Consider the following 70,010-nt stretch of genomic DNA (forward strand, 5'->3'; position numbering starts at 1 on the left):
TTATGAAAACATGGAGTGCTATAAATTGTAAAATTAGGAGTTTAATGATTTAAGTTGCTAGGAGTTCAACGATTTTAAAATTTATGGAGTTCAATAATTGTAAATGTGTGAGGTAAAATGATTTTAAAATTTGAAGTTCAACGACTTGCTTGATTTGGAGTTCAATGAAAATGTGTTTGAGGAGTTCAATGATTTGTAAAATGGTGAAATTTAATGAAATTAGTTATGTGGAGTTCTATGAATTATGTTAAATGTGAATTATTGCATGAATATACATTGCATGACCATGAGAGGCGAGAGTTCGCTTAGGAAGAGAAGCAGAGAATTAAATTCATGTGGTAGGGCTCCCATCCAAGTGATGGCTTTCCTCAATTAATTATATTCATATTGTCTCACTTGTTCAATGAGAGACTCAAACCTAGCTAGCTATTTACTGATTCAATGAGGAAGCTAGTTTAAGAAAATATGACAACCTATAGTGTGAGAAAAGAGGAAAATCATGTTCTATAAGTGAGTTAGGTGTGCCTTGGCTGGGTAATCCCCTCACAAGTGTTTAGGCTAGAGAAGTTATGGATTATAGACTATCGCATTGTATTATAGCCCATGATTTCATGTTAGAAAAATAAGGAAAATATAAAGGAGGTGTAATCATACATATAATAAGTAAAGGCACATGGTTGTTTATATTGTAACCCTAATGAGAATACTCATGAATTGAGTCTTAATCATTTTTGAGTATATGTCATTGAATCGTGTGACAAACTTTCTTTAATATGAAAAATTGCTAAAAAGTATTATTTTCCAAATATGTGCTATTATGCTTGAAAATGTGAATTTATACCCTTAAATGTTTTATATAGGTTAGAGAATTGACATCATTTTCCACTTGCATTTAAATTAATTAATATGCATTAGTGTAAGTAAGTCGGACCTTGGTTACTGAGTAGTTGTACTCACTTTATTATTTTCAATATTATAGGAAATAACTCAAGAGGACTGGATAGAGAAAGACACCCAGAGGCTTGGGACTGCAATCCTATTTAGTATACCTCTTTATTTTTGAGCATTTATGTGTATTTGAAAATTTAAATTGTCAACTAGGATTAGTCCATTTCTTTTGTTCTTACTTGCATTATGCGTTTACAAATTGTGAGTATATTTTGGGCCTTAGGGAGTGAGTTTGTAAAGTATGATATATATGATAGGACTAAAATACTAATGCAAGTGAGAGTTTGGCATAATATATGTTGATTATAAAATATTTGGTGAAAAATGATTTGAACTCCCCCTTGTATGTTTTTAAGATTAAGGGGTTGAGTAGTAAAAATGTGATCTATAAATGTCTAAAGTGATATGGTGCATTACACAAATTAGTTTTCACATTTTGCATGTGGTCAAATTGGTGATAATGGCTATTGGCTTTTGATAAATGAATTAGACACTTAGTTTTGTAAAAGTTATTGAAAAGGTGCAAGTTTTGAAAAGAGTATTTAAATTTTCATTGAGTAATAATTTCATTATGAAACTAAAGCCATTAGTTAGATCTCGAAAAGAGCTTTCCATAGACACCTAATTCGTGTCAATTAGACGTCAGACAGAGGATTGGGGTGCGTCGAAAGTTGCCCTAAAAGCTGTCAAATTGACAACAGAATTTACTGTCAAAATTTGTGCAAATGCGTTATGGAGCATAGTGCCACAAGCTGTAATGTATGGCACAAAGGTGAACACGTCACGACGCATGTTCAATGAGCCACGGCGCACGTCCCAAAACCTTACAGAATTATTTTGTTTCAAATGTTCTTGCAAATGCATTCATGTTTAAAATGATCCCATACTTCTGCATATTTGTGAACTCTGATTTGTGTATTTTGAAAACTTTAAAAAAGGTTTTAGTTTTGAACACTTAAGATCCCAACTATTCCACCCATTTGTAGCTTAGTATTTTGTTAATTATCTTAATCTAATCTCTTTAATGATTGGGATTTTGAGTTAATCATGTTTTTAGAAGGAGGATATTACATAGGTTGCTTAAAGTAGGCTCCATGTTTGGTGGATAAAGTTGCCTAATTCCATGCTCAGGAATTCCCACACCATTCTTATCTTCTTTTTCATGCATCTTCAGTCCCTTAGCACATTTGATTTCCTTTTAATTAAACTTTGGTAAAGGAGGGAGCAAAGTGTCACTTAGGTAGCTGGGACGAACCTTCTTTTCTAAGCACACTTGAATAATCAAGTATGGGAAACCCAATAATTGCTTGCAACATTTGCTACTAGGCAATTTTTACAAATACTCAAACATAATATTTTCAAAGTCTATAGGTTGTCTCATCATTAAAGCATACAAGAGGGAGGCTTGATCAATATTCACATCACTCATATGGATCATAATGGTCACATTAGAAGTTAAGAAATGCTATCATATACAAGCAGTCCTATTTAGATTAGAGTGTAAGATGCTCTTTGGATTAACTTGTGTGTTAAATTGTCAAAGATTTTTATTAGGAAGGCATAACACTTGAACGTCTCCATCAAACGGCATTTGATCACAATTACCTTTGTAAAAGGCATACTTGCAATTATTTGATAGGAAGATCATATGTCTTTCGAAGTGTATCCACAGTGATTTCCACCCATTTGCATCCCAAAGTGTTTTTGCAAGAGACATAGGCATAATAAACTTTATATAAAGTTAGATTACTAAAATTATACTTTAACTTTTGTGTTTTTACAGAAGAAAAACACAGTATTTTATTAACTGTCTTTTAAATAGAGACTCTAAAGTCCTTATTTTAAATTGAAGTTGTGACTTTCACCTTCTTAAGTTTTGCTGAAGTTATAAGTGAAAATTATAACATTAATCAAAACTTTTGACAGCAATTTTTTTTTTGAAAAAAAGTAATATGCACACCTCTTGAGACTTTTCCACAGCACTATAATCACTTTAAAGTTAATTTTTAACAATCACTTGTCAACAAAAATCATGGTTTTAAATGAAAATGCCATCAATCCTAAAAATCAAATCATTTTCTATGAGAATTAAGTTATAAAAATTTGCATTCATTTCGTAAAACTCAAAAGAACTTTCAATACTAGTCTAAATTCATAAAAGAAATTTAAATGGTTTTCTTTCCCTAAAAGCTTGGAATTCTTTAATCTTTCACCACTTACAACACTATTAGAAAGGCTTATACTCTCTTATATCTTCGTCCAAACTTATAAAATTAAGAAAATCTTACGTAATTTTACCAAAACTATAAAGGATTTATAAATAGCTTGGATTTACAGCTTGGATTCCTTCCAAGTAGTGCTTGTTTCATTGTTCTTGATTTTAATAAAATTGTTAGAAATGATTTATAAATAAGGTTCATAACACTTGTTTATTGAAGAAATACTTGTCTAAAAATTTAAAGTTTTTAAATTCATTGTTTGCTTACACAACTTTCTTTATTTTATACTGTACATTTATTTAAGAAAGTATTTTATGCCTCTAATATAATTTTTTTAAAAAAATATGAAAGATATTTATATTAACTATTAAGAGAAAAATGCTCTCATCACCTTTTTATTTTTCCTTAATTACATAGGCCTTCTTTTTATTTTGAAAATATATAATTTAGTCTAATCTGTTAACTCCATTAAAAATATTCTAAAAATTCTAAAAAATTATCTTTAAATTAAAATTTATATTAAAAAATTTATTTACTAATTTAATCCTCACCCAGATAAATCATAAATTATATTATGTTGACAGTTACATAATTTCATTGTAAAAAACATGTTTACAAATTTTAAAATTTAAATTTAAATTATTTATATAATGTCTCATACTTATATCATTTTATGTTATGTGATGAAAAAAATATGTATTTAAAATATGTTTTTAGCAATTTTAAAAAAATAAATAAATAATTTTCAATAAACTTGATAAAAATTTAAATTTTATAACAGATAAAAAATTCAAAATATATTTATTAATTTTTTTAGATGTAAACAAAAAATATTGTTTTGAAAAATTTGTATTTTTGGATAATTCTAAGGTTAAAGAGAGGCATTTTAGTTAAATAAAAAATTGAAAAGTCAAACTTAATAATTAATTAATGGTTGGATAGATGAAAATTGAATCTTAAATATGCAAAGAAAGTTTATGTAACATATATTTTAATTTTAAATGAGGTTTATATGAGTTTTCAAATACATGAAATATTTGTATAACTAAGACATAATAGAAGGGTGGTTAGTTTATTTTACTCAATTATTAATTTATTCAAAATAACTAGATTTCATCCTCATGCAATAAACGAAAAAATTAAGAATTAAGAGGAGTTTATAATTATTAAAATATTAACTTGATAATTTTATAAAAATTAATATTGTTTAAAATGTATAAAATAAAATTTTAAAATAAATGGTTTGTTTTAGAACGCTCATTCCATCCTTAAATAGACTATAAAAACTAATAGATTGATGATTTCATATAAAAGTAATAGTATATAAAATAATATGCGAATTAATTTTTGGGAAAATGATATTTAAGACCGTATCCTCTCCAGGAAATATATTATTTTATATTTGTTACTCCATTGCAAAATAAAAATTTAAACGATATGTATAATTTTTTTTTGAAATTTTTAATTTTGTACTCTTTTGTATATTAAAACTTAAACAGCATAATTTATTGCCCCCTATTGTGTGTGTTTTAAGTTAATTAAAAATTATAAATTAAATTAAAAAATACATAAGTAAAAAAATATTAAAACGATATCATAACATCTACTTAATAATGCTTCCTATCTTATGCTAAATAAAAAAAATCAATCCTTGCTATTTTGTTACTTCATAGTATATTTTATTCAAAAATTGATTACCATGTGTATATTAGTAACATAAAAAAATAACTTGTTTTATTTTATGAACTGTTCATATTAAAATAATGAATAATTTATTTGATTTCGTAATATTTTAACCCTATGCAACTTTAAATTTAATATAGATAATAACCTACATGATTGAAACCCCTTATACATTTAAAAATTTATTTGATACATCTAAATTTAATCTTGATAGTAATTTATTTGATTTCGTAATCTGTTAAACCTATCTAAAAATTTATTACCATACAAATCAAGTGTAATTATACATCATTTAAAAATTAATAACTTATTTTAAAAATCCATAAAGAAAATATCCTATATATGCTAAAAGTATACAAAATAATTTATTTTATTTTAAAATTTTTCGTTAAAATGTAGGTTTGATCTGCTCACTTTACATAAAATTTAAGCTTAGTCCTTTAATTTTATAAAATATATTTTTAATTCTTAAAATATAATATTATTAGTTTTAAATAATTATTTTTTAAGTCAATCATTATTATTTTAAAAAATTATATTTAATACATAAGCATTTAAAAAAGTTTTGTTAATATTTAAAAGTTTAATAAATTTTTTTTAATGAAACTAATAAATTTAGGTTAAAAAAAGAAAAAAAAAACTTTATAAAATCAATGTACTAAAACAAAATATTGTATTAAGTTAAAGGAATGCATGTGCACTTTAGCTAATTTTTTTATTATAATACATATTGAAAATATAAATGGTTTATTTTATTTTGTAAACAAAGGTGTTGGCTAATTTTGTTTCTATTTCTGTTGCTTTTATTTTGTCTGGATCTGTGACTTCTTTTCTTTTTGTTGAATTGGAGGTTACCGTTGTTTTTTTTTTTAGTGTATTACTTTTTATCTCTAGATTTTTTTTAAGCGTTTTGTAGGCTTCAACTATTAGTATGCGTAATTCCCTTTTTTTCTGCGTGATTAACAAAATTGACTCGTTTTCTGACAAATTAAAAAATATCAGAAAGTATTTAAAAATGAAAAAGCTAAATTTGGAAAATTTGAAGCAAACTATTTTTTAATAGAAAACGAGTAATTTGATACATCCCTTGTATTCGGTTAAAAAAAATATATTTGAAGGATTTGACTATGATTTTAAAGTAAATAGGCACAAGGATGATGATTTTAAGCCATTGATTATTTTAATCGGACGGAGAATATGCTTAATCAACAAACACAACTTTAATTACTCACTCCCTCTCTTTCTCTCTCCACGTCTTACGTCACTCTCGTCCTCATCTGTGAATATGTCTTTTAGAAATAAAAATAAAAATAATAAAAATTTTTAAATTATATAAATAATAATTTAATTTTTAAAATATTATAATATCAATAAAGTTTTTCGAAACTTCTTTATTAATAATTTTTTTGAAAAAAATTCATTTTATCTCTATTGAAAATAATAACACCCAATTATAATTTTTATTTTGTAAATTATAACAGTTGAATAAAAAATTATAATTTATCAAGTGTAATTTTTATTATTAAAAAACAAGCTCTAATTATAATTTTTGTTTAAGGAATAACAATTTTTGTTATATAATCATATGAGTTGAATAAAAAATTATAATTTATCAAGTATAATTTATATTATTAAAAAATAAGTTTTTAAAATAACAAATTCTATTCACAATTTTTATTTAAAAAAGAAAAAATTAATCTTTTAATCTCTCAACTTTTAAATCACTTGTAACTCAGTCCTTCAACTATAACTCGCTGTGACTCAGTCTCTCAACTATGACTCGCTGTAACTCAGTCCCTCAACTTTTGATTCACCTATAATTTGATCCTTATTTTTTATTTTTTTTAAAATTTTTTTATCAAATAAGAGGAATAAAAAAATATTCATATATTATTCTAAAATACGCTCCTCTTGCTCATTAATTTGAGATCTAAACTAACATGAAAAAAAATTAACAAAAGTTGAAGGACTAAATTGTAAATGATTCAAAAGTTGAGGGACTGAGTTATAGGTGAGTCATAGTTGAGAGATTGAGTCACAATAAGTTATAGTTGAAGGATTAAACAAGTGAATTAAAAGTTGAAGAATTAAAAGATTAATTTTTCTTTAAAAAATTACAACTTTTTTTAAAAAAATCACAATAATTAAATAAAAAATTATAATTTTTCAATAAAAAAAGTGAGTTTTTCTTAAAAAAATTATTAACAAAAATTTTTCTAAAATTTTTATTAGTATTATAATATTTTAAGAAATTGAATTATATATTTATATAATTTAAAAAAATTTTATTATTATTATTATTTATATACAAATCAGACTGACTATGGCTCTCTTTTTCGATCTCCCTACCCCTCAAGCTCTCTGCCTCACCCTCGTGGCACGATAACACCCGTAGATAAAGCGGACAGCTCAGATCATAGCTCCACAAACCACGTGGGTTCGCCTGAACGCTCCGCCTCTTCTTCACGCCGATTACAAGGAAAACCTCGGCTGTCAAGGTGAAGGGATCTTCTATTCTGTTGTTCGCGCTTCGCACCCAGATTGCTTCCGCTATCTCTCTGCCTCGCTCGTTCAGTCCTCGAGCCGCTGTACACTTCTGGCCGCATTCTCGTATCTCGTCCTGTTCTTCTTCCTCCTTGAGTTCTGGTAAGTAGACACATCTTGGATTTGATTTCAGGATGATGTTCTGTATGTAGCTTCAATTTTTATGGAAAGCAACCGAAAACTATTCTCTTCGCTGCTCATTAACGGTTGTGTGCTTTTTTTTTTTTTATATGTAGGTTTATCTTAATTTGTTGTCTTTTCATACTTTAGCCCTTCAGGTACTTCGATTAAAATATTGGATTTTGAGTGTGTGTATCGGTATATTCAGCTCATAAAGTTTGTCGATCAGTCTTCTTTGTTTATGGTTGGAGCTGGAGTAACAAGTCATTTACACTGGAGCTATCATGTTTGTTAGTTCCATATATGCCACTTCAAGCCAAAACCCGGAGGGGGGTGGGGGAAGAAGTCTTGAACTGTTCGTTTCCATTCAATTTTCTTTTTTGTATTCATAAAGATGCAGGTGCCTTCGGGCTCTATCTTGTAGTTTATCTATTGAGTAAAAATTTTATGGTCTTTATGAACTCCAAAATTATCCTGAATTCTTGATATGTAGTTGACTTTTTGGTGAATAGAGATTGGACAAACAATCGCGATATAATCTAATGTGGACTTGTAGTTTTCCCAATTCGTAGAATTTTCTGCTTTTATGATGGAATTTTACAATTAAAATTTTGTTAAAGATGTTCATTGTACTATTGTCTTTAATCAAATCTGATCATGACGTGAATATCAACCTGGAATTTGTAACTTGAATTGAATTTGTTATGTACTGCCTGAGTGCTGAAACCGTTTTTGGACTGAGCATCATAGTTGATTGATACGACTTATATATGATTTTGTTGTTTCTGAATCATACAGTTTCCTGTGAGAAACATGTGAAATTTATATTTGTATATAAAGAAGAAATCAACTCAGCTTCTTGTATATTGATAAGCAATAAACATTACTGTCTTTTCAAATTTCGGTTGCCAGACATTTCAATTCTTGGCAACTACTGGAATACAACAACAACAAGCCTTTATCCCACTAGGTGGGGTCGGCTATATGGATGGCAACTACTGGAATACAATTCAACCAATTTTTTTTTTTTTTGGTTCTTGTTTCATGTTTATCAGCTAATTTTAAAACCACTGAAAGTTTATTTTTCAAGTCTTGGTAGAAAGTTTTCCAAGTTATATTCTCAAGAGAGAGTATCCTTCTTGGACAGCAATATCTATTTTCTGTATGTGTTCTTGTCTTATTTCTGAATTATGCTTCATGTCTCTATCCGTTTCATTTCCTCCTGATATTATTAGCAATCTGGCCCACTTGTTCTTGTCTTGGATCATTTACAGTTAATATTTTGTGGCTTCTTAGAAAATTATCCATCATCTAATCTTGCAATTTCCTGCACTGGCATCATTGTAAGATTAATAGTGACACTCTTTCAACTTTCTAAATGCAATATTTTCTCTCTCTTGCCCAGATGGCTGGGCTTTCAGGATATAGAGGCCTCACGCCCAAGACAAAGAATCTGGTCGTAGCTGGAGGCTTGACCGCTTTTGTCTTCGGGGTGTACTTCTATACCATGAGAGCTGTTGGAGGTACAGATGAACTACAGGTAGCCATAGATAAGTTTGAACAAGAGAAGAGCCACAGGGAAGCTGAAGCAAACATTCCTTCAAAAACTTGAGCTTTCTTGCTGGTGTAACCAAACTCAATGCACTGTGGCTTGTGTAGCACAGCGAATGCAGCACTTTTGTGGGTATTTTGTGTTAGGATTAGGGCTTTCTTTCTTTCTTTCTTTTTTTAAATAAAGCTATCCAATTGAGTTACATTCGAACATTGTCAAAGCTCAGATGAGGGTAATCCATTCCACTAGGATCAATGCCTGCTGGTAGGATTGAGGCTTTTTTCATCATTTACTTTGTCACATTTCGTTCCAGCATGGGAATATGAAAAGAAATTTAAATAAAGCAGTTAAACAGTATCAAGCAGCACTCTGTACGATTCAATTTTAAGTTACAGTAGAGGACAATATGCTGACAAAAGAATTTGTGATACATGTACACATGAACTTGGAATCATGACTCTAGTAAAGTAATTGTTGTTTGGTCACGGAAGAAATGTCTCTATTTGGATCCAGAGATGCTGCATAGTGGTTAAGCTCCATTCATTGGTCTGCATGATTTTGAATTTTCTTGAGTTTCAATTAGTTAAAGGAGAGATCCAACATTAAATTTTGAGTACTCAATATTGCAAAACTTCATCCTTGAATTGTCATGAAGTTGTAAATGCATTTTCTTGATAGTATGTACTCAAGAGTTTCAGTGAGGAAAAAAATATTTCATCAAGTGAAAGGGAAGAAAGCAGGAGGAGAAAAACTGGGGGGAAAAAAAGGAAAAAAAGGAAAGATAGTTAAAGGAAGAAATAATTTTTTGGCCTATGTATGGTTTCTTTTTTCATATGCAAGAATAAAGTGAAAGAATAAACATTACTATATGTAACATTTCTTAAATATGAGAAGAATAGACAAAACATGGAATTAAAATTTTAAAATGTGTACAATAATGGTTTCGCACACTTGACCGGGGATTCTCACGATCCCAACAACAATCCATGAATGTTTGTATGAGCTTTTTAAAAAAAAAAAAAATATGTAAGTGTTTATTTATTGAAAGTAATCATATTTGATATATGAGCGTGTTCATAAAAACCTTTAATAGATTTAATAAGCTAAAGTAGCAAATAGAAAAGAAAAAATATACTTTTACGTCTTTACTCAAATTTTATTATAAATTCCTATATTTTTGTTGTTGTTGTTCTAGTTCTTTACTTTTTTATATTTTGGTGTTATAAGCCCCTTAATAAATGGTATTATAGAGATTTATAACATTAAAAAATAAAAATGTAGAGATCTAGAATAGCAAAAAAAAGTATAGTAATCTATAATAAAACTCAATTAAAGTGTAAGGATTTAATTATATGTTTTTTCAAATAAAAAAAAAGTATGGGAAGATTTGCCATCTTCTGCTAGGAGGTCCGCATCTAGATCTGTGTGTGTGTGTGTTTTTTTTTTTTAGCCAAAAGTTTTATGTATATTTCAAACTTCTAATACTTTAACAAAAAATATTACACAATGTCTCACCTGAAATTTCTTGGCTTAAGGTAAGCATTAATTATTACAACTAAATTATGAGAGCAGCAAAGGTAAATAATCATCCAATCTAATATGCAGCATCTAATCTAATAACATCTGTGGTGATAGTAACATCTAATCTATCTAATAATTAAAGGTTAAGGGGAAAAAAATAGTCGGGAGTTTTTTGAAAAAAGTACTAGATACTCTTATTGTAATGATTGGAATATCTAAGAATATTAAACTATGCAACAAATTTTGTTTTAGCCTTGAGAAGTTAGTTTAAATTCAAAAAAAAAAGATAAAACAATTAATTTTCCTTTTTGGTATTTTGACTTAAATTGTATAAAAAAAACACGCAGGAATTTCAGTATAATTAAAATTTATGATTAAAAATTTTAAGTGTATTTTATTTAAAAGTTTTGGAGAATAACACGAATTTGTGGCATAGTGAGAATCTCGTGTGCAATCTACTGCAAGGCTTTGGATTCGAATCTTCTTGAAATCAAAGAAATTTTACATTTTGAAGCCATGAAATTACTGAAATGCCATAAGGTATATTACAAAAAAAACAACAAATAAAAATAGCACGACGACACGCGCACATCATATATAAGTTATCTTCCCTATTCCATTTTAGTTTTAGCATATTAATAAATTTCATTAAATATACTTTATAATTTTATTTTTTAAAATAAAAATATAAACTTTTAAAAATACTCTTCATTTAATACTTTATTGCTAAAAGAATAAATAAGAGAGAGAATATATAAGAAGGGTAATATTAAAAAGGTATAATTAATGAAACCTTATTTTTATTAAAGTGTCTTATATTTTAAAACGTTTAATCTCCTATAAAAGTGTTTTATAATTTAGGATGGAGAAAGTATTATTCTTACACTTTTCGATTGTGTCTTGATGAAAGGCTAAACAATAAAGTCTGGTTTTCCCCCTTCTTTTTCAAATCTAAATTCTGGCTATAAATTAGAGGATTTAAGAATTAATAGCCTATGTGAAGATTTGTTGTTTTGCATATGTGGTTTTGAATAGAGGATTGAGAAAGTAAGAAGTTTATTTTATTGCCTTATTTTGTTTGGCATGTAAGGTGATTGTCAAGATGTTTGGGTGAAAATTTTTATTAGAAAGAGCTGTTAAACCTTACTAAATTAAACATAGTTGAGTTTAGTGTTTGAGTCACTTATTTTTATATTATTAGATATAGATAAATAAATGAGCATGTGTTTGTGTGAACATCATGTGACTATTGAAAGAATTTATCTTGAAATTTTGTGAGAGTAATTGTTTATGAATCGAGATGAATAACAGGTGGTAATTTATAAATAGTTTGAATATGATAAAGTTTTAAAGTGTTCTCGAGTAGTTAAATTAATTTTTAAAAAGTCTCATGAAAATGTCAAAATAATTCTTAAATCTCTCAAGCCGTAATTATAAATAGGTTTTGGTGTACATTTATCAAAATATTCTTAACAAATAAAAAAATTCTACCCTCATGGTCATTTTGGTAAGGATGTTTTGATAAATATACTTCAAAATTTATTTATAAGTAAGTCTCATGAGATTCTAAAATTATTTTTGCATTTCATGGAATTTGTTAGAAATCAAATTCCTTTTATGAAACTTCTTAGGTGTGTTTGGTTTGAAGGAAGAGGAGAGGAGGGTTTTTAAGTTATTTTATTTGATTTTATTAAAGGAGAAGGGTTTTTAATGATCTTTTATTTAGTTTAAGAAAAGAGGAAATGGGAGGTAATAATTAAATTACCATTATACCTTTATATAAAAAGATTTTCATTTTTTTAACTTTTTATCATACAAATCAATTTTATATTTAAATTCAAATTGTATAATTTTTTTTTAAAAAAGCACCCTAATTTTATCAATTTTTTTTAACTTCTTTTCCCTATATAGATGACAATTTCATTAATAATTATATAAAACAATTAATGTTTTGGGTAAAATTTTTCATAAGAAATAATTATATATGTTAGTCATTAATAATAAATTCTTTTTTCTCTATCAAAGAATCACACATTAAACATTTAATTCTTTGATCCAAAAAAATCATCCTAATATTCATTAAAAGATATTTCCTACCAAGAAAATTGAAATAACAATATTAATATCAATTTTTTTACATAAATATTAAGATCAATAATTATCATCATTCTATGCTCAAGAGTGTATAACATATTGAACATATAACAAAATATTCAAAAGTAATTAATAATGCTCAAGAACTACATTTTAAACATTTAGGCAACAAAATATAGAAAAGTTATCAATAAAAGTCATTATTTAATTAGAACTATAGAACATCTTCATTATTGCTTCCTTCCGTATTGAAGTTGAACATTGAATTGCTACCTTAAGCCTACCATTATCGGCCAAAAGGAACCAATATATGTAAGGTAATCTTGCAGTATCACACCCACACTTTTCAAGCATTTTTCAAAGTTTCAATGTCAAGCTTCAGTACGAAAGAAAGCGATAATGAGAATGTTCTATAATTTTAATTAGATGATAACTTTTCTATATTTTGTTACTTAGATGCTCAAAATATGATTCTTGAGCATTATTAATGGCTTTTGAATATTTTGTTATATGTTCAATATGTTAAATACTCTTGAGCATAGAATGATGACAACTACTAATCTTAATATTTATGTAAAAAAATTAATGTTAATATTGTTATTTCAATTTCCTTGACAAGCAGCCTCTTTCAATGAATATTCAGATAATTTTTTTGTATCAAAGAATTAAATGTTTAATGTGTGATTCTTTGACAAAGGAAAATGAATTTATTATTAATGATTAACATATATAATTCTTTCTTATGAAAATTTTTACCCAAGACATTAATTGTTTTATATAATTATTAATGAAAGTGTCACTTATTTGGAGAAAAGAAGTTAAAAAAAATTGATAAGATTAAGGTGCATTTTTTTTACAAAAAATTATATGATTTGAATTTAGATGTAAAATTGATTTGCATGATAAAAAGTTAAAAAAATGAAAATATTTTTATATAAAAGTATAATAATAATTTAATTATTACATTCTCTTTTCTTCCCTTTTGAACCAAATAAAAATTTATTAAAAATCCTTTCCTTTTTCTCTGACAAAATTAAATAAAATAATATAAATTTTTTTTTTCTAATCAAACATACCTCTGATGTTTCTATTCACTTATGCATAAAATATTTGGGATTTGAAAGATATTCACACAAATTTTATATGACCTTTAAATGAGTTTACGTTTCTGATTTCCCCCTTAATATATAGGAAGAATTACAATTAAATCGTCATTGTATTTTAATTTAATTGTTAATAAATTTTACAGTGATTCATTTTTTTATGTAACACTTTGATACAATTCTTTCTAATATTTATTTATTTATTTTTTCCGCTCTCTCACTCCTTTCTTGTTTTGTTGCCCTCGTCGGCCTGCGAAGCCGAAACTGTGCCGTCTGCTCTCACAAGACAAGCCACTGGCCGCTACCACTGTCTCCGTCAGTTCTCTCTTCCTCTCTCGACTGACGGACTCTGACTGGCTATCTTCCCTCTCGCTCAGCTGAGCGAAGCCGAAGCTCTGTTCAAGTGTTCACCCACCGTCGAGGCTGAAGGTGAGGAACGTTTTCTTCTCCACACTCTCTGTAAGGTCGTATGACTCTAAACTCTGATTCTTTCCTTCTTCAAATTATTGTAACTTTCTATCAACTGACACTCATAAAAGCAGAGTAGTTTATTTCCTGAAGCAAAATGACTTCTTTCTGTTCTAGGAGAATCGGAGATTGTTCGTTAAGGTGTGATTTTAATATTGCGAAACTGTGAGGAAAGGAAAACGAAAAGGGACTATGCTTTTGTGGTTTTCGAGTCATTCAGTAATCTCTCATATTGTAGAAGTAAATATTATGAAATATGGTATGTTGTTAATATTAGTGTCCTTTCCCACATGGTGTTTGGTTGATTATGTTCCCCTTGATTTGTTATCAAAATAAGGAAGAAGATACGCTAGGTCAGGTTGAGTAAAATTTCCATGGTTTGAATTGAAACTCGACCCACCCAACCATTCCAACTATGTTGACATGATTTCTTGCTATGGATTATAACTATTCCCTTTTGACATGATTGTACAATATTTTTTTCAGGACCTATACTGTCCTATAGCCTGAATATATGGGTGTGTAAAAGATTGAATCTTTTCAGGACTTGTCTACAGTAATTGAGACCATAAATATACTGTATTTTAGAAATTACCCTGTCATACTTGCTTAAGATACAAATTTTGTTGGTATGAGGATCATCTGATGTGATTTGTAAGGGCCGAGCATCTGTTTTATCTAGCAGCAAATTTAGAAAGATGTTTGCACAAAATCTGATTTCTTAACATATATGGGTTACTATTTTTCCGGAATAATTATTGATTTTCTCATTAAAATTATTTTTCACACAAAGGTGTTAGTAAAATTCAGCATAAATCTGCTATCAAGTGGTAAAAACAATTTATTCATATGCATCTATGAGGTATCAAATAAAAAAAAAATTGTACCATAATGTCAAAAAAAAAAAAATATATTCATAATGTCATTGCAAGCCATCAAGCCAAGACAGGTTGTAATGATTGGGTGGGTGGAGCTTTAAGCCGTTATGGAATTTTACTAAACCTAACCTGGTCTATCTTCTTTATGCAAAAAAGTTTTAGTAGGTTATAATATATTGCCCTTTTGTTTATGGTTCATCTGTTCTAACGTGTTAAATTCTTTGCAGGTCTTGTTCTTAGAGCTTGTGTGATCAGTTGGACATAAATTGCTGTTGGAAGATGAGTGAGTTTCTATTTGATGACATTTTCAAGGTTGAGGATGTAGATCCAGATGGTAAAAAGTATGATAAAGGTATGCTTCTTGGAACCCAATTCCTTAGTTCAGTTCAATTGTAATGCTTAACTCTCTCTCTACCCAATTCATTGCACTCAGTCAGGTACTTTGATTTTGAACCTCATGAGTGGAAGGTTGTTTCTGTTTTAATTACAGTATGTTGGGTTTATATGACACTTTTTTGGGTCTGGTTGTTTTTGCTTACGTTCTATAAAAAAATTTGGTTATATTTGTTAGCTGTCAGCGTTTAATTGTGTGTTATGACTTATGACTTATCTTTACTAATTCTCTCTTGATTTGGTTTGCATTTGGTGACATATTGCAAAAAATACTTTAGGACCTAATGGAAGTTAACTGTTAGTAAATATATGTCATTGGTAAAGAAGAAACTAGTGAAGACTAAGCAATGCTATTTCTTCTGTGGCCGTGTCTAATAAAATGATTTCAAGAAAAAAAATGTTCTCCTGTTCAGGTTTGAGCTGTAAGACAGACTATCCAAAGGAGGTTTCCTGTAAAATTTTAATTAACAGTTGAATGATACTGTTATCACTTTCAATAATCAGTTTCTGATGGATGTAAGGATTGAATTATAAGGATCTATTCAATGACAAATCCTGACCCATGAATAACAGAACAAATACAGAGCAGGAGTAATATAAGGTGAAAGAGGTCAGAGGATTGTCATTTTTGCTCGCTATAATGGAAAATTATATAATGAAATTCAAAATCCAAGAAATTCTAAAGTGGTTATGAGTTTTGACCAACACCAAGGTTTAGTAATTTATCATGAGATAAATTATGCAATGAAATATGCATATTGATGTTTATTAAAGTTGCTTTGCAACTCAATTATAATCTCAATTCCAATATATATCGAGTCTTTAAGGATTTTGACATACCAACCTTATAGTATTTTTATGATATGTAGCCCTATATCCAAATGCATGTTTGTTTATTTTCTTGTGTTTTCTCCTTACGTTCATGTTATACATATAAGCCGTTTAATGGGCCTGACCTTCATATTTTTCATGACTTCTTTCTTTTAGTGTCTCGGATTGTGGCAAAAAGTGAGAAGCGTGACATGTACATGCTTCTGGATGTAAATACAGAGCTTTATCCGCTGAACAAAAATGAAAGATTCTTGATGGTTCTGTCTCCCTCACTGGTTTTAAGTACAAAGGTGAACCTAGCTCTCTTCTCGCATATGTCTACTTTTTTCCTTGCTATGTATCCATGCAATCTCTTTCTTGCTCATTTATATAACTTATATTTGTACCTTTTCTTTCTGATTGAGTTTTATCTGTTCTGCATTTGCCAACCTGTGTTGTGTGGGCCTGGATGTTTTTTTAATTAATGTTGATGCATTGAATTAGAAAAACTTCTGCCTACGAGTTTTTTCTGCATCTTTTGCGGAGAATATTTGAACAATGAAGCGTCTAATCAAATGAGAATAAAAGGGTTCTGCCATTTGAAATTTTTCGAAGTTGGATGTTCAATAATAACTTTCTCTAGTAAAATGCAGTGAACTCATGGGGAGAAAAGAAACTGATTGGTTCATCCTCGTGGAACAACTAATTCATACAAAGTTTAACACAGTCATTCGGTCTCCCTTAGATCTTTGTTTTTTTGAGGGGGAAAAATGGAAAAACAACAATTTCAGAAGCAGTGAGCTAATGAGAGGTGACAAAGAGGAGTAAATACTAAAGTGCAAAACCGTAATTTCTGGAAGTTTTCAGTGGTCCAAGCTTCAAATATATGGTCATAGATAATTAGTCAGCTCCAGTATACTGAGTTATCAAACTGCCCCAGTACAGTAAATAACTGTTGAAGTTGATGACCTATAAAATGTTGCCTCTCATCATTATGTACTGATTTTTGAATGAGATGAAAGAAGTGATCAGAGCTAGCGGTTGCTTATTGCCTACTTCTAGCACTCATAGTTTAATTGGATGTGAGAAACTGAGACTTCAGAAGAATCATATCACTCTGATGACTTCTTGCATTGTACGGCCAGCCAGGAGAACATTCTACATGGTTGTTTCAGATAAATATTGTTGATGTACCTTGTGAGAAAGTGGATGATATCCTCATTCTCTGCCATTTTCAACTCTAGTTACTTCTTATCTAGTTGAATAGATCACTAAAAATGCGGCAATTTATTGCATGCCATTGCTTACAGCTACCTTCTTTGCTCACACTAATGCTTGTAATTTGTTAATGCGTTTATTTTGAAGGCTGAACTAAGAATTATATGACCTGTAATGGATTAGAATTTTTTTATGATGACAACATCTTGCTGCCATCTTTTAGTTGATGAGAAAATTGTTTTAGTGAGTTTAGGAATCGTTTTGTTTTGTGCCTCCAAAAAAAGGCCAAATTTTTTTTCTACTGAATTGATCATTTCTCCAGGATGGCAAAGTGTCCATTCAAGACAAGTTTGAATACATCATGCATGGAAGGTTATATAACATCACAAAAGAAGGTTCCAAAGATGAACACGAAGTGTACGTACTAAATTCCTTTCCCTTAGCTTCACATCCCATTTTCATTTTTTTTTTGTTCAATACTCCCTCCATTCTAATTTATAAGGCATTTTTTGACAACATTACACAAACCAATGATGTTTATTAAATATAATTTCCAATCTTCATTTTTTATAAACTTCTAAAAATATCCTTCATCAATAGAAGAGAGAGAGAGAAGGAAATTTATGTAATGAGTGAAATAATGAGGGGTAATATTGGAATAATCATCATTAATGAAATATTTTTTTATTTAAAATATCTTATATTTTTAGACATCAAGCCACTTTCAAAAATGTCTTATAAGATGGAATTGAGGGAGTAAAACCCATCACCTAGGGGCTGGATATTCTATTTCAATTTGATCTGTAACTTCACTGATTTTGTTGCATTTTTGCAATTATGCTTTTCTATTGCTTGTTTTAGTTTCTTTATGATACAACAGCAAAAGATATTTCCAAAGTTGTATCATCATCAATGGAATTCCCTTTTTCTTTGTCTATTGATTTGTTTATCTGTGAGTTTCCATTTATCCAATCATGAAGTTATTGAACTTACATGTAAATATGAACTTGTTTGATTTTCTGATTTAGTTTCTGTCTTTCTCCAGTGAGGTCTATGTATCTTTTGGTGGGCTACAGATGATGCTGAGGGGCCATGCTTCGAACTGTCTCAAATTTGCGATGGATCAGACCTTGTTCTTACTAATAAGGAAGATTGAAACTTAAAGCTTTTATCCTGTAATTGCTGATGAATTTTCTGGAGGGGTGAAAGATGAATCTGATATAGTTTAGGTTTATTAAACTGTTAACTTTTTAAACTTTGGATTGTTACAGAATTTCAGACCATATGAGAAGGACCATAAGCGTATCTGATTTTATGGTTATCTTATTATATGTCTTGCTTGATTACAGGGTTATTTATGGCATTAAGGCAGGGCTTATTTACATAGATACTATCTCATATAAGGGAAAATTTTAAGTTTGTGGTGGTCCTTTTTATAAGGGGAAAAAAAGGAGACAATGAACCAGTAACTTTTTTTTTTTCCACCAGGAATACCCTTCATTAACTCTTTCTATATTTATGCAAATAAACTCCTGTCGATAATTTGTTGGTTATTTTCCTAAAATTGTATAGTATTATGAGGTTTATTTTGCATGACTTAAAACTTAAGGAAGATTATCTACATATAATTTAAGTCTGGGGGGATTATTTTTTACAAAATAAAGTTTGAAGGATTAATTGGTCAGTAAAATAAATTTAAGGAAATTATATTTAATATGCTTCCAATTAAATTAAAGAAGTTGATTTTTTTTATATTTTATTTTCCTTATAACTGAATTTTTTTATAAATATTATTAATACTCTTAAATTCATTAGTATTGATTTAATTGAATAAAAATATATTAAATATATAATTGAAGTATAAATTTATTCCTGATGTTTTTTCAAAAGTGCAATTAATATTTTAAAATATTTAAAGGTATAATATTATCTTGATGTTTTTTAAAATGGAATAATTTTGTCCTGTTATTATAGAAAGCTTACATTGATTATTATCTATACTTGTTTGACTATTATCCTTTAATTTGCATGCCACGTCACTTGCTTCATATGGATTCAAACTCAAGATCTCTTACTTAAGTGATTATTATCTCTTTTATTGAGACTTGCACCCATTGGTTTGAGGATCCAAAGGAGACAAGGATGGGTGCTTCTCCCACACTTAAATGCTCTTTGGCAACAATTAGAAACTTTGTTTATGAAGGTTTTTAAAAGAGAGTTTGGCCCCCACTTCACATTTTGTTTTTTTTAACCCCCCTCATTCTATGTTTTATTTTCAATTTGGCCCATTCATTAGCTTCCAGATATCTCCATGGATTTCGAGTCACTTCCTTTTCTACTGGTTACCCACGTGTATTTTTTATTAGAGGTAATTCAATGTAAAATATTATTTAATTTTAAATGTGAATACTTTTTTCAGTAATAATTCGAACCTTATTCATTATTTTGAAAGGAGCTACTGCTAAGCACCGAAGTCTAATGGCCCAACGAAAAATGATCCAAGCCCGAAACATTGTTGTAAACCAACCTTCGATACGAACTAACCTAGCCGGCCCTTCAACATCGGAGAGGAGGGAGGAAGAGGCAGCTGTCGCGGGTTTTTCAAATTGCTTCCATGGACTGAGAGCTTCGAAATAGTTACATTAGGAAGCAGCGGCGCGTTTGTAAGCACTGGCAGGTAAATATTTGATTGAAATGTATTTTGCTTCTTTCTTTCTTTCTTCTCTCTCTCAAGACTCAAATTCTCTCTTTATGCATTTTTCCTGCGGGAATTTCTGAAGTGGGTTCTTGCTTAATTTGTTGTCTTTGTTGATTATTGAACTGAATAAGGTTACGAGTCTGTTTGTTTCTATGGGAAAAAAATGGGTTTTAGAGAAAACATTTTCGATAATGGTTCGTTAAAGCTGACGCTCTTTCCCGTGTATTTGTTTTGCCTCAATATATATTTTTTTTTTTTTGCAATGGGCTCAACTCACTGGTTAATTGTATTGAAGTTCAGGTACACAGGTTGGCTGCGCATAAACATCGTAGAAAAGAAAATATTGGTGTTTGGAGTTTTTGGTCGAATATCAAACATTAAATCAGATAAACTGTGAGAAACAGATGGATCACTTGGCAGCCGCTGAAGAGCAAATTGCTTCACAGCGATTGCAGCAGAAACTCAATGAAGTGAATGTAGCTGCTCAAGCTCATCTAGCCCCTATCCAAGACCATGTCAATTTTACCCTTCAGGTTCCTTTCTATCCCTTTCAGTCATTCTCATTTGTATTTTATGTCAATTTTACTGGCTCTTTTATCTTTCCTGGTAAGAATGGAAGATTTTTTGGCTTGATGACTAGAAAGTAAATGGACATTAGGACTTGGAAACTAAAACCCTATTTGGGTAGCTGAAATTTTCCCCCCAACTTATTTCCTCCCTTTTGTTTCTAGTTCAAATTTATAGATCCTTGTAAATACTGAATAGTGATAGAATTTTGTACTTCTAGCTAGGTCATATAAATATTGCTTGTTGGGGGATTTTTAATTTTTTATCTAATGGTGTAAAAATATGGATCAAATGAAATATTTTGTATGCATTATGTCATTACTTTTGCAAGAAGTCGAAAACTTGGTGGCTCTTTTTCTTTAAATTGCTAGATTTTAATTTATCACGGTTGATTGTTTCGATGATGATTGCAGAAGGCCTACTTCAGATGTGCTTATGAGTGTTTTGACAGAAGCAAAAAGCAGGAAGAAATAACCAGATGTGTTGAGAATTGCAGTATCCCTCTTTCAAATGCTCAACAGAAGTTTGATAATGAGATGGCAATGTTTCAAGTAAGTTTTCCACCTTACAGATCTGCAATCATATTATTTCTCCTCTGTTGATTACTTAATTATCTATTAGAGCTACAGAGGAATTTCAGGTAAAAAATATCTATTTTAGCTTCTCTACATTTTTGTAATATAGTAATTGTCTTAAAACGAAAGTGTTTAATTTGTAGGATATTGCATAAAATGTAATGTTGTTCAATTACATAATGTTAATTAGTGAAAGAGCAAACCATGTGAAAGAGAGGAAACAATGTGTGCCAGTAAATAGTAAGGATAATAATGTCCTAGCTGAAAAACACTAAAAGAGAGTACAAATTCAAAACTAATTGATGCAATAAAGTTTTGCAATCCTATGGATGGTTCCTAGCTAACCTACCACCTTGGACTTCGTCTTAATTTGTTAATGCTCCTCTTCTTTTGCATGTATCCTAATTTTATGACTAGTTCTGGTTGTCAATAATGTCATTTCTTCTGCTGGTTGTTTTCCTTGAGAATGCCTGAAAATATAGTTTAAATCCTCCCTCTATCGTGAAAGATTACATTTTCCCTTGAATTGAAAAGATATCCTACAGCCAATATAGTGACAAGGATTTGTCTTTCCATCTACTACAGTATTTTGGGGATCAAATGTCTAAAAAGCAATGAGCAGTGATTGGTTTGATGTCGCCTTTGAAGTAATTAAATTGCAGTAATGTTAGCCCTGACATTAAATGGGCAAATGTTAACTTTAACTTTGCTGACTTAGACTTAATGTTAGGGACAGCATTGTTATGATTTAATTACTTTTAGGGCAATATTGGTATGATTTCATTACTTTAAATGCAACGTTGTACGATTTGAATCAAAGTTATTTCTGAGTCAATAAAATTAACTGTCAGTGTTTGCCCATTTAACTTTAAGAACAACATCGCTACAATTTAATTACTTCAAAGGTAGCATTGCTATGACAAAGAGTTTAGAACATTGGGCATTCTTATGAAAATAGTTCAGTGGCAAAAATGAACTTTAACCAACATCTTTACTTGCTGGAACTATTTTGGTAATTGATGGCTTTTCTCGTTGATCTGACCATCGTATACTTGAACTGACTGCAGGAGAAGTTGAATAGGTCTCTGATGGTGTGCCAAGATAAGTATGAGACAGCTAAGATGCAGAAGAAACCAGGAGCTATGAATGATTTGGTTTCATGTGCTGATCAGTCGATCCAGGATGGCATTAAAATGCTGCCACTTCTTGCTGACAAGTTAAAAGCTTCCTTTTCCATTAGGGATAATGCTTCATAGCTGATTTTTGACTTTCATATACATAAATTACCAATGAAAATGGCAGGACAAAACTTTTCTGCAACTATTTTTTGAACCAAGAGAGGATATTAGTTCCTATAGTTAGAATAGGAACACATTTAGATTTCATCAATGACTTGAGGGAAGCATAATAGATGAAAAGGTTGTGCTTCTTATTTAATGGCCATGGCATTAAATATCCTTTTTTTTTTTTGGTTTCAAGGATTCCCCCCCTGAAGATTTTGATTATTATGAGTCATTGATCAATCAGTAATAATTTTTGAATGCAAGAGGTTGTATTACTGGGCAATCTTGCAACACGAGTGATGGTCATAGATCCTATTTTATTTATGCTTATTTTATTTATGCAAACAGATTGTTAATTGAATACAGTATTGTCACACAATCCATATAATTGGCCCTAAGTAACATGACAAAGCTAATATATATTTTCCTTTTCACCATTTTTATGATGTGATATTCTTCGTGAAGCTTTCTGAAGTAGAAATGGATGGTGGGCTGCAGCTCTCTTCCTCTTCCCCTTTCCTACCCTTGCTCCTTTACCCATTTTTCTCTAGTTAATTAGCTCACAAATGTTCAAAATTGGCACTTCTCGTCTGCGCACAATCTCTCTATTGATCGCTCCTATTCATTACTTGTTCTCTACATTTGGTATTATTTTAATGATTTTTTGGGAGAATTATATTAATGATTTTTTTGGATAGGGATTTCGTTCAAAATAAAAGGACTTAATACATATAATTTTTTTTTTCATTTTACCCATTGTATTTATTAATTTAAATATTTGTGTGAATATATTTGTTATTCATCATAAAGTGCATTGATAATTGGGATTAGGAGTTAAAAGAGAAAAGCAATATATATTTTTATAGAAATGAAGATTTTATTGGTATGCATTTTTTTTTTAAAAAAAACTGTTTCTTTTGCACTAGAGAGTACAATAAATTCAAAAAAAAAAATTCTTTTAAATATATGATACAAATTAAATTTTGGGGCACACTGCATTACTTATAATTATAATTGAATTCAAGGAATGAAAAATTTGTTCTAATTATAATTGAATTAATAATTGATTATAAATTTATTATATTAATTAGAATCATATTTTCTTTTTTACAAAGAATATACATTTTTTATAACTACCAGAATACAGGAGTATATTATAAGAATAATATCATATTTCTTGCGTCAACTATTACTTTTAATCATTACTTAAGAAATAAGAAATTTTATTTTAAATTATGTTTAAAATTTAGTGTACAAAACTTTTTTTTTTTTTTACCTTCAAAGTTTTTTTTTTCATTTTTCCAAAATAATTGGGGAAAAAAACATTTATAAAATACAGAACAGTGAAAATTGACGTCCGTGGTAAGCTGCACCTTCCAGCATTCTCCGCCGCCATTCATTCCAGTTTCAGCTTGTCAAAGGTGAACAATTTCTTCCTTATCCGTTTCATAATGAGCAGAGGAGAGAGAGTGAGAGAGCTGCCCCGAAAGTGATGCATAAATGATAATTTTCTAGCGGAAGCCAAAAGGGTTGGAAATGTAAACTATTCTAGCGTAGTAGAGATGTCTTGGAGGCTTTGAGCTAGGAAATTATAAAATTTAATTACCGAGTTATCGTTATTATTTTTGTTTGTGTTGTTGTAACGAAAGAATTGAAGCCAAAGAAAAGTGGGTTATGCATGTTAAGTAGGTGAGAAATTGACCTCTGTATATTCGGATTCACTGGGGCTGCAATATGGGTGATGCAACTCATTTCCTCTCCTGTCTCGGCGCTTCTTGAGTTAATTAATGAGATGATACTATGCTTTGTCATACTGGTGATTTGCGTATGTGCGTCCTAAGAAATAGAAATGTTCAGATTTCCTCTAGTGGCTTAGAAAACGGAATCATCATCATCATCATTATTATTTTGGAAAAGTGAAAATGGAATATATCCAACCAAAGAATCAATGTCAAATGGAATCATTATTTGAATATGCCGTGTGTCCAAATTGATGCATAGGCTATTGCATTTTTCTTATCATTATTCTGTTTTAGGTGTATGAATACGTCTTGTATTACAGCTTGAAGAAAAATTGGAAGATTCTTAAGCCCCTCAAAATTCTTATGGCACAGGGTTTGGATGTCAGTGGTAGAGATTGAAAGAGGCTAAGCCCTTGGCCAAAAGGAAAACTCTAGTTCTGATCAGAACCACATTGGGGTGAAAATTAAGACAATGAACATATCATCTCAAACCTTCATCTTAAATCTGGCGCCTCAGGTAACCCTGTTTATTTATTATTGTTTTAGTTTCTTTTTGGTTTCTCTTTTCCCCTCCAGTGATGATGTTTTGTTGCTTTTCCTTCAGTAATTTGCATAATTTTCTGCAGATGACCAGATACAAGCAGGGAGTAGAGGAGTTTGTTATGCCTAGCCTGAATTGTAGAAGTTTGTGCCTCTCACGCCAGTGTAGACATAATGCAGGAGATCTTTTCAAAAGGCACCGTTGCACGATGAATTGTATTTTGAATTACATAGTTGTTTGAGTGCATGCATGTGCCTTTGATTAATATAAAGAGTAATATAATTTTTGGCACATTTAGACTAAAAATGCTTGGAGGCATTGCAGTGTTGAAATGCCTTCACATGATGTTACCAGCATTCTTTGTTTACTCACTCACTATTATCACTATCTTGAGGGAGCTTCTTGTATAATTTGTTCAAGCAACTGCAGTAAAATCTTTTCTTGATTGCTTCAACTTAAGTAATTCTAATTTAGCATCTATGCACGTGCTTTGTAGCACTATATGAACGATTTAGACAGTCATTATGAAACATGCATTTCTTTTTTACAGGAAGGAGAGTATATATCGTCCTACTGTAGTTCTCCACTCAGGTGCAAGTTTATCTTTTGAGACTTTTCAGGTAATGAGCTTATTTCTATCCCAGCCCATATCTCATATATTGATAGCTTTTCTTGATGCAGACTCTCAAATTGCTTCTGCTTTTGAGGAGTTCTCTATCTGTTCTACCAATATCAATGATGTTGGAGAGCTAAAGGTATCCTATACAGTCTACTTGTGATTTAGGTTATGCAAGATCATGAATTTCTCACAAGAATGAACTGTGCCTTTGGGTGAGGATGTGTTTTGATGATAAAAATGCAGTTGAAACGATTATATATATTCCTTTTTCCCTACTGAATCAACCATGAGAGTCAAGAAATTCCATGCTATGTTGCCAATACTATGATATAGTTCATTTTTTTGTGTTTACATGATCATGATGGTATCGTGCACATAAATCTTGAGTATTTTGCACTGTTTATCTTCTAACTTCACTTTTCAGATAAGCATAGAGGTATCTGGTACCAAAACTCAAAGTATCTTTGATGATGTCTTTGACAAAATGGTTGCTGCAGCCCAGCCAATTCCAGGGTTTCGAAGAGTAAAAGGAGGTGAGCAGTTCTGATTCATTGGGGGATCTAAATTTGACGAATAGTGTGGATTTTCAATGTATCAGGATTGCACTGTTATGTAGAAATTTGATAACAAACTCATAATTTTGCATTTGTCATGAATGTTGGTGGTGATCATGTTCTTTGTGTATCAGTGTTAATTTGTGGTGTTGAACACTTGCTTGTGTTAATGGCCAAAAACACACTTGCTTCTGTTTGTTTCAGAGAATTTATAATCCTCCAGAGACGTAAGAAGGCTTATACTTGTTGATGCTGTTAGTTTAGATGCTCCTTATAGCAAGTTCACCTTTTATTTCTGTTATACTGTGTTAGGTAGCATCTCTTTCAGTGTCAGAACCGCTAGCCCCTTCAATAAACTAGTGATAGCATGATATCGTTGCTGGGCATTGAAGCGATGTGCTGAAAGTATGAAGTCTCTTGTAAAATTATAATGATATGAAAGACATGCAAAGATAGCTTTCTGCCATTGTGTTTGTGGAACTTGTCTCTACGCATCCTTTAGGTGGAATAATATTTGATTAAGCAAAAGGTAAAACAAAAAGTTTGATGAAGAAACTGTTTTCATGAATATTGTGTGTTGGCTAAAAGGATATTTTCTTAAGGCTTCATCATCACTTGGGCTATTCTTGGCAAATCTATGTTGCTCTTCCTTATATCTACAACTTGCTGATATTTTGTTTTGTCTTTGTTTTATGTTTTTGCTAACCAACTCCATCTCTAACAACTTGAGGACGACCAGGAAAAACACCAGATGTAAGTATTTTCCTCTATTAATCTGCTTAATGTTTTCCTGTCCCATTTTAACCGTACACATATATAAACTGCATACTTATTTAGGGGAAAGAACTCACCCATGGAGTAAGCATATTGCTAAAATTCGTACATGGACTTCTTTGGATTAAAATGAAAATGTTGGATCTCAATTAAAATTAACAGCAAGATGCTGTTTGCTTTTGACTGTGAAGGCAATGCCCGACTTAGCTTAGCAATGAAATTGCAAAAGTTCCTCTCCAGTTCCAAAATTTAATTAGGTTAAACGGTTTCATTTTTGTGCAATGTCAAAGGGGTGCTTGCTACATTTTAAAGAAAAGGGTAAAAATCTTTACCCAACTCTTTAAAGTAGTTTGCATGACATTGAAGTCAAATTTTACTGCTGGCAAAGACTATTTTTTGTTGGGTTCTACGTTGAATTGAACATTATGTCTTAATGCAAGACATTTTTATGGTCTTTGTGGGTTGAGTGTAAGAGAATTCATCTGGTTAATTAGGACTCTAGTTTAAAGCCTTAGAAAGAGGATAATTTGGTTTAGGTAATATGATGCCTATGAACATCACTTTTTTATTTTTTGAAATTATATGGAGTTATTAACTTTGATCTGCTACTTTTTTGGTATTAGGGGATTTGAAATTAACAGCAGAATGTATAAGACACCACATATTGCCATCACATGGGCCCTTGGAGGGTTACCGCAAAAATCTCAAGAATACAATTTTATGCCTCATTCCCTCTATGGTGATATATAAAGTTGAACATAATAATTGTTTTCCTTTTTGGGAGGCTTAAAGAATATCACTTTCTACTTTCTACTTTTGGGTGCATCCCACCCCTAGTTCCAGATATTGTTCCAGTTAGGAATTGTGAATATGGTGACATCTACCCTGTTTGAAACTTGATGAATGATCGGCATGCTTAAATTATTCCTAATCATGACTCTCCAAAATTCCACCCGGTTTATCTGAGAATTAGGTGAAAGGGTTTGGTAATTAGTTGCTTCTGGCCTTTGCATATTTTTCGTGAGTTCCCTACCTGTTACCATTAAAACAGTGCTTTCCCCTTCTCAACTGCGATGTGGAATTATGTGGCTGCCTCTAACGCAAAGATTTTATTTGGTGTTTGGTACCAAATTGGACTGACAAATTGATCTGTTGCAAGCCAGCAGATAGCATAAGCTTCACCATCTGATATATGTCATTTTTTTGAAACAGTACTTGGTTGCTTGAACTGTTGAGAATATTGTTTTGGTTTTTAAAAACATTAAATCTTTCCACACGATTGAAAGGAATTGTCACAGTATTTGATTGGATAGGGAAGCTTCATGCTTTTTTATTTATCTTTGGATCCTTGTGGGTTAAGTGTGCTTGTTTGGCATCTGTATGGAGTTCTGCATGTTAGGTCTTTAGTGGAGTTTCCTCCATGTACTTTAAATGATCAGAAGGCTATATATGGTTATAGTGCTTCCCCCTTCATTCACATCTTTTGGACGTTTTGGAAGGGCTTAGGGAGAGATTTAAAAGAGAGGACAATTATCCAACGAGGAGGGGGTTGAATTAGGTATTCTAAAACTTGCTCAAGAGCTATAAAAAAGGCTGAAGTATCAGAGTAAAAACACACAGTTTATCCTAATTCAGCGTAACTATTTGGCTTACATCAAATCCTAAAACTTGCTCTTGAAATTTTCTACTATAACTCGAGCATTAGTCAAAACAGGCTCTTGCTAGCCTCAATAACAAACAGACTTAAACCAAGTCCTAAATGCCTAGTTTCATTCTCCTTACAATGAAACCCCGAATGCCTACTCAAGGATCCCACTTCATTGAGTAATCTCACAAAGAAAAAGTGAAATGAAATGTAATCCGAGATACTACTAGAGCAGTGGAGAAACTGACCTGCATGAGGTTGTAATAGGCAATTTGATTCAATCCACAAGTCCTTGATGTAATGGAGATGAATTCATTTTTATAGGTTGTAAATTGTGTTTAACAGATACCAAAAGACATTTTATTAGAGGTGCTTGGACCTTCCAAAGTGTTCAAGGAAGTAATCAAGAAAATTGTCAACTCTACCGTAGCTGAATATGTGGAAAAGGTATTTTGCCGTTGTTCAATATAATAGTTCATTATTTTGTCACTACATATCTTCAACCAAGAAGTTACATGCTCAAGTTGTCAATTCAATTAAAATATTAAAATATAGCATAGTTTTTTCTGGAGCATTTCTCATTCTCTCTGAATCTTTTTGCGGAAAATGTTTCAGGAGAATTTGAAAGTTGGCAAAGATTTGAGAGTTGAGCAGAGCTTTGAAGATCTTGAAACAACTTTTGAACCTGGACAGAAGTTCAGCTTTGATGCCGTAGTTCAACTTCTACAACAGGATTGAGTTGTTTCAGCATCTGTTATCCTGGATTTTGTGGCATAATCATTCCTTTTAGATACACCATAGGTCCATATTGAGACAGAGTCAGAAAAGGGCAAGGATTAGGTTCCCAACACGCACAGTTGCTCTTCGAGGCTGTTTTGATCATCCACGGCTTTCCTGTAATTCTTAGCTAACAAAGCATCATGAAATTATTGCATATCACCAATTAAAGTTAGTGTGAATGGTAAAAACTCTTGTCATTTAAGTAAGTGGTTTGGGAGTTCAAATCCCAACCCTTGCATATATAGCAACTTAATTAGAAGAGGTTTACTGTTTGCTTTCAGTATCTCATAGGAGATAATCTCTATTGTTGGCGGAGTCTACTCTTTATGCTTACCTGAAAAATAAATTTTGCTGCATGTCCCCAAAGACTAGACATTCCTTCCACCTTGGACAACACATGTTTTCTCATACTTGCATATGCATAGTATATTTCTGCCTCCCACTGAACCATACCAGGTACCAAAAGTTATTTGTTACTCGTGAGCTTTCATTTTCATGTTTATGATTGATTGTACTATAACGCTACTAGATAGCTAGGAACTTGCTCTTCCATTTTCTTTTTTTCCTCCCTGTTTGGCCGTACAAGATTGATTCCAAATAGTTTCTTAAATGTTGTGGTACTCTGATCCTCTGCAACTGTGGACATCATTTGATGATGGAACATGGGAACTGAAATGGTTTATTTGTTGCAAAAAGTATTCCAGATTTTTTTTTAAATGCTCACCTAGTGATACTATGCTTAGTTACTCTCAAAGCTGCAATTGGTACGCAAAAAATGGATTAGAAGAAAGGGGGAAAAAGTGAAACAGAGTATTTGATTATAAAGTACCATTTAGGAGGGATCTGTTGTCATTATTATAAATCACATAATGGGATATTAATTAAATTTTTTAGATATTATTTGTAATTAAAGTCATTAACTATGAGGGGTAGTGTATTGTGAATTTACAATTTTATATTATTGTATGTTAGGTGGTTCTACGTTATAACTTGTTTATTTTATATTTCAATAACAAAAAATTTATGATATATTGATCATTAATTTATTGTATACTATATTTTAATATTATAATTATATATTTTTAAAATTATTTTATTAATAAAAGATAAATGCTTATGATTTTGAGCTACTCCCTCCGTTACAAACTAAGTTTGCAAGCTTCAGGTTGTTTGAAAGCTCATGTTAGATCGGGAGATTCACATGCATGTTAGATTCTATATTTTTATGATATATTGATAAATTTAGAAAAGCATTTTTGTACCAATAAATTTAATAAAATGACAAGTAAAAATTGCTAAAATGACAAGTTAAATTAAACTTTTAATAAATTTATTTTATATTATATCAAGGCAACAAAATTGAAATTGTTACAGAAAATTTAATTTAATGCTTTTAGTCAAAATAAAAAATTTGATTCAATACATTGTTTAAATTTTTATTAATTTTTTATGAAAATTCTACATGTATAAAGAATATTTAAAAGACAACTTAATTATATAAATTGAGTTATAAAGATTATGTAATTAATTTTATAGTTTTATAATCATTTAATAAAAATATTAGAATTCTTAATTCTATTTTTTAAAAGGAAAAAATTTAAAGATTTTAACTTTTAGGATTAAAAATTTTAATTGATCAAACTATAAGGGCACAATTAAAATAAAATAAATTATAAAGATCTAATTCAAAATTAAGTGAAATTATAAGGGCCTAAAAATATATTTTCCCTTTAATAAATTAGTAAAATTAATAAGTAATGGTTACTAAAATGATAAATTAAGTTAGGATTTTAACTATGTATTATATATATACATACTCCTTCCGTTTAAAAATGTAAGACATTTTAATTTAATTTCATTTCCAATAAAGTAGTTACCTGCTTTTTAACTAACTCTATCTTTTTATATTTTCCTCTATTAAGCACTCTATAATAATATAAAGTCATTATTAATAGGGACACTTTTAGAAAAAAAAAGGCAATTATTACACTTTGAAAGACTAAAAATGTCTTATATTTTTGAACATTTAATTTTTTAAAAAATGTCTTACATTTTTTAATAGAAAAAAAAAAATATATATATATATATATAAGGAAAAAAATGATAATTTGGTTCTTTAAAATGTCATAATTTTACTGAAATTTTTAGGGACTTCTATATTAATACATTTTAAAGTGAAAAGATCATTTTACCCTTATTAAAAATAACAAGCTCCTAATCATATTTTTGGCTTAAAAAATAACAACTTTTATTCTGTAAATCGCAAGAGTTGAACAAAAAAGTCATAACTTGTCAAGTGTAATTTTTATTATTAAAAAATAAGCCCCAATTATAATTTTTGTTTAAGGAATGACAATTTTTGTTCTGTGAATTGTAAGAGTTGAACCAAAAATCACAAAATGTCAAGTGTAATTTCAATCATTGAAAAATAACCTCTCAAAATAACAAATCTCATTTACGACTTTTATTTAAGGAATAATAGCTTTTATTCAAAAAATTGTAAGACTTGAACAAGAAATTATAACTTGTTAATAAAAGTAAAATTATCTTTTCAATTTAAATTTTATTGACACAGAGGTCCCTAAGAATTTCAGTAGAATTATAATATTTTAAAAATTAGATTGTTATTTATATAATTTGGAGGGATTTTTTTTATCATTTTACTTATATATAAAGGGTTGTAACAAATCTACTTCATGTTAAAATAAATCAATAATAAAATTAAATATGCATTGTCAAAAATATTTTCTTAGTAAATTAACAAATAAATATCTATGAATGAAAAGTATTTTGATCATTTATCATTAAAACATAATTTCAATTTAATTCTTCAATTTTTATTCAGGCAGCTAGTGGCAATTGCTAGATGGGTGAATTTTTTTTAAAAAAAAATAGATGATATTTTGATCATTTACCATTAAAACATAACTAGATTTTAATCCGCGCATTGCACAGGTTGATTTTACTGCCTTAAATCATGTGGAAAAAGGAAATTGCAATGATTGGTATTATGAATGGGTTGATAATTGAAGATGAATGCAAATAATGCAATGAAGTCACTAAGAAGTAGCTTTCAAATTCTGAAAAATTTCTCTTTACATAACATTGATAGTAGTGGACCATGGTTTTTTATTGGAGTCATGAATGAGAATTTTTAGTCCATCCATGTTCTTAACTCATAATAATGATGCATATAATTATCCATCCGTAAGGACCGTAATTGACAAGTATAAGCTAACATTTGAAAGCAGATTGGTCTCGACTTTGTTAATTGTCATTGTCGCACCCAAAAAAAATACGACGTGGACGGTGCGCGAGCGGAGGTCTTGGCCTCGTGGTAAAAACCAAATCGAATGAGGAGTCGCTATCAAGATTTTGAAGGAAATCTCGTGAAACTGATCAAAAGGAAGATAAGGTTAGTTTGCAAAATTAGAGAATAGGTTCGGGAGTCGATTGAGTGTAGGAAAGGTGTTAAGTACCTCACAACATCCATTTGGCAAAATGGTTATCCTGAAGCTTGCTGTGCTCTATTAATATAATTTTTTTAATTATTTTAATTATTCATTTTATATTCATGTGTTTGATAAAAATAATAAGAATTAGGTGAGAAATATTTATTTATTTATGAGGAAGGACGGACTTGACTCAAAATCTGACTCTGAAGCCTACATACCTTGTGATGGGGATAAAGTCCACGTAGTTCGGGCTTAAAAGTTTGTTGGTGAAAATATTTTTTTTAAAGAGAAATTAATTAAAAATAATTCATCATTTTGTAAATAAAATAATTTCTGAAATTTTGATATCTGTGTTTTAAATTGCAAAAGGTAATTTAATTTTAATTATTTTCTCCATTTTTAAATTTTTGGAATAAAGAAAGAAAAGGGTTTAAACTTATTTTTCTTTATATTTTATGATTGAAAATTTTAATTGCAGTACCTGCAGAACCTTATTGGTTCATACGATAATGCAATTGCTTTAAATATCTGCACAGATTCTGAAATCTCAGACGATAAAAAAATTTAATAATTTAATTTATTTATCTTATGTACATTTTTAAGTATTGATAATAATTTTTTTTAGCATGTAGATACATGTTTTGAAGAATTTTAATCATCATACCTACATAGCCTTATTAGCTTATATGGTAATATGATTATCCTGAATATCTGTGGAGATTCTAAAATCTCACACAGTAAAGGAATCAAATTTAAATACATTTTTAATGTGATTATATTAATATATAATTTATACATATTTTAAAAACTTAATCATTATATCTGCAAAGTCTTATTGACTCATACGATAATACGATTATCTTATAAGTCTACGGAGATTCAAAAATCTCACATGACTGAAAGATATAATTGGTAAATATGATTGCCATTTAAATACATTAATTTGGTTAATTAATTTTCTAAATTGTTTATTATATGATTATTTACAAATATCATTTATTATATATATTGAGAATCACTATATCTGCGAGAACTTATTATCCTATATGATAATGTGATTAATTTAAGTCTCTACGAAGATTTTTGAAATCTCACAGGGGACTTAAATAAATTATTGATTTAGATTATAAAAGAGAGTTAATATTAATGATGGGCCTTTGAAACTCATATAAATATGTACAAGATTGATTGTCACGCCCGTAAAACCTTGTTGATTTATATGGTATGAAATCATTTTAATCAGTCATGGAGACCCATACGATTTTCACACAACCAATTTTTATTTGAGACATTTGAAGCTATGTCTATTAAACATACATGGTTACATTCATGTAGATTTAAATTTTAATTTAAAATGACCTAGCAATTTTTATAATTATAGCTTAAGAAACAACCAAGTGTAATTTAAAAATGCCTTCCCCATAAGTTACCAACAACATAAGCAATATTAATTGAAGCTATCATTGTCAAACATTATAAAGTGATTTTTTTTTTAGGATTAATCACAAAGATTAATTTTTGAATGGTTGCAAAACAAGCACATACTTGATTTTTAAAGAGAATAAACTCAAATCACTTTTTACTATCTAGAGCCACATATATGGTAATTAAATTGAAAAGTTTCACATAAGACACGAACATCAAATGTTTTCAACCATTTAATCGATCCAAACTCATGACCAAAGAAGAATAATTGCTACAGCCAAGCCATATAAGAACAACATATAAAACCTTTGCAGTGTTCACGAGCAGCAATTAATCCCAGATATTTGCAAGCAAGCTGAAATGAAATCAACTATGAAACATTCCAGATCCAAATGCAAATAAATCATGAAACCTGTGTAATGGCTCTTCCTCTTTCACTCTCTGAAAATCGCAAGTACACTTTTAATTTTTTCTTCGTTGATCTCAGCCTCCTCTTTTCAAAACTCCTCCCTCTGATTGTACTCGTCTCTCTCAATCTCTTCCTCTTTCTCTCTCAGTCTCTTTTATTCCCAGAAAACGCTCATTATCATTGCCTCTTGGTTTCTCTCTTTTTCTCCAGCAAGAGCAGTTCTTTCTCTCTATTTTTTCATTTCTTTTTTAGCCAAAACAGCCCTCTCTCTCAGTTTCTCACTCTAGCAAGAACCATTCCTCCTCTCTAGTCTTTTTTTTAGAAAACACGCACTCTCCCCTCTCCTGCTTGTTTCGATCGTAGGCATTATATAGAGTAGTAAGGAAGAATGATTTACCGATTTCTCCTTTGGTCTCGAATTGCCATCCCTTTTTCTCCGATTGCGTGCATCTTTTCCTCTTCTTTCGTTGTGTGGGTTGCTTCTTCTTCCATCATTGGTGCTTTCTCTGCCCGTCCAAAGCCTACATGCGTGCGTATCTCTGTTTCTTTTCTAATCTCTGTACACGTTTTTGATCTTCTGTATGCTTTTCCCTTGCTCTTCGGCTTTCTCTGTTGCGTGCTGGTTTGCTGCTCTGGTTTTCTTCTTCTTCTCTGCGTCTAAGCCTTTTTCCTTTTCCAGCGCTTCTCTCATCTTCCTCTGGTTGTGCATGTGTGCTTCCTTTTTGGTTCTGTCGTGTCTCCTCCGATCTTGCCGTTTGCTTTGGCTTTCCTCTTCTCTCTGCATCTATATTTTTCTTCTTTTTCCTTCACCAGTCTCATCTTTTCTGGCTACGTGTGTGTGTTCCTAGTACTGTCTTTCTTTGCTACCTCTGACTTTGCCCTTTGGTGCTTGACCATGTGTGCTCATTCTGCTTTCTTTCTCTGCTTCTATCGTGTCTGTCTTTGTTTCCAGCTAATCTTGCGTGTTTTTGTTTCTGCTTCTTCTATTTCTGCTACATGGCCGAAAGTATACGTGCATGTGTGTTCTCCTTTCTGTGTTGCATGTGTGTGCTTTTGCAGATTTCTTGTTTCTCTCGTGTGCTGTGTTGGTCCATGTTTCGTCCAGCCTTGTATTTTTTATCCACTCTGTAACGTGTACATGAAGGACCCAATGTATTTTAATTTTTAATAACTCTTTTTTTTAATTATGTTTATTAATTTCAAAAATTGGGTTATGGGACTTAAAAAAAATTGATTTTGGATTAAGCAAATATTTTTGAAAATATAATCCTAAAAAGAAAATATAATAACTCTTTTAAGAAAATATAATCCTAGAAATCCTAATAGCTCTCTTTTTTTATTATGTTTATTATATTTTTTTTATATTTTTATATATTTTGGTTATTTATTATTATTTAAAAAAAATGTCCGATACGGTGTTCACAGTCATAGCGCAAAAAATAAATAAATAAATAAATGATTGGGCATTGTCTTCATTGACAAATGGTAATCTAGGTTCACATGGATTCAGGTCCATGTAATGCAAAAGAACTTGGTCAGGATTTGAGCTGTTCAAGGTAATTGCCTTGAGGACATGTTTGCCTAAGAATTTAAGTCAAAGGCAAGTTCCATTACAAAGTCTGTTTGCTTGGTCTATATTACGTATAAGCACAACAGGAACACTGACTTTGAGAGTTAGTTTGTGAGGTTGAAAGCCAAAAGACATAATGGCATTAAGAAATTCTATTGTATAGAGATCATCAAAGCAATCACTATCTTGAGTAGACCTTAAAATGGCATCTGAACTTAAGGAATTTACAAAATCTCTTAGCAATAGTAAGCACATGAAGTCATTCAACATAAGGACAATTTCAATTGTGGACGCAAGAGTGGCCCTATCTATAAAGTAATGAGAATATTTCTAGTGGCAAATTTGGATAAGTTGACTTGACAATTCCTAAGATAAGATCATTATAATCAGTAATAAGGAGCTTGGGAAGGATTTTAATATCTATGATGCCATCATTTGGTAAACCTAGTTTACCATCTCCTAAACCAAGAAGCCAACTAGAGAATTGTTCAACCTTGGCATTATTGGTACAGTTGATTGAGGAAGAAAGCCGCATATTTTTAGTCAGACTAAATAATTTGTAATGTTGCCACGAAGTAAGAACTTATATAGAAGAGTTTACAATCTCAACATGACTTTCATTAAGAATATCAGGCAATATTTATCAAAATCACCACCCATCATTGCAGATTTATCGTCGAACGGCAATCTAAAGTGCATGATATCCTTAAGTAATCAATCAAATATTTTAGTACAATATTGTTTGATCATTAGAGCTTCATCCGAAATTATTTTGTGGTCATTAATAAATTTGTCAATGGTGAATGTTTTCTTAATGTTGCAAATAGAATTTTCATTAATGTCTATAGGCATGGCAAATCTTGAGTGAGTAATTCTATCATACAGGCAATATTGTGGTAGCAATGCCAATGAAAGCCAGAGTGAAGACAATTCCTTCTTGGAGTACATGATAACAAAGATGTCATAGAGTAGTCTAACTTGTGCTACCATAATATAATTTCAATTTAATTTTTTTTAATTTTTATTTAGGTAGCTAGTGGCTGTTGCCAGATGGGTGAATTTTTTTTTTTTAAATATTTTGATCATTTTCCATTAAAGTATAATTTTATAACATGTTTAGAATACGTAAAAGTATACTGAAAAGTTGTGGCAGATATATTTTTTATTTCTTTTTTTTTAATTCTACCTACTAAATATCGCAAATTCCAGCGCTATAGTTTGAGAATCTTTTGGTTTATTTTTGAAATTAAATTGCTTGTGGATCTATACTGAAATTTTCGCTTTTATTTTTGACTTCCGTCAAACCGAGCGAAGAATGCTGGATTCATCAAACATCCACCCACAGCTTTCGCAAACCCCGTCTTCGATCCTCTCTTCACTTCCCGACTCACCGTGCTTAGATCTAACCGGCGACGGAATTTCCGATAATTCTGTGACCTTCAACGATGGTAACCGTTCTGTCCCTTCTCTCAATCGATCTTCTATGAATTCTATCTTTCTTTGTTCTTCTCCCAAGTTTCTCAGATTCGTTTTAGTGATTTGCTGCAAATTGCGTGTTCCCATTTTTCTCCTTTAGAAATTTACTTGCCTTGGACAATTTATCCGTCATTATTTTAAATTGATTGATTTTAATATCCACTGGTTTTGTGGGTTTTGGAATTATGTTAGGAAACTGCTCTTTTTTGTTTTCAGATGAGGATTCTGCTGGGAAACTCGTTCTTTACTTTTGAATTTCTTTTTTTTTTTCAATTGTGTATAGCAATGTTCTGGACTAAAGATGGAGGACTATGAAGGATGTTGTAAACATATTTTGGGTCATACCTTACGTTTTCTACTTTCTCAAATTTGCTAGGTTCTGCTTCAACTAGATCCGTTCCTTAATGAACTGACGAGCATGTTCGAGCGAAGCACTGAGAAGGGCTCTGTTTGGGTTACTCTTAAGCGATGTGTGTGTCATTGTTGTCTTCTTCATGGACTCATATTTTAAGTTTATCTATTTGGGAATTTATTTTTGTTTTGTTGTTTGTTTTGGCTTTAGCCTCCTTAAAGTCTACAGTGCAGAGGAATAAATTGGTTTCTGCTGGCGAAACAATTGAGTATAGATGTCTCATTCGCGCTACTGATGGGAAAAAGACGATTTCTACTTCAGTATGTGTCTTGCCTTTTCAACTTAATATTTTCACTTGTCTTTGCCTCTGGTAGTATTTCTATGTTAATATTTATCATCTATTGCTTTCACCTGTGTGTTTTTCTGGGCTCACACTTGTGTTAATCATAGAGATTCAGACCATAAATCTGTGGCCTTGAGATTTTCTTTTCCCGGTTTAAAGCTGCAGACATGTAAGGCAGTGGTACCTTAGATGAAAACCTTCTGCTTTGCAGTACTATAAATGTTCTGCTATCTATGTTTACGCTGTAGTAGTTCTCCTTAAGTAAGAAAAAAAGTTTAGAGAGACTGCTATGTTTCTGGAAAAATTATGATGGGTATTGCTATCTTAGTGTGGTATGTCTTGTTTGAACAGTTTTATTATCGCAGACATGATCTCCCGAGTCCTGAGTAGTTATAAAGTTGGAAGAGGGGGAATAGAAACACTTACTTTGTTTGAGAGTTTAAAATTTTTTGAAGGAGAAGTTGATTGAAGGGAAACCATTCTCCCTCAAACTCTAATATGTTCATTTCCTCCAAATAAGGGGAAATGCTTGCTTTAATTCTTAAATCCTACATAATGTAATATATAATTCCATTCTTCAAAATAAACAAGGGGAAAGTAATCTGTCCCTTCAACCTCTTCCCTCCCATCCTGTCTTATGGTTAATACTTATAGCTCTTGACTAGGAAAACAACTACACCAAAAGGCACAAGGTGAAACTGAAAATAAGTAAAGCCATTACTTTGGTGAGTTTATAAATCCTGATAGTCTTGATGTATCTTTAGTTAATATGTATTATTTTTATGAATATGATGATAACGTTATAATTTCCCAACTGACATTCAATTTATTTGCTTTCATATTGCGTGTTATACACTGGTGATCACTTTCATGCTGATTCTAGATTAATCCTCTCTGTTTCCCTGATGATCATCCATGAAAAAGGAACATGACAATGGAGTTCATCCACTCAATTGTTTCAAATGAAAAGACCCCCCAAACCTTCACAACATTTATGACTTGGAATATCTTTGAAATATCAATTGGCAAGTACCGACATATCAATATAAAATCTATGGGAAGCTGCAGTTTTCTAGAGTTATAAATGGCGTTTACTTATCTTAGGCTCTGTGCAAGCATGGGCCGCACAGTCAAGCATGATCTGGAATATTAATTTCATTTCAACTTGGGCTCCATTTGGTCCATAGAAAAATGGAAGTTGCTTAGAAATTGCCCGAAATTTGCTATTTTTGGATTATGTGAAATAAAGGTTGAGAATGGTAGCAGATATGTGTACGCCTGCATATGCTGTCTCCACACGCGCACATATGCATGCGCTGAGTGCGTGTATGTGTGTGTCATTTTCACCTCTTTTGGGAGGGGGGCTATGAATGCAAGTTCATACCTGTGTATATCCAAACATGATTTTCCTGTACTTGCATGTGTATATATGCATCGGTTCAATTGTGTTTATGTAAATATTATGGCGTTTGAGTGCATATAAACGTGCCTGGGTGTAAGTGAATGTGGTAAGCTGATAGCAGCTATTTGAAGAAAAAAATTACATGTTTTCTATCTTTTTTGAGGAAAAATTTTCTTTAAAAAGAGAAATTTGTATCATTTGAAAAATGTTCCTCGAAATTCTTTTTACTAACAAAACAAACACAAGGTAGAAATTTTTGTCTTTGAAACAATGAGAGCCTTAAAATTATTTGATAAAACTCATGCTTGCTAAGGGCATGAAAATCCAAGGCAACAACGTGGATGACCTGTTGACTTTCTTTGACTTTGCAGCTTTTTATGTTAAATGTCTTGCTAATTATGATTTAGTCTTTGCCAAGAGAAGCATGAGATTCGAGAGTTAAACTGGGGGTTGTCCAAGTGTTATCAATGCTCTATAGTAGTGTGATAGAGACTTGGTAGAGTATGAGATATCAAGTCCCACATTGAGCAGTATGAAATGTTCAATGGGGTATTTAAGTGAATTGATTCTCCTACCTTAGCAGCTTCCTTTTTGAGTTAGGGTTTCTGTTCCACTTAGATACCCATCAATTGCCATTAGAGCCTAGTTGTTGGTAGTTTTAAATATAGTTATCCATGGAGGGTTATGACTGGTAGGAGACAGATGTTGGCTTTCCATTAGAGGGGAGGCAATTGATAGAGATTTGTTAGCATGAGATACTAAAAATAACACATTGAGTAGTATGGGATGTTCAATTGAGCATTTAAGTGGATTGGTTTTTTCACTTCAATAGCTAGCTTTTGGGGTGAATTTTTTCATCCCACTTAGTCGCCCGCCCCCATCATGGTGACATTTTTGTAGAGAGAGTTTTAAATGAATGCAACAGCATTGTGTAATTCATGTAATCGATCTCACCTAATGAGATAAGGGTAGTTGTTGTCAACTCTAAGTCTTAGATTCTTCTAACCTCTTGCTTTCTCAGCAATCAACATAATTTCATGTTTTTATAAGCTGATGTCCCTTCTGATAAGTACTGGTTTTTCCCATTGGAAGGTTGGACAAAAAGATCACCAGCGCTTTCAATCTTCCTATGCAACTATACTGAAGGCCCACATGACTGCTCTGAAGAAGAGAGAAAGGAAGGACAAGAAGAAGTCTGCAGAAACTGATAAAAGACAAGGCAGTTCAAAGAAAGCCAAGAAGGCTTGAATTTGAAGACTTATCCTTTTGTTCGGAGTTTCAGTCCAAACCTACAAGAAGACTATTGTTTTTTCAGTGCCAGGCCTTTGATTTTTCTTTCCTTCTTTGGAAGTGAAAACGAAAAGCTAGAAGAATTCTTGCAGTTTTGATCAATTGAGGATTAAGGTATACTACTAATCACACTTAATACCATTTTAAGTTAAATTTGTTTCTGAAGTGGCCTTATGTGGAGTTTTCATACATAACAAAATCAGATATTTACTGGTGCATTGTACACACCCGCATGAAAAAACTAGGAGCTAGTCTATATGGATGCTTTCGTCATAAGCAGTACTTCTTAGAGATTAAAGAAAATAGTTCAATACCTTAATCTGCATCCAAAAACGCATAAGCTTGGTTTGGATGGTGAAAAAAGTGAGAGGAAAATATGAAGAAGAGAAAACTAGGTGAGAATTTTTTTTTTTTTTTTTACTTTACGAGTTTTCCCTTTTAATTTTCTTCCCTCCTCTTTTTTTTTTCCCCTCTCCATTCAAATTAAGGTTTAAGTTCTAATAATTGTCTTTTTCTGCCCTGTGTGAAGTGTATATTTGTATTGTATATGTGCTCACAATAAACGTGGATGCAAGAAAAATTAGTCTCTGATTGTCAAGTTGAGAAAGGAATTTATTTTTTCTGAGATAACGGGATTTGTATCAAATTTGGTATATGTTTTTTAGCCGGTACTAAATGTGAATAAAGGAGGAGGATTGTGTTGGACTTGGTATATGTTTTAGAGCCGATCCTAAATGTGAATAAAGGAGGAGGATTGTGTTGGATTATCAATAGCCAACATAAAACTCAATTGAATTTTATATGGAATAAAAAAGGTTTTAATCAATGGTAACATTTTGATGTGCGCACTCTCCATTTCTCTGGCAATCTAATAATTTAAGATTATGAAAAAAGGGGTGTTCTGTATGGTTATGGAGTCATGGTATCCCATCAATTAACATTTCCCTTAAGTCTTGTCTAAAAAATTGAGATTATTAGAAGTTAATGTTAAACAAAAAGGAGAATGATAGTTACGTCTTAGAAGAATGAATTAATAACAGTTAAATTTTTTTTTTACAAAATGTACTATAAATATTAATTTAAACAGATATAAACACAAAGTTTTGCTATAATTTAAAAGTTATATTTAATATTTAAATACTTATTTGTAATTGGAACTCTTATATTTGTAATAATTTGAATTGATATTTTTAATTTATTTTTTTTAAAAAAAATTGAGACTTGATAATAATTTAGTATTTTGAGATTTAACTGTCATTCTCTTCTGAACCAAAAAGAGAAAATGGAAAAAAGGAAAGGGAAAATGGAGAGAGAGAGAGGAATGAAAAAGGAGGGAAATATAGAGAAAAATTGAGGGAAGGAGTTAAATAAAAAAATCTCGGTAATGCTATTCAACCAGCAAAAGTCTTCTAATAAATAAGCAAACATAAAGTTATTTACAAGCTCTTAGTTTAACAATTAGAAAAGGATAAAAAGTCATTATGTATGATTTAAACCTAATTAAAAAAGATGTTCTTCCATTGCTTGGCTAAACTCAAGGTAGCTGTTTTAAAGATATTTTTTATATTCATACGTATTTAAATTCAAAACCTCATATTTAAATAGCCATGATTCTTTTTATTAAAATCATCACTCATTAATAATTTGAAAAGATGTTTTACTTTTAATGTTGTTTAGATAATTTTTAGAAAATCTATGTATCTTATTTTTATTCATTTGAAAAGATATTCTTCATTGGTATTTCAATTACCTGATTTTACTTAAGTGAATTCAAATTATTCTCTTGAATGTTCACTCTGAAGATCTGCTGTCCACCAAAAAAATACGCCAACACATTCTCTCTAAACATAAAATTACCATCGCGACTTTCATTTCCAAAAAAGAAAACTTTACATCAAATGTTCAATATCTTTTGGTAAAATAAAGCATAAATCACATGATCAAGTTTTACAGTCCATTTTTGGGAGAATTTTAATATAGGAGCAGTGATGTAACATTACTTTGAATCAAGCCTAATAAATTCTAAAAATTCATTGTAGAATCAATACACTAAATTGAAACTAAGTTTTAAAGAGAAATGATTATAATGTTCCTTATATATTATTTTTTTTAAAAAAATTTGCCTTACTGAAACCCCATTGTTGAATCACCCTCACAACGACTACTGGAGCTTTGGTGTTGGTCGCTAGAAGATAAATACCTCAAGGTGGCTAGGGGGGTTTAACCCAACACCGCATAAAAAAATATAATAATCATTAAGCTTGTTGACAATACCTTGTATGCATCCAATCTTTGTGATTTATTAAAACTTTAATTTAACTTATTAATTTATTAATATTGCCAAAAATTTGTTGACAATACCTTGTTAATATTTTTATCTTAAATGTATTATATTGAATACAGCACATTTGTTAGAGGAAAAATAAATAAATAAGGCACAAAAATCTAAAAAATAAATAAATAAAACAACTGAAGATTTCTATGTATATAATTTTAAATCATATCACACAAGCTGAATCAGACATCAACCAAATGAAACCAACTTTATTATTAACATGGTCATCAAAAGAAAAAAAAAAAAAAAAAGAGGAAGCAAGAACCAAAAGCTAAGTCCAGGCACAGAGACAAAGCATCAAACCATAGAGAGATTCATCTTCCTCTACATGAACTACATATAAATTTATATCTCAGTAATTGCCAGACGCATACTTGTTGATAAGAAACAAAGCATTACTTGTAACATGAGCAACATTAACCATTCTAGCTCTGATAGAAGCCTTGATCCGGCCGTTCAAAGCTTTTCCGGCGAACCCATATCTGCAAGCACTCTCATCCGTCAAAGCAGAGCTCACCCAGGTCTCCACATTGCTCATGTGCCGCGTGAAGTCCTCGCTCTTAGGCTTGCACAGTTTGAGCTCCTTCAACGACCGGCCGAGCCGGTCGACGCTGTCGGCCATCTCTTCGGTGCAGTCTCGGAGGGCGGTGAGATCCCTGGGTTTGAGGCCAGAGACCGATCGGAGCTTGGAGACGAAGGCACGAGTCTCGACGGTCTTGTTGAGGGAGAAGGAAAGAGCGGTCTGGACGAGCTTGTAAGGGTCTTGTTGGATGGTGGTGGCGTAGTCGGAGAGAGATTTCAAGCACAGAGGAGGGTATGTGGTGGTGCTGCAGGAGGTTTTGATGAAGTTTGAGGTGGAGGAGGCGGAGGCGGCGGCGGCGGCGGAGACGGAGATGACGGCGATGAGAGAGAGAAGAGAGAGAACAGAAGGTTTGGCCATTGTGATGACGAAATCAAGGACTCAGCCACGAAGAGGATGAGTTCGATCGACATTATATTTAAATCGTCCACTATGAGCTTACAGGGGGTTCCAGAAGGCCTAACCATAGAACGTTGCAGAGATATTGGCCAAAAATGTGTGACAGATTTAGATCCTCCCTCTCTCTCTCTCTCTCTCTCTCTCTCTCTCTCTCTCTGTGTTTTTTTTTTTCTTTTTTGCCTTTTCTTCTTCTCATTTCCCTCTCACCTTTCAATTTTTGATAAATAAATCTTAGCCATTCAATTTTTTATCCGAAGATGAGAATGAGATGAGGAGAAGAAAATGAGGAAAATAATGAGAGGATCCAAGTCTAGAGATTACAATCATGGGGATTACCAATGAATTGATTTTGCTTTAATTTCTCAATCATCGTCAATTTTTGGATAATTACATGATATTTGGAAAAACTACATCCCACATCTCAAAAAAAAAAATTATTTTTAAGATGTGAAATGATATTTGGGAGAATTTTTTTTTTTTAAGAAAAGCACATTGAAAAAGTGCATTTGGAGATGGACTGAACGTGGATTTTCAAAAGCTGCAGGATGTTACTTTTCAAACGTAAGTGTGATCTGAGCATGATAATAACTGATACCTAATTTTATATTTGATCATGATACCTTTCATTGTTCTTTTTATTCTTGTCGTGAGTGAGCTCGTGTTCTGTCACTCCATCTCCACCATTTCAGAGATGCTCATCACAGTGGACTATCGTTGCCCCCCTAAACTCAAGTGGCTATGGCAGATCCTTCTCGACGAACTCATGCGACCAAGCTCTGACCGAGAGAAAGTGGTGAAGAGCGATTTTCGTGCGAGATGATGATCTCCCCTTGTTTGCGTTCTCTCCTCTTCTTTTTCTTTTTCCTTCATGCCAGATGATCTGCTTTTGAAAAGTTAAAAATATAATTTAAAATAAAAATGAGTAAATTACCAACTTGGCCCTCCAATTTCTTAAAAACACAAAGTAACTAAAGTTAAATTAATCTAATGCAATTCAACCAACTAAAATTTTAAAAATAAGAATAAAAATTATCCAAATAATAAAATGTGCCAAGAAAATAAAATTTTTAATGAAAAACATTTAATTTTAATAAAACATGTCAAGTTATAAATTATCATAAATTAATATCTTTTTCGATAATTGTATATTTAAAAATACATTTTACAAGTACAAATTTTTATTAATTCAAACAACTTTCAGTTTGTCAAGCTGACTTTTAAAAATATATATTCAAACATAAATTTTATTACAACAACTGACTTTTACTAAACTGACTTTTGCTAAATGAACTTTCATCAAACTGACTTTTAACAAACTGAAAATCAAACACACACTTAATATTTGTATCAACTCAAAGGAGGCCATATTCCTCATTAATGGCAATCTAATTCAGGGTCATCCACTCTCAACTATCATCAAAAGCATCAGAAATCTCATCATAAGAAACTGAGAGGTCACTCTGGATCACTTTTACAGAGAAGTAAATCGTTATGTCAATCTCTTTACTCATAAGACCTCTAGTGACCATTTTAACACTATATTACTTAATGATACTTCTAATGATTGTAGAAGTATTTTATCTTTTAACATGGCCTGATTTGATCCTTTTATACAATTTTCTACTGTAGCCTTGTGTTTAAAAAAATCGTCCACCGTGTTCAAAATCTGAAAAGAACAGTAGGTGGGACGGGAGAGGATCTCTTTCCCTCCATTTGTCCAATTCCTACTATTTGATTATTTTATTAAATATATTTTTTAAATAATAAAATTAATGAATGATGGAAATGTAAAAAATGTAGAAAAATGGGAAGGAATAAAGTGATGAGATTCCAAATCCGGGTGATGCCGCCTGACTCGCGAGCGAGAAGTAGACAGAAGGAAGACGGCATTTATTATGTTTGTGTTAGCCCGAACAGATCGCCACAGGAGGGACCCCACAATGATTATTATCCGAGGCTGCACGCCTCAGTTTTTATCCTCCTACACGTGGCATAACGCCCTCAAGGCAATCACCATCCTATTCTTTTTAGTCACAAGGGCTCCCCTTTTTATTCTATCCTCTTTTTCTCAACTTCTCATATCTTCATCATTTATTATATAATATTTTTTACATTATATAATAAACGAAGGGTAAAAATAAACAAAATAAAAAAAAGGAAACGACTCCCCTACTCTTTTAGTCACTCCTCCTTCTTTTCTTTTTACAAAATATTTTTATTAATTTTATCAATATCAATATAAAAAAATAAATTTATATAAAATTTTAAATATACAACTATATAATAAATTTAAAAAATAATATTTTATTATATTAATAAAGGATAATTTTAAAAATAATTTTTAAATATTACTTAAAAAATTACTCATAAATAAGATTAAATGAACATTTTATACTGTAACTCATAAATACATTTTTTTTAATATTTGATGTATAATTTAAAAAATCAGCATATTTTGAGAAGAAATATAATATTTTAATTTCTAAAATAATTTTTCATACATCACTTTTTTAAATTTATGGGTCTTAAAGTTTAAAAATTAATATTAAAATATATTTTAAATATTATTTTAAGATATTTTATAGATTAAAAATAATAAAAATATAACAATATTAATATGTTAAATGTTTTAAGAAAATATTTATTATACTATATTCAAATATATGGTTCTTAGCACAAATATGCTAAAATTTAAGTAATTAATTAATATTTAATATATTGTTTTAAAAAACTTAAAATGCTATTCAGGTATTTTAAATTTTTTTAGGCCTATTCACACTGCCTTTTTCATCGGCACCCCTTCACCACTTCGCGAATCCACCATTTGTCTACCTACTCCACTTGGCCCGGTGCTTTTTTTTTTTTTTTGTTGTTGGATTAGCCAACTCCTTTGTTCTTTAGGTCTGTTTGGTTGTTAACTTCTTAATTTCATTTTTTTAAAATTATTGACTTTTACATATATAAAATGAGAAGTATTTGGATATTTTAAAATTAAAAATAATAAATTTTTGTATTTTTAAAATAAAAATATAACATTTACACTCCTCTATTTTTGAAAAGTCATTAAACATATAAAAATTTACCATTTTAAGATTTTTAAAATATCAAAATATATTTTATTTTTATATAAAAGCGGACGATTTAAAGAAAGAAAGAAAAAAATAACAGATTTTTGGTAAAAAGAACTAATTATAGTTCATTATTATATTCAATGATTGATTGATTGGATTGAAGGGTCTTCAAGTGAAAAAAGAAAAGGGGAAAAAAAAAAAATTAAAGGGTCAATGGTTTTATTGAATTAGAGGGGATTGGATTAACGAAGTTGAAGTGACATTAAATTCGACTTTTGTGAATAATGATAGCACACAACAGAGGGTCAATTACAACGGCATGTCACTAATCTGATGTCGTAATGAAACTTTTGGAGCTAATTAATTAATTAATATATATTTGATATGCATATTTTTAAAATGCGAATAAGATAACTAATTAAAAACATTATAAAAATGACCTTCATTTACCCAAATAAAAATTATGTTCATACTTTTACACAAAAACAATGAAAATAAATATTTATTAAAACCATCACTAGAAGCAAAAAAATTTTTCTTTTAATCTCTTATAATTGCAAAATAAAATATTTATTATTATCATTATAACAAAACATTTATAAAATCTATTGGCAACCCTATACTAATCATAGAATATATGGGAAGAACATCTAATTGTTCAAAATTTATTATTATTTTTATTTAAAATATAATTTCAATGTATCATACATAAATTTTTAATTTAATTTTGGTTGAGGACAATTATCTCTTATTTGGATAAAAAAAAATCATAATTCACCTTAAAGGAGAACACTACTATAATAATTTTTTTTACAAAAAATATTCTTTTATACCAATTCTATAATCAGGTGTGAAAAGTCATCATTTTTTAAAAGATTAGGTGTGTGTTTGGATATGTTTTTAATCATTTTTTTATTAAAAAATTGGTTATTTGGTTTATTAACCAAACACTTGAAAAAACACAAAATTAATTTTAACCATTAATAAATTTGTCAATGGTGAATGTTTTCTTAATGTTACAAATAGAATCTTCATTAATGTCTATAGCGTTGGCAAACCTTGAGCGAGCAATTCTATCAGACGGCAATATTGTGGTAGCAATGCCAATGAAAGCCAGAGTGAAGATAATTCCTCCTTGGATACGTAATATCAAAGATGTCAAGACATGTTATAGAGTAGTCTTACCTGTACTACCATTATCATAATTTCAATTTAATTTTTTTAATTTTTATTTAGGTAGCTAGTGGCTGTTGCTAGATGGGTGAATTTAAAAAAAAAAAAAATTGATACCTTGATCATTTTCAATTAAAGTATAATTTTATAATATGCTTAATATACATAAAAGTATACTGAAAAGATGTGGTAGATATATTTTTTATTTCTTTTTTTAAAATTCTACCTACTAAATATCGCAAATTCCAGCGCTATACTTTGAGAATCTTTTCGTTTATTTTTGAAATTAAATTGCTTGTGGGATCTTATACTGAAATTCTCGCTTTTATTTTTTATTTTTGACTTCCGTCAAAGCACCCACACGTTTAACCTAGCGAAGAATGCTGGATTCATCAAACATACATCTAGGTTGTGCAAAAGTTTCGTGGTCTGGTTTGATCCAATCTGACTCATAAAAATTTGATCCTATCCAGTCCTGTAAAATACTGATCTTATAGGATAAAAAAACCAAAAAGACAGGATCAAGATTGATTTTTCAGGTATGACCAGACTAGAGACCAAATATCTAGACTAAGTGGTCTGGTCTAGTCCTATATAATTGTTTTAATATAATTAAAATTAATTTATAAATTGTTAATTAATAAGTTCTAGTCTTCTAACCAAAAAGTAAAAAAAAAATCTTAGTTCTGCCTTGTACTTTGCACTTTGATTGAAAAAAAAAACTCAACACTATTGCACAGCTTACTCAATAGCACTCAGCCACTCACTCAACTCTACTCTTATCCTCAATTTCTTTAGTGCACTGAAACTCTAGCCCCTGCCCTCCTCTGGTGCACCACAGCCCACCTCCGTCAATCACATTTCTTTGTTGCATCATCTAATTTATATATTACATTTTTACAATTACTAATCACTTTATATATGTGTATATAATTTATTTTTGACAGATGCTTCAAGCGTTATTGATATTAAGGAGATAGTTATTTGAAGATTTGTTGAATTTGTTTTTGTTAAAACTAAGGAGATAATTACATGACAAATATAATATAGTGTTAAACTTTGTTAAATGTTTTTATTGAAGTTAGATTTAAATTATTTGAAGTTTGAATTGTAATTGAAATATTTTTTTTCTTGATATTAGAAATTATTATAAATTTATTATGATTATAAGTGTTTTTATTATTTTAATTAAATTTATTAGATTGAAATGAATTATTGTTTATTATAAAAAAAAAAGGAAAAGAAAAAAGCTAAGTGAGTACTGAATTAATGAATTAACAGGACTAATCTTCTAATCTTATAAAGTAAATTCGACCATATTAATCTTCAAATTATCACAAAAATAAATTAAATTATAAATTATCTAATACAATTCTTTTCACGAGAAGGACCATACTTAATTGAAGTCGACTCCCGTCGAATCTTTTGTGCACCCCTGCATCCACCTACAGGCTTTCCTAAACCCCGTCTTCGATCCTCTCTTCACTTCCCGACTCACCGTGCCTTGATCTAACCGGCGACGGAATTTCCGATAATTCTGTGACCTTCAACTATGGTAACCGTTCTGTCCCTTCTCTCAATCGATCTTCTATGAATTCTATCTTTCTTTGTTCTTCTCCCAAGTTTCTCAGATTCGTCTTAGTGATTTGCTGCAAATTGCGTGTTCCCATTTATCTCCTGTAGAAATTTACTAGCCTTGGAACAATTTATCCGTCATTATTTTAAATTGATTTATTTTAGTTTCCAGTGGGTTTGTGAGTTTTGGAATTATGTCAGGAAACTGCTCTTTTTTTGTTTTCAGACGAGGATTCTGCTAGGAAAATAGTTGTTTACTTTTGAATTTCTATTTTTTTAATTGTGTAGAGCAATGGTCTGAACTAAAGATGAAGAAATGTGCAGAATGTTGTAAACATATTTTTGGGTCATTCTACCTTACGTTTTCGACTTTCCCAAATTCGCTAGGTTCTGCTTCAACTAGATCCGTTCCTTAATGAACTGACGAGCATGTTCGAGCGAAGCACTGAGAAGGGCTCTGTTTGGGTTACTCTTAAACGATGTGTGTGTCATTGTTCTCTTCTTCATGGACTCATATTTTAAGTTTATCTATTTGGGAATTTATTGTTGTTTTGCCGTTTGTTGTGGCTTTAGCCTCCTTAAAGTCTAAAGTGCAGAGGAATAAATTGGCTTCTGCTGGTGAAACAATTGAGTATAGATGTCTCATTCGCGCTACTGATGGGAAAAAGACGATTTCTACTTCAGTATGTGTCTTACCTTTTCAAAATTAATATTTTCACTTGTCTTTGCCCTCCGGTAGTATTTCTATGTTAATATTTATCATCTATTGCTTTCACCTGTGTGTTTTTCTGGGTCTCACACTTGTGTTAATCGTAGAGGTTCAGATCATAAATCTGTGGCCTTGAGATTTTCTTTTCCCGATTTAAAGCTGCAGACATGCAAGGCAGTGGTACCTTAGATGAAACCTTCTGCTTTGCAGTACTATAAATGTTCTGCTATTTATGTTTACGCTGTAGTAGTTCTCCTTTAAGTAAGAAAAAAGTATAGAGAGACTGCTATGTTTCTGGAAAAATTATGATGGGTATTACTATCTTAGTGTGGTATGTCTTGTTTGAACAGTTTTATTATCACAGACATGATCTCCCGAGTCCTGAGTAGTTATAAAGTTGCGAAGAGGGGGAATAGAAACACTTACTTTGTTTGAGAGTTTAATTTTTTTTGAAGGAGAAGTTGATTGAAGGGGAACCATTCTCCTTCAAATCCTAACATGTTCATCTCCTCCTAATAAGGGGAAATGCTTACTTTAATTCTTAAATCCTGCATAATGTAATATGCAATTCCATTCTTCAAAATAAATAAGGGGAAAGTAATTTTTCCCTTCCACCCCTTCCCTCCCATCCTCTCTTATGGTTAATACTTGTAGCTCTTGACTAGGAAGACAACTACACCAAAAGGCACAGTGTGAAACTGAAAAGAAGTAAAGCCATTAGATTACTTTGGTGAGTTTATAAATCCTGACAATCTTGATGTATCTTTAGTTAATATGTATTATTTTTATGAATATGATGATAACGTTATAATTTCCCAACTGACATTCAATTTATTTGTTTTCATATTGCGTGTTATACACTGGAGATCACTTTCATACTGATTCTAGATTAATCCTCTTTGTTTCCCTGGTGATCATCCATGCAAAAGACACATGACAATGCAGTTCGTCCACGCAATTGTTTCAAATGAAAAGACCCCCCAAACCTTCACAAACATTATGACTTGGAATATCTTTGAAATATCAATTGGCAAGTATCAGCATATCAATATAAAATCTAAAGGAACTTGCACTTCTCTAGAGATCATAAATAGTGTTTACTCATCTTAGGCTCTGTGCAAGCATGGGCCCCACAATCTAGTTATATAGTCAAGCATGATCTGGAATATTAATTTCATTTCAACTTGGGCTCCATTTGTTCCTAGAAAAATGGAAGTTGCTTAGAAATTGCCCAAAGTTTGCTACTGTTTTGTTTGGATTATGTGAAAAAAAAGGTTGAGAATAGTAGCTCAGTGGCTGATGATGAGCACATATGCATACGCCTGCATGTGTTGTCCCAACACAGACGCACACATGCATGCACTGAGAGCGTGTATGTGTGTGTTTTTTTTCACCTCTTTTGGGAGGGGGGTTATCAGTGCAAGTTCATACATTTGTATATGCATACATAATTTGCCTGTACTTGCATGTGTATATATCCATTGGTTCAATTGTTTATGTATATATTGTGTGCGTTTGAGTGCATATAGACGTGCCTGGGTGTAAGTGAAGGTGCTAAGCTGATAGCAGCTATTTGAAGAAAAAAATTACATGGTTTCTATATTCTTTTTTAAGGAAAAATTTTCTTTAAAAAAGGAAATTTGTGTCGTTTGAAAAAGATGTTCCTAGAAATTCGTTTTACTAACAAAACAAACACAAGGTAGAAATTTTTGTCTTCGAAACAACAAGAGCCTTAAAATTATTTGATAAAACTCATGCTTGCTAAGGGCATGAAAATCCAAGGCAGCAGCATGGATGACCTGTTGACTTTCTTTGACTTTGCAGCTTGGTATGTTAAATTTCTTGTTAATTATGATTTAGTCCTTGCCAATAGGAGCATGAGATTCGAGAATTAAACTAGGGGTTGTCCAAGTGTGATCAATACACTATAGTAGTGTTATAGAGACTTGGTAGAGTATGAGATATCAAGTTCCACATTGAGCAGTATGGAACGCTGGGGTATTTAAGTGGGTTGATTTTCCTACCTTAGCAACTTGCTTTTTGAGTTAGGGCGTCTATCCGATGTAGATATCCATGAATTGATATTAGAGCCTAGTTGTCGGTAGTTTTGAAGACGGTTATCCATGGAGGGTTATGACCTGCAGGAAACAGCCATTGGCTTCCCATTGGAGGGGAGGCAATTGATGGATACTTGTCAGCATGGGATACTAAGTCCCACATTAAGTAGTATGGGATGTTCAATGAAGTATTTGATTGAGGTCATGATTTTACTAAGACCTATAAGAGGAAATCAAGGAAGGCAAGAGGTTAAAAGATAACATTATCGTTGGTTCAGATGTTTGCCCTTTTGGATCCTGGTTATGAGGGGAAAAAAGAAAGTAATTGATGGCCTAGTGATGTGCTAGAGTCCTAGTGATGTTTAAGGGTCTTCTAGGGGTAAGGGCTGTGCTAGAGTCACTTTTTAGGTCTTTAAATCTTCCTCCTTGCCTAGAGAGAGGGGGGGATTATTTTGAATATTGAGAGTGGTAAGGAGAGCTCTGGCCTCTCGAATGCCAAGTTGGGGGTGGAGGAAGTCATCTTTCTTTATCATTTTATCTTCTGCTTAGTGTGTGTATGTAAGTGAGTGACTTATATTTTGTGATTGTTGTTTGGTGGAGTGTATTCTGTGCTGTTTCTGTTTCAGTACGTTGTAATTTTCAGTTCCTTATTTTGCTGTAATCCAACTTTGCTATTCGGTAGTAGTAATTTTCAGTCCCATTTGTGGTGTAGTTTCTGGTTTATGCTTGTTTAAAGCTTATTAGAATAGAGGGTTCCATTATTATTGATAGGTACCTAAGTAGGATGGGGAACCCTACCTCAAAAGCTAGTTGTTGAAGTGGGAGAACCAACCCACTTATATACCCCATTGAGCGTCCCGTACTACTCAATGTAGGACTTGGTATCCCATACTACCAAGTCTCTATCAATTGGCCTCCCATGGAAAGCCGACATCCCGACGGCTACATCCCACAGCACTTAACTTGGTCTCCTTCCGGTCAGAACCCTTTGTGGGTAGCCTTTTCCGGAACCACCGACAACGAGGCTCTAATACCAATTGATAGGTACTTAAGTAGGATGGGAAACCCTACCTCAAAAGCTAGCTGTTAAAGTGGGAGAACCAACCCACTTGTATACCCAATTGAGCATCCCATACTACTCAATGTGGGACTTGGTATCCCATACTACCAAGTCTCTATCAGTATTTAAATGGGTTGGTTTTCCCACTTCAATAGCTAGCTTTTGAGGTAAAGTTTCCCATCCCACTTTGTAGAGAGATTTAAATGAATGCAACAGTATTGTGTAATTCATGTAATCGATCTCACCTAATGAGATAAGGGTTGTTGTTGTCAACTCTAAGTCCTAGATTCTTCTAACCTCTTGCTTTCTCAGCAATCAACATAATTTCATGTTTTTATAAGCTGATGTCACTTCTGATAAGTACTGGTTTTTCCCATTGGAAGGTTGGACAAAAAGATCACCTGCGCTTTCAATCTTCCTATGCAACTATACTGAAGGCCCACATGACTGCTCTGAAGAAGAGAGAAAGGAAGGACAAGAAGAAGTCTGCAGAAACTGATAAAAGACAAGGCAGTTCAAAGAAAGCCAAGAAGGCTTGAATCTGCAGACTTATCCTTTTGCTCGGAGTTTCAGTCCAAACCCACAAGAAGACTATTGTGTTTTCAGTGCCAGGCCTTTGATTTTTCTTTCCTTCTTTGGAAGTGAAAACGAAAAGCTAGAAGAATTCTTGCAATTTTGATCAATTTGAGGATAAGGTATACAACTAATCACATTTAATACCATTTTAAGCAAAAGTAGTTGCTGAAGTCGCTTTGTGTGGAGTTTTCATGCATAACAAAAACAGATATTTACTGGTGCATTATACACACCCGCATGAAAAAACTAGGAGCTAAGTCTATATGGATGCTTTCGTCATAAGCAGTACTTCTTAGAGAGACTAAAGAGAATAGTTCAATACCTTAATCTGCATCCAAAAACGCATAAGCTTGGTTTGGATGGTGAAAAAAGTGGGAAGAAAATATGAAGAAGAGAAAACTAGGTGTGATTTTGTTATTTTTATGTTAGAGTTTTCCCTTTTAATTTTCTTTTCTCCTTTTTTTCTCTCCATTCAAATTAAGGTTTAAGTTTAAATAATTGTCTTTTTCTGTCCTCTGTGTGCAAATATATTTTTTGAAGGGTATATTTGTATTGTATATGCGCTCACAATAAGCATGGATGCAAGAAAGATTACTCTCTGATTGTCAAGTTGAGAAAGGAATTTATTTTTTCTGAGATAACAAGATTTGTATCAAACTTGGTATATGTTTCATAGCCAGTCCTAAATGTGAATAAAGGGGGAGGATTGTGTTGGATTATCGATAGCCAACATAAAACTCAGTCGAATTTTCTATGGAATAAAAAAAGGTTTGATTCAGTAACAACATTTTGATGCACACTCTCCTTTTGTCTGGCAATCTAATAATTTAAGATTATGAAAAAGGGGGTGATCTGTATGGTCATGGAGCCATGGTATCGTATCAGTTAACATTTCCCTCAAGTCTTGTCTAAGAAATTGAGATTATTTTAAGTTGATGTTAAACAAAAAAGGAGAACGATAGTTAGGTTTCAAAATAAATTAATGACAGTTTGGTTTTGAAAAAAATTTTTACAAAAGGAATTATTAATATTAATTCAAATAATTATAAACATAAATTTTTGTTATAATCTAAAAATTATATTTGATATTTAAATATTTATTTGCAAGTAAAATTTTTGGATTTATAGTAATTTGGATCGACATTGTCAAACTTATTTTTTAAAAAAATTTGTCAGAAATTTAATTGATATTAATTTAATGTTTTGAGATTTAATTGTCATCCTCTTAAACAAATGAGGGAAAACGGAGAGAGAGAGGAAAGAGAAAGGAGGGAGATATAGAGAAAATTGAGGGATGGTGTAAATAAAAAAAAAATTCTTGGTAACGCTATTCAACCAACAAAAGTCTTCTAATAAAAAAGCAAACATAAAGTTATTTACAAGCTCTTAGTTTAAAAATTAGAAAAGGATAAAAGGTCATTATTTTTTGTTTAAACCTAATTTAAAAAGATGTTCTTCCATTGCTTGGCTGAACTCAGGGTAGTTGTTTTAAAGATATTTTTTGTATTCACACATACTCAAACTCAAAACCTCATATTTAAATAGCCATGATTCTTTTTATTAAAATCATCACTCATTAATAATTTGAAAAGATGTTTTACTTTTAATGTTGTTTAGATAATTCGTAGAAAATCTATGTATCTTATTTTTATTCATTTGAAAAGATATTCTTCATTGGTATTTAAATTACCTGATTTTACTCAAGTGAATTTAAACTACTCTCTTAATGTTCACCCTCAAGATCTGCTGTCCACCAAAAAGATACGCCAACACATTGTCTCTAAACATAAAATTACCATCGCGACTTTCATTTCCAAGAAAGAAAACTTTACATCAAATGTTCGATATCTTTTGGTAAAATGAAACATAAATCACATGATCGAGTTTTACACTCCATTTCCAACTACATCGCCATCTATAAATAAAATTGGGAGAATTTTAATATAGGTGCAGTGATGTAACATTACTTTGAATCAAGCCTAATAAATTCTAAAAATTCATTGTAGAATCAACACACTAAATTGAAAATAAGTTTTGAAGGGAACTGATTATTATGCTCTTTATATATATTTTTTTAAAAAAATTTACCTCACCAAAACTCCATTGTCGGACCACCCTCATGAAAACTACTAGAGCTTTGGCATTGGCCACTGGAAGATAAATACTCCAAGGTGGCTAAAAATAATAATAATAACTATTAAGCTTGTTGACAATACCTTATGCATATTCAATCTTGGTGATTTATTAAAACTCTAATTTAACTTGTTAATTCAATAATATTGCTTGTTAACTCATTAGGAAAACTTGTTGACAAATACCTTATCAATCCTTGTAACTTGTTAATTCTTTAATGTTACTTGCTAAACATTGTTATTTAAATAGAAAGTGTATGAAAAATTTGTCATGGGGCAGTCAATAGTCAACAGGGCGGCCGTTGACTGGCCAAACAAAGAATTTTCTGTTCTTTAATATTTTTATTAAAATATTGATGCTTTAATATTTATAAGTGAAACTTTATCAAATTACAAGTAAATCAATGAAAATTTACTTGTAAATATTAAAGCATCATTATTTTAACAAATGTATAAAAAAATTTTGTGACTGGTCGATTGATAATCAACATTGATCAATAAAGGGTAGGTCAAGGAGTATTTGTGTCAATTCACAGGAAAAATTTATTACAACCAAATCCCAATAAAATCTTAAGAGTATTTTTACAAATTCATGGATTTATTTGTAAATAAATTATATTCCTCACGGAAATTATATGTTAATAATTTTTCCTTTTATTTATGCACCATTTTTTAAAATACACATTTAAAAAGCATAGATCAAATCTAGAAACAACTAAAACATTAGCTTCTAACCTGACGTGGAGCTCATAAATACTTTAGATTACACAAACATATTCACCTTCCATATCTAATATTGAGATATGCTTCATATGATATGCAATTATGCATGAACAATATCCTTCTTTTTTCATTATAAATATACTTAAATTGTGATCTTGTGCTTTATGTCAAGTTTAAAAAAGAGTCATAATATTTAGTAAATGGTATTTTCTAGATGTTATATATGCTTGTTTAAAGTAATGTAACTTTAGTTGTTAACTTGTCGTAAAGCACATAAATACTTTGGATTACACAAGAATCCTCACCTTCCATATCTAATTAACTGAGATTTTCTTTATATGATATAAACTTCCTCCTTTTTTTCCATAATAAAATATAAATAGATTGTGGGGCTGTACTTTACAAAAAGCTAATTAAAGATGAGTCCCCACTTACAATCTTTTCTTATATATTTTATATTATATATAGATGTTCATGTATAACTCTCTAGCCACCCCAAAGGTTCACCTTGAAGTTCTCTTCCAATGTAACTAATATCAAACCTTTTATATCATAGATATAATTGTATTCAAAGTATGGTTAAATGCTAAATACAAAGACCTCTCTTCACGGGTTGATATGAGTTTGGTTCAACCATATACAGCTTCATTGGTCCACATGCCATTTTTTCGTGGTAAGGCTTTGTGTTCTATCTATGTTTTTTTTTTTTTTTAGAACGTTTGCATTTATGTGTTTGTTTAGAGGCACAGAGATTGTTTTCTTAAGACAAGTTTACATATTTGTTTTTATAGCTATGATGCCTCTTGAATGAAATTTGTAAAGTGGTTTTTTTTTTAATTTCAAATTTATATCCTTTGTCCATGGAATATAACTTGTAATTATTTTGTATTTTAATTGTTTAGTGAAATATTTTCATTAATTTTCTTGATTTTAAAGTAAATGCAAATCATACTCCTTATATTATTTTTTATTATTGTGCAAAGAAAACTCATACCTATCATCACAAATTTCTACTTTCTTTCTTCAAATATATGCCTTTCCCTGGGAAGAATTCTGATTTTTTTTTTTGGATAAAGCGAAAACAATTCTTTTATATACTCTATAAACTGTTTCAAAGAATCGAAATAATCCCGAAATGTTACATTTATATATTTTCATATATAAAGTTTATTAAGTTCTTAGCATTGTCGTAGATTCATGCAAGAATAAGTAACAAAGATTCATTTCAATTATTAATTTATTCTGCCACAGTATGTTATTATACTCTACGGCTTGAATTATTATATGACATAACTGGACTTTCATTTTTTAATTAAACAATACATTTTGGTTCTTTGAAGTTGTTCTCAATTATCAATTTAATCATTAAACTTTGATTCAGAATAACTCGGTCATTATAATTTTTTGACTTGATACAATCAAATCCTTATAATTCATTGGCTCAATAAGCTACAATGATTAAATTGTCTTGAGTTAAAATTCAGGAATTAAATTGATAATTGAAAAAAAATTCAGGGACTAATAATTAAATATCCTGGAATTTAATATTAAACTAATTAAAAATTTCCCTTGTGATGATGCAGGATAGATCAAAGGGTGATTCTGACCATCACCACTTTGTAGAGAAGTTTCAAAGATTATATTATTATTATTATTATTGGGCATACATCAACATCACCTATATTTAAGAACATTATTGAATATCTCATGAATCAATTTTTTACTCACATTCTAAACATTAAAAGTATCTCATAGCTTGTCTGGGCTTTACGTTAAATTCATCAACAATGGCCATCCGGTGCACCTCCATCATCCTGTAGTTCTTCATCCTCTGCTTATGCGGTGCAAGCTAAGTGAAGTATATATTCTTCATCAATATTAATTATATTGTTTTTTTGGAACATGCTTGGTTCTAATTAATTCGGAGTTATTATTATTGTCTAGTCCAAATTTGAAGATTATTGTTGGGTTCATCAGACTTTATGTATAGGAGAAGTTCTACCAACACGACTCTCTCTGTTAGCAGAATTAATCTGAATCTTCAATATAATTTTATTTATAGAGTGTCAAGTCTTGCCCCTTCCACTCGATTCAGCCAATTTTAATAATGTAATTATTGAAAATTAAAGAAAAATGGGATGCCTTGTTCTCCTTTGCCAAGTCATGAAATGAAGACATTTGTAATCATTTCATGCATATTAAGAAAAATTATTTATTTTTCTTAATATCATAAAAAAATGAGACATACTTTCATTTGTACTCTTGGATTTAAATCATAACACAAATATATTAAATACTTTTATATTAATCAATAAAGGGTGAAATTGAAAAAAAATGATTTAATTATTACAATGTGTCCTATATTTTAAATTAAAAATTACTTCTAGAAATTATCTTATAAATATGACTGGAGATAGTATATATATATATATATTTATATATTTATGATCTTCTATATGCTATGTTTAAAAAAAAATTCAAAGCCAAATTTTTGAAATAACTTAACCACAAAGATAGAGTCCATTCATTATTTTAAAAGGGTAATTTTAGAAAGATATAATCATTTTCTTAAAAACAAATTAAAGTTAAAGATGTTCATTACTTCACCTTAATTTACGTGATTAAGTTAAATGGTCTTATATATAGCAGGATTGAAGAGAGTACTATCTTTTATCTTTAATATAAAACAAAATTAATTGACTTCGTGCTTATTTTTTAATTGCTCATTAAAAAATGATAATTATATCTTTAAAATTGTAAAAAAAATTGTGTAACTTTACAATGTTGAAATAATAAATAATGAACAAAATTGAAAAAAAATATTAATTACTTTAACTTTACCTTGCACTAAGAAAAAGGAACTTTTAAAATTTGCGACCAGGTAGAGGGAGTATGTCTTTTACAAAAACGAACTGAGAGAATACTGCATTGAGTGACAATATAATGATAATCATCTACTCCACTTCCATGATATAAAAAAATTAATCCCTCCTTTCCTATTATAGGGTGTCTCAGAATTTATTTTAGTATTTAATATAAGATACTCGATGGAGTATGGGTTAATGAGCATTTTGAACGCTGAAGTATTGCATAAAAAGTATTTTAAATCCTAAACTCTTAAAATGTGCAAAATAATAGGCCTTGAACTTTTAAATTCATAGTAAATTAAACCCTACCGTTAACTTACCATTAACACCATTACTGTTCACTCAGTGGGGCCCAATCAAAATGCTGACATGACAATCCTTTGCTAATGTGTCATTTTAATTAGCACCACAGACCCTAAGCTACTGTGCAAGTAGCATCATGGACCTTGAGTTTTGAAATTCAAAGTAAATTGTCCCCATTGTTTATGTCTAGAACACTGACTATTATATAGATCAAATTAACCTCAGTGTGGTCCATCACGGTGAATGTATCAATGGTCGTAGTGAATGACCCATAATTTGTGACTATGGTGAATGATCCATAATTTTATGAAATGACTTTTTTACCCTTTTTTCAATGTTTTATAAACAATTGATATTTCATGCTTCCATATACTCTATAACTCTAATTTACTCTTATTTTGAATAATATTTATTTATTTAATGGTAAAAACTTGAAACCCATTTGAAAAGAAGTTTAAGATTGTAATTAATCGATTAATTTGGATTTGAAATTCATTGATGAAATCATTGGTTTTTACATCCATCGTTTGTAAAATCCTTTAATACTTAAACTTTTTTTCAAATGGGTTCCCTATTAGATTGGGAGGCTCATTGAAAAATTAAAATTTAAAACCTCAATCGCGATTGCAAACCAATCAAATTTATTTAAGTCAAGGTGAATAGAAGAGTTACTTTTTATTTTCAAACTTCTCACGTGTTTTCTTCAAGTATTTGGATCTCAACAGTTGACAACATAGATCTGCTTCTTCTACCGGTATCCACATGGACAATATGCTAGAGCTCTCCATATCTAATGTCTGTCCGTTCGTTAATCAGATGCTTCTTTTGTTTCTAGGGTATTTTTGAGGCTCTCAAAGTTTTATCATCAAGAGAGACTCACTTAAAAAACTTGTCCCCTATCAATCTTATATAGATTTTAGGGTTTTTGTCTTTCCTTATGAGTCCACAAAAATTTAATTAAATTTATTTCATAAATTTAATCTATAATATCATATCTAATTCAAATTTTATCTCATAAATTAAAATTATAGAACTGATATGATATCTTCTTATATCATGTCAGTTATTAAATTTAATTTATTATATAAAACTAAATTTAAAACTAACATAATAATATAATATAATATTTTAAATTTTATATATCATATATATAAATATTTATCAGAGAAATATTCAAATGCATATATATATATAATTTGTTCAGCCTAGATAAAGCATTATATTCATTGAATCTAGACATATTCTAGATTCAATGAACTTGGATATTGTAACTCTAGTTGGGCTGTTTTTGTATGCGACTTTGTAAGCCCATATGAAGTTGGCAGTAGGCCAATAACGCTACTAGCTTACAAATCACCAGTGGCCTCTAGCAAGATATTACGACTACTCAATTCATATAGAGATTGATGATCCAATGTAACTTATCATATAATTATATCCCTTTTGTCATGTGATATTTTGGTCAAGTATGAGACATGAAATTATCATTCTCTTTTACCTGACCATTACTTTCTCAATCTCTAAGTAGAATGATTATAGCAATGAAAAACACTTTCTATTGTGGTATGGCCTAACATTTTCTAAATCTTACTCATCAAGAGGCCCAGTAATATCTTTCAATTAATGTGATGGACAAATTTTATCTTGATCACTCATATTCCTTTGCATGAATATCACTAAACTTAATCACAACCTTTATGATCACCTTGTTAAAGGTGACCTTTAACTATGTCAAAGTTCAGTAGCTCCTATCTCATAGTGTGTCGGTCCAACACCTTGTACCCTTTCAATGCTTACGACTTTGATTTATGTCTCTATAATTAATCAAATTCATACTAGTCTTGTTTCATTTATAATCCCTCATACATGATTGACCAGAAACATTTAAGACAATCATTATAATTTATTCAAGGATATAGTTATCATAGTGAACATATAATTAATAGGATATAGTTATCATAGTAAACATACAATTAATATGATAACAAAAGAGAAATTTATTAAATAACAATATTCATAGTACAATGATTGGCCTTAGGGCACAATTTTCAACAATCCCAAGTTTTCGCTATTAAATAAATAAACATTATTCAAAATAAAACTAAGTCAGAGTTATAAAGTATATGGAAGTATGAAATACTAATCATTTAGAAAATATTTTAAAGAAAGGGTTTAAAATGTCATTTCACAAAATTATGAGTTACTTGCCGTAGATTATGTTAAGGCTAATTTGATCTATATAATACTCAGCATTTTACACATGAAATGGTGGGGGTTATTTGTTTTGAATTTCAAAGTTCAGAGTCTAAGATGCTACTTATGTAATAATTTAGGGTCTATGGAGCTTATTAAAAATAACACATCAATAAGGGATTGCCACATCAATATTTTTATTGGCCCCACTAAGTGAACAATAACAATATTAATGGTGAGTTAATGATGAGATTTAATTTGTTATGAATTTAAAATTTTAAAATTTATTTTGTACATTTTAAAAGTTTAAAGTTTAGAGCATTTTTCGGGCAATACTTTAAAGTTTAAAATGTTTATTAACCCATAGTATTAATTATATTTTTTTAACATTACCCCTATTTAACTCATTAACTACGAGAGAGGTATTAATCATGTGGATTAAGGGGTAAAATTAAAAATTTATTATATTTTTAGATAAATTTAATGATTAAATTATCTCTCATTTATTCATGTGAGGTAGCTAGATATACTTTATAATTAGTATAAAGGGAGTAAAGATTTACAAACATGAGACCTATCAACCAAATGGAGTTGGCTTCTCTTCTCCCACTCCCTATTAAATAATCTAGAAGGTCTAGATTAAATATTTATTTTAAAATTTTTAATAAATATGTTTCATTACTAATTTGAATATTCTACATCTAATATGAGTAGTCCAGATTTACTATTAAAAGTTTTTATAATTTTTATTAAATTTATATTTTCTAGTAACATCTGTCCATACTAATAATTAGATTTAATAATTTTTTTAAATTTTTATAAATTAATTATGCAGATATCTTTTAAAAAGTGCATATTTAAATTTTAATATTAAATTAGAACCATACATATTAAATCTGGCTGTTTGAATTGCTTATTTGTTTTAATAAAAGATTTATATTTTTTATTTTAATAAATATAAAATTAATATATATATATAAACGGTTTAGATTTAATAAAGGGCAGACGGAGGGAAGCCAACTGCTAGGTAAATGATGGTTTAAATGTTCAAACATTCTTCAAAAAACCAAAACCAAAAAATAAAATAAAATAAAATAAACACATGCTCCATGAATTTCGTAGGCTCGATCTCAAGCATGTGACCACGTGCTTTTTCAAATGCTCGCACATGCACTGCCTTTATTTACTCTACAAGCTTCCTCGCCTTTTAGGCTGCATTTGTAAAGTGTAAGTCAGCTTTCCAAACTCCAAAGACCATTCCATAATTAAAACCCTTTACGTACATTGTACACTTCCTTTGCTAGTTCTTATCTTGGGGGGTTTGTATATAACCTTAAAAGGCATTTTTAACCTTTAACTATTTATATAGGAGCATATGCTATATATAAATTTTTTATAGTAAAATGTTTTTCTTTAACATTTAAAAATAGTGTAATGTTACCCCTATTATTGATAAATATTAACTTTACCTATTAGTTAACTAAAAAAATATAGAAAATGACTTCATAAGTTACAAAGAATGATATACAAAATTACATAAAAGAACTCCAAAAAAATTGATACAGATTAAGTCTCTTAAGTTATAAGTAAATACCAAGAGACAAATGTTATTATTTTATATCCATGTAAAAGACCATATCATTTAACAAACCACTTTGATTGGCTTAAAGATGATTGATTACTTACAAGTCCTACTATCTATAATTAATGGTCATCCAATCATCACTTGATAGCACATCAAAATAGTTGGTCAAAATGATATTTTGATATTTTATATGAGTAAGAAATAATATTAGTCTCTTGATATTTTCTAGTAATTTAAAAGATTTAATCAGTATCAATATTTTTATATTATTCTTTTATGTAATTTTTTTTAAGATCTTTTTTTTAATAATGTTCTGGTCAATTAACGGTTAAAGTTAATATTTGTTAATGATAAATGTAAAATTATACTTCTTTAATTATTGAAGGAGAACATTGCACTAAATTAAAAATAAGCATCAAATGCTCCTATATAAGTAGTTGAGGGGCAAAAATGTATTTTAATCCATATACATATATATATATATATATATACACATTATGTTAACATGTTAATCTTCTTATATATAGTCTGTTCGTAATGTATAAATGTAAGTTTATTTTGGGCGAAGAAACACACGAATATCAATATTATTACAATATGCAGAGATCATCGAGCATCAGCAGTAGAGGATCGGATCAAGAGTTGTTGGTGATTAACTTGTCATCGGATCAAACAACTCTGAAAAAAGCAAATTCTTGTTCGAAGGATTCATTGTTGCCAACATATTATGACTCTTCTCCTTCTTTTCCTTCATCTTCTGATGATGAAGATCTTGCCAAGAAGAACAACATTCCTCTTCGTCATCATCATAAGCCTTCTGCAGAACATGCCATTCATCTCATTCCTCTCATCCTAATTCTTTGTATTTTCCTCCTTTGGATTTTCTCTTATCGCTGAACAATTACACTTACAGCACTTAGAACATATATACGCGCACACACATATACATACAAATGTCATATTTGATATTTCTCTTGTAAGTTCTTGGCTGGGTTGTAACGTTGTGAGCAATATTTTCCTTCTTCTTTTTTTCTCTCCCCTTTTTGGCCAAATGTAAGCAATATTTTCTTGGTGAAACGAAGATTCTGTATGACTGATCAATCAGATTCAAATTCCCTCTCCCTCTCCTCTCTCTCTCTCTCTCTCTCTCTCTCTCTCTCTCTATGTATGTATGAATATCTTTCTGTCTCTCTCTTTCTTCAATTTAGTTATATTGTTATGTTTCAATATATAGTACTATACTTATTTTCAAATATAAGAGAAACTACCATATTTCTCTATGTTTTTATTTATAAACAAAATTATAAATTTCAAAAAGAATTTATTACATTTTTTTAAATTATCCCTCATAAAGTCAATATTTATTTTCATTGGATATATTTGTTTTATTAATTATAGGGATAATTTAATTAATTTTTAAATTTTTAGACATAATTATTATACTTAACTAATTTTCTTAATTAAACTGTGTGAGTTAATTATTTTCTTTAATATTTAAAAATAGAGGGAGTAATTTGTAGTTTTTTTTGTTCCTGGATTTGTTGACAGAGATAGTTAACCCTTATTAACTATTATTGCTGTCAAAATGTAAAATAGAGAATTTTCTCTCCATCTACATTTTTATTGCTCACAAGTGACATCTTATTAAAAATAATCATGTTCAATATACAACTCAGCTGTTAAATATGAGCACCCTTTCTAGTTGGATTTCGAATTTTGGCTCTCTACATTGTACAGGACGAGCTCCTTCCATCAGATTAAGATTGTTCAAAAACCCAATAGCTCAATCCAACCTAGTGGAACACAGTCCAATTCAGTCCTAAACCAAATTGGTCCAATTCAAACAAAACCAATTAACCCATACTTTTTATTTGAGTTGGATTGAATAAGAGAGACTGAGTTATTAGAGATTGAGTTATTAGACAATTTGATCTAGTCTGGTCCACAATTGTATTATCATATTCATAAGTAGTTCTTCCCTTTCTATTCTAATGTTCGTATAGCAATCTTTGCCACTTGCTTCTTCAAAGAAGAATTACTCAAATCCATGTTCACGAAGTTGACTTTATATCTTTCTTCGCTTCATATCTCTATTGTAGCCATGATAAGCGCATACAAATGACTCGTTGGCTCTCCCTCCCATTATTATGCTTGCATGGGTTCCCATTCTCCTCTTTGTTCTGTCACAGATCCCATTTCTTCTCACTGCTACTTTTCTACTTATTGAAATGTATTTAACAGGAAAGTGGAGCCATGACCCTTATATATATAATGCTATACTTTATGTATAATACCCTGTAAAATATTGATTTCTCAATGTATTCATTGCCATCTTTTATTTTTTAATAATAAATTGTAGTTTTTTGCTTTTATTTTGTGATTTATTTAATTAATTATTTTATTTTTTTGGGGTTAATTTATTCTCATTTTCTTACGAGTTCAATGTGGTTGGTTTGCTTGAAAATAAGAGGTTAATGTGCATTTTTATTGCTGAATTATTTTTTGAATAATACTCAATAGTTTAAACTATTTGTTGTAGCAATTTTGCTACTAAAGTAAATAAACTGCAGTATATTTAATTTGTCCTTGACGTTAAATACATTAATGTTGATTCTTAAAAATGTTGACTGAAATTTAAATTTAATTGAAAATGCCACTTATCATGCCAAGTTGATACAAGTTAAGTTGCATTTTTTACTACTTTTAATTACTTTGAGGATGAAATTGCTATGATACAAATAGTTTAGGACATCATGTGCTCTTCAAAAAATAACTCAGAAGCAAAAATGCACCTTAATTTAAATCCATTTCACATGATAGGTGCCATTTTCATTCAAATTTAAGTCACACTTAGTATTTTTAATGATTAATATTGGGATATTTAATGTTAGAAGCAAATATGTTACATTTTAATTATTTAAGAGTGAAATTGTTACAATAAATATTTTAAGACACTGTATACCCTTTGAAGAATAATTAAGGAGCAAAAAAGTACCAAAGAAAAACAAAAACAAAAAGAACAAAAAGAACGAAAACGTGTTTGCCGTGATCGCTCAAAATCTTGCAATATAACTAACCCTCTTTTTCCCCCTTCATGCAACTAATAACATGAAGATTTCTCCTTCGAATCAAGTCTATCAAAATTTATTTATTTATTTTGTTTGATTTTAAAACGAACCCTTCCACCATTAAGATCTAGACTCGCTCTCCTTCCCGCGAAAGCCTCATCTCTTTCTCTCTCTTCTCTCCCCCCCCCCCCCCCCCTCTCTCATAGTGATCACAATGCCATGAAGAACCTCCAAACTGATGATCGATGTCGAGCAATTCGCTGCCGCCATCGCATCTCTCTAATACATCGCCGACGAACCCTACCGGCTATGATTCCACTTCGAAGATATCATCGCCGGCATCCTCCAGAGCCAAGCTCCAGAAAAGTCCTCCGATTCCGAATCGGTGGACTGCGATAGAGGATGAAGGCGAGCAAAGGAACGAGGAGGCGGTACGTAAACTAGAACAGGAGCGAACCGAAGAAGCTAATCCTACGATTTTGCTTGCATCCTCTTTAGGGCTCAATCACATTCGGACTCGCTCGGCTTCTTCGCCTCTTCGGTTTCCGTCCTTGGCTGGCGCGTCTCCCAGTTCGAGCAAGGATTGCATCGGAACTGAGGATCGAATTGTAGTTTCAACGGATTTGGGTACAAGATTATTATAAACAAAAATAGTATTAGTCGTTATATATTTGGCATATCTTTGCTTTTCAACCTCACCGATGAAACGATTACTGATAACTGCATATTACTACTTGTGTGGTGATTTTTCTCCTCTTAGGAAAGAGAATATATGGAACTCAAAGTAAATTATCGAGAGCTCCTTCCCATGCTGTTCCTCTCACGCAGGTGATAATACTGTCTTTATCAATTCGGAATTATTATTCAACAAAGTTGTTTCAACTCAATTATTTTCTAGCGAGTTAGAGATGTGTAGGTAGCTATCAGGTTTCTCACGTTGCATTTCAAATAGGGTAACGATGACATATTTGCCAAAGAATTGCAGTCCCCGCGCGTTCAAGCAATACTGCGCGTCACAAGTGGACGCAAGAAGAAACCTATCGATTTCAAAAGCTACTCTCATGAGCTCAACTCAAGAGGAGTCAAAGCTTTCCCAGTTTGGAAACATCGTGTATTCGGGCATATCGAGGTACTTTTGATTCCTGTATGAGGAGTTTTTGTTTCAGTTATTTATTCATTGACATGTTCTACTCTGGTAAAATGATATATTGAGAGTGTTATTGCATGAATTTGTACAAGACTTATATTTTTTTTTTATTTTCTATTTTTCGCATATACTATACATAATCACTTTTTAACATGAACATTTCAGGAGGTTGAGGTTGCAATCAGAACTAAGTTGGAAAGCTGAAGGAAGAAGTAGATTCTGACCTAAGTGCTTTTGCCGGAGATTTGGTGGGACTACTGGAAAAAACTTTGGGGTCTCATCCTGAATGGAGAGAGCTTGGAGGATCTGTTAATTGTTGCCCAACAATGTGCAATGATGTCGCCCAGCGAGTTTTGGATGAACTGCGAAGCCATTGTTCAGAATTTAGATGACAGGCGTCAAGAGTTACCGATGGGGATTCTCAAGCAAGCTCATACACGCCTACTGTTTATCCTCACTCGATGCACACGTCTCGTGCAGTTCAACAAAGAGAATGGCTATGAACAAGATCACATTCTGGGTCTTCACCAACTCAGTGATCTTGGCATTTATAGAGAGCAAATTTTGCATGCTGTAGAACATAAATCCATTGGTGGAAACGAGATGGCTGAGGAACAGCGAACCAAGTCTGCAGTTAAAGAACCAGACAGTCAGATAACTCAAATTCAAACTGATCGGAATGTGAATACTGCAACTGACACTTCCAGAAGTGGTGATTCAACTGGAAGCGGCTATAAGATTTCATCCTGGAAAAAGTTTCCTAGTCATATTGAGAAAAAGAGTGAATATAAAGGTCAGGATGCCGAAGATTTGCCGTCGAAGGAAGAACAGGATCAGGTTCATGTCAAAGAAGAAAATGTCGAAAACGTGGATACTGATTCATCCAATCCTGAACAGTCAGAAACTATCCTCCAGAGCTCAAAAGGTACACGGGGATTCTGGGGAGATCCCCACAATCTAACATATGAGAACTCAATGATCTGCAGAATATGTGAGGTGAAATACCAATTGTGTATGTGGAGGAGCACTCTCAAATATGCACTATTGCCGATAGATGTGATTTAAAAGGTCTTAACGTGAATGAACGGCTTGAAAGATTTGCCGAAACTATTGAAAAGATAATCGAATCATGGACACCAAGAAGCACACCTAAAAGCACCCCAAAAAGTACCCCAAAAAGTACCGACGGTCCTGGAGAAAGCTTTGAGAATGCGAGAGTATCTACTTCAAGTTTGCATGATGAGTTCAATGATTTATCTCTCGTGAGAAACAGCTTATCTCGTCGAGGCTCAGAAGACATGCTTGATTCTGTTCCCGAAGCTGACAATACTTTTATTAAGGATGATCTGAACCTTTTGCCAAAAGTGTCATGTGAAAATATTTCAAACACGATCAATGCTCAAAGA

The 70,010-nt window shown here is 30.9% G+C and overlaps 8 protein-coding genes across 21 annotated transcripts in view; 7 read left to right on the plus strand and 1 right to left on the minus strand.

Annotated features, from left to right (window-relative positions):
* The first annotated feature begins 7,275 nt into the window (after positions 1 to 7,275).
* Positions 7,276 to 9,427, plus strand: LOC129316010 (uncharacterized). 2 transcript variants are annotated; one of them, XM_054960239.1, is made up of 3 exons: positions 7,276 to 7,496; positions 7,631 to 7,672; positions 8,920 to 9,427. In XM_054960239.1, the coding sequence occupies exon 3, from the start codon at positions 8,920 to 8,922 to the stop codon at positions 9,124 to 9,126; it is 207 nt and encodes a 68-aa protein (XP_054816214.1). In that variant the 5' UTR covers positions 7,276 to 7,496; positions 7,631 to 7,672; the 3' UTR covers positions 9,127 to 9,427. The 2 variants fall into 2 exon arrangements, with proteins under 2 accessions (XP_054816214.1, XP_054816213.1); XM_054960238.1 differs by lacking the exon at positions 7,631 to 7,672 and having other exon boundaries at positions 7,287 to 7,496.
* A 4,580-nt stretch (positions 9,428 to 14,007) lies between these two features.
* LOC129316253 (DNA-directed RNA polymerases II and V subunit 8A-like) lies at positions 14,008 to 18,897 on the plus strand. Of its 4 annotated transcripts, XM_054960580.1 has the most exons (6): positions 14,008 to 14,213; positions 14,370 to 14,511; positions 15,358 to 15,482; positions 16,511 to 16,644; positions 17,874 to 17,968; positions 18,597 to 18,897. In XM_054960580.1, the coding sequence occupies exons 3-6, from the start codon at positions 15,410 to 15,412 to the stop codon at positions 18,712 to 18,714; spliced, it is 420 nt and encodes a 139-aa protein (XP_054816555.1). In that variant the 5' UTR covers positions 14,008 to 14,213; positions 14,370 to 14,511; positions 15,358 to 15,409; the 3' UTR covers positions 18,715 to 18,897. The 4 variants fall into 4 exon arrangements, with proteins under 4 accessions (XP_054816555.1, XP_054816552.1, XP_054816554.1 ...); XM_054960577.1 differs by lacking the exon at positions 14,370 to 14,511 and having other exon boundaries at positions 14,008 to 14,248; XM_054960579.1 differs by lacking the exon at positions 14,370 to 14,511 and having other exon boundaries at positions 14,008 to 14,243.
* Positions 18,898 to 20,039: 1,142 nt separating this feature from the next.
* On the plus strand, positions 20,040 to 22,957 carry LOC129316252 (uncharacterized). 3 transcript variants are annotated; one of them, XM_054960576.1, is made up of 4 exons: positions 20,040 to 20,228; positions 20,558 to 20,782; positions 21,230 to 21,367; positions 22,459 to 22,957. In XM_054960576.1, the coding sequence occupies exons 2-4, from the start codon at positions 20,654 to 20,656 to the stop codon at positions 22,645 to 22,647; spliced, it is 456 nt and encodes a 151-aa protein (XP_054816551.1). In that variant the 5' UTR covers positions 20,040 to 20,228; positions 20,558 to 20,653; the 3' UTR covers positions 22,648 to 22,957. The 3 variants fall into 3 exon arrangements, with proteins under 3 accessions (XP_054816551.1, XP_054816550.1, XP_054816549.1); XM_054960575.1 differs by having other exon boundaries at positions 20,041 to 20,228; positions 20,545 to 20,782; XM_054960574.1 differs by having other exon boundaries at positions 20,042 to 20,228; positions 20,550 to 20,782.
* A 1,068-nt stretch (positions 22,958 to 24,025) lies between these two features.
* On the plus strand, positions 24,026 to 29,939 carry LOC129316384 (uncharacterized). 7 transcript variants are annotated; one of them, XM_054960780.1, is made up of 9 exons: positions 24,026 to 24,095; positions 24,789 to 24,933; positions 25,043 to 25,152; positions 25,508 to 25,548; positions 25,639 to 25,712; positions 26,001 to 26,109; positions 26,861 to 26,883; positions 28,895 to 28,996; positions 29,165 to 29,939. In XM_054960780.1, the coding sequence occupies exons 2-9, from the start codon at positions 24,889 to 24,891 to the stop codon at positions 29,285 to 29,287; spliced, it is 627 nt and encodes a 208-aa protein (XP_054816755.1). In that variant the 5' UTR covers positions 24,026 to 24,095; positions 24,789 to 24,888; the 3' UTR covers positions 29,288 to 29,939. The 7 variants fall into 7 exon arrangements, with proteins under 7 accessions (XP_054816755.1, XP_054816757.1, XP_054816756.1 ...); XM_054960782.1 differs by having other exon boundaries at positions 24,042 to 24,095; positions 24,737 to 24,933; XM_054960781.1 differs by having other exon boundaries at positions 24,044 to 24,095; positions 24,711 to 24,933.
* A 7,541-nt stretch (positions 29,940 to 37,480) lies between these two features.
* LOC129315669 (signal recognition particle 14 kDa protein-like) lies at positions 37,481 to 41,225 on the plus strand. The gene is made up of 4 exons (XM_054959551.1): positions 37,481 to 37,636; positions 38,041 to 38,134; positions 38,227 to 38,336; positions 40,854 to 41,225. Exons 1-4 carry the CDS (start codon positions 37,634 to 37,636, stop codon positions 41,007 to 41,009), a joined length of 363 nt encoding a protein of 120 aa, XP_054815526.1. The 5' UTR covers positions 37,481 to 37,633; the 3' UTR covers positions 41,010 to 41,225.
* Positions 41,226 to 43,613: 2,388 nt separating this feature from the next.
* On the minus strand, positions 43,614 to 44,500 carry LOC129315668 (21 kDa protein-like). Its single transcript, XM_054959550.1, has one exon. It carries the CDS (start codon positions 44,324 to 44,326, stop codon positions 43,739 to 43,741), a length of 588 nt encoding a protein of 195 aa, XP_054815525.1. The 5' UTR covers positions 44,327 to 44,500; the 3' UTR covers positions 43,614 to 43,738.
* A 5,501-nt stretch (positions 44,501 to 50,001) lies between these two features.
* On the plus strand, positions 50,002 to 55,099 carry LOC129315670 (signal recognition particle 14 kDa protein-like). 2 transcript variants are annotated; one of them, XM_054959552.1, is made up of 4 exons: positions 50,006 to 50,164; positions 50,572 to 50,665; positions 50,758 to 50,867; positions 54,394 to 55,099. In XM_054959552.1, exons 1-4 carry the CDS (start codon positions 50,162 to 50,164, stop codon positions 54,547 to 54,549), a joined length of 363 nt encoding a protein of 120 aa, XP_054815527.1. In that variant the 5' UTR covers positions 50,006 to 50,161; the 3' UTR covers positions 54,550 to 55,099. The 2 variants fall into 2 exon arrangements, with proteins under 2 accessions (XP_054815528.1, XP_054815527.1); XM_054959553.1 differs by having other exon boundaries at positions 50,002 to 50,164; positions 50,473 to 50,867.
* Positions 55,100 to 67,679: 12,580 nt separating this feature from the next.
* Positions 67,680 to 70,010, plus strand: part of LOC129315339 (probable serine/threonine protein kinase IRE) — a 22,490-nt gene continuing 20,159 nt past the window's right edge. Inside the window, 3 exon segments of the mRNA XM_054958971.1 lie at positions 67,680 to 68,084; positions 68,218 to 68,285; positions 68,410 to 68,586. Coding sequence (XP_054814946.1) covers positions 67,703 to 68,084; positions 68,218 to 68,285; positions 68,410 to 68,586 — 627 coding nt within the window. The 5' untranslated portion in view covers positions 67,680 to 67,702.

Source organism: Prosopis cineraria, unplaced genomic scaffold (assembly GCF_029017545.1).
Source record: "Prosopis cineraria cultivar Desert tree isolate PC_DT_omini unplaced genomic scaffold, ASM2901754v1 PC7, whole genome shotgun sequence".
Classification (NCBI taxonomy): Eukaryota; Viridiplantae; Streptophyta; class Magnoliopsida; order Fabales; family Fabaceae; genus Prosopis; species Prosopis cineraria.

Coding starts and splice junctions, on each gene's coding strand:
- LOC129316010 (XM_054960239.1), top strand. CDS start 8,920: ATGGCTGGGCTTTCAGGATATAGAGGCCTCACGCCCAAGACAAAGAAT.
- LOC129316253 (XM_054960577.1), top strand. CDS start 15,410: ATGAGTGAGTTTCTATTTGATGACATTTTCAAGGTTGAGGATGTAGAT. Junction 15,483..16,510: donor TGGTAAAAAGTATGATAAAG/GTATGCTTCTTG, acceptor TCTTTCTTTTAG/TGTCTCGGATTGTGGCAAAA. Junction 17,969..18,596: donor TCCAAAGATGAACACGAAGT/GTACGTACTAAA, acceptor GTCTTTCTCCAG/TGAGGTCTATGTATCTTTTG.
- LOC129316252 (XM_054960576.1), top strand. CDS start 20,654: ATGGATCACTTGGCAGCCGCTGAAGAGCAAATTGCTTCACAGCGATTG. Junction 20,783..21,229: donor ATGTCAATTTTACCCTTCAG/GTTCCTTTCTAT, acceptor TGATGATTGCAG/AAGGCCTACTTCAGATGTGC. Junction 21,368..22,458: donor ATGAGATGGCAATGTTTCAA/GTAAGTTTTCCA, acceptor AACTGACTGCAG/GAGAAGTTGAATAGGTCTCT.
- LOC129316384 (XM_054960780.1), top strand. CDS start 24,889: ATGAACATATCATCTCAAACCTTCATCTTAAATCTGGCGCCTCAG. Junction 25,153..25,507: donor GCAGGAGATCTTTTCAAAAG/GCACCGTTGCAC, acceptor TCTTTTTTACAG/GAAGGAGAGTATATATCGTC. Junction 25,549..25,638: donor TACTGTAGTTCTCCACTCAG/GTGCAAGTTTAT, acceptor TTCTTGATGCAG/ACTCTCAAATTGCTTCTGCT.
- LOC129315669 (XM_054959551.1), top strand. Junction 38,135..38,226: donor TTGGGTTACTCTTAAGCGAT/GTGTGTGTCATT, acceptor TTTTGGCTTTAG/CCTCCTTAAAGTCTACAGTG. Junction 38,337..40,853: donor AAAAGACGATTTCTACTTCA/GTATGTGTCTTG, acceptor TCCCATTGGAAG/GTTGGACAAAAAGATCACCA.
- LOC129315668 (XM_054959550.1), bottom strand. CDS start 44,326: ATGGCCAAACCTTCTGTTCTCTCTCTTCTCTCTCTCATCGCCGTCATC.
- LOC129315670 (XM_054959552.1), top strand. Junction 50,666..50,757: donor TTGGGTTACTCTTAAACGAT/GTGTGTGTCATT, acceptor TTGTGGCTTTAG/CCTCCTTAAAGTCTAAAGTG. Junction 50,868..54,393: donor AAAAGACGATTTCTACTTCA/GTATGTGTCTTA, acceptor TCCCATTGGAAG/GTTGGACAAAAAGATCACCT.